Raw genomic sequence first — 72,089 nt, 5'->3', positions numbered from 1 at the left:
TTCTCATACAAACCCTTTAATGGCAGCGCTACAGATGCTGAAAACAAACGAATATAAAAGAGACTGGTGAATATGGTACACGGGGTCATTTAGAATGAGGAGCATTTCCACCGCAGCTGCCATAGGGGGCGTTATCCAGACTCCTGAACGACAAGCCTGCCTAGACAGGAGATATATCATTCCATACATAGGCTGATAAGCTAAGCTGGGTAACAACCCCTTGTGGAAAGCGGAATGGCGGCCATGTTGTCGCTACACAGCATTCCCAGATATAACTACGGAATAGCTAATATAACCTGGCAGAAGAGGACGACTCAAGGTGGAAATGCTCTTTAACCAAACCATAGTTCAAAAACATGCCATCATGCATAATGGAATATCATCTTCAGGATTCTACAAGAATCTCCACAATATGATCAATCTCATTGAGCTCTGCCTTGCAGTGAGTGGGGGCAGCGGACTGGGATAAGTTCTCTAGCATATCGCAGTGGCCCAATTTTGAATTTCCCATCATCCCAGTGAGAACAGTATCAAGGTCGTAATATGAAGTGTCAACCTCAGAAAACAAGTCTTCCATGGAATTTGTATTTCTATTTTCCAAGGTTTCAAATATATGGTCTAAGGATTTTTGAAGGTTCGCTCTATTTTCCTGCGGGCTTTCAATCTCCCATAAGCCGGTTGAAGCGTTTTGCACGGCTTTAACGGACGTGACTGTCGATATCTCAGAAATCTCCTGAGTCTCTTGCACCTCCAACTCTTCGCTGTACGTGATATAAGCATCGTCTATGTGCTTCTCTTCAGCTTGATCCTTATTCGACGAATGACACAGAATTTCTGTAGAAACGAGACGATCCAAAGGAGCCGGATGATCGGTTTGGTGGACGTGGAAAAACTGCCAGCTGCCGTCTTGAGTCATTTCCTCTTGTATCTGCCTTACGGTGTTGGCGATGAGCACCGAACGGCAGAGGTTTGGTTCTACCAACATGTGGCACAGTTGAAGCTTCACTAGTGACATGTCCAACATTGACTGTCGTTCTAGAGTATAGGACGGAAGTGTCTTTATGTCGACTGAGGACCCGTCAATCGCTTCTGCTTCAAAGCACTTTCTCTTAATTCCTCGAGTAAACATGGTGTCCTGTAAGAGTAAAAAAAAAAAAAAAAATGTAAATGAAGGCTCCGAGCTGTAGAATTTCATGGACGCATCACCGCTTATGTTACACACGATACACAAACATTGGCAGAAAAGTAGACTTATATACTGAGACGACCGATGATTTAAAGGGGTTGTCCAAGCTGGGGGGGCTGTTTTTCGTACTGCTGACCTATCCATAGAACAGGTATTCAGTATATGATCTGTAGGGGGTCCGACAACCGGGGGCCGCACCGATCAGCTGTTCCGGGAAGTTATGCAGTAGCCGGTGCCAGAAGCAGAAGGCTCCGTTCACTGTATAGCAGCCATGCTGGGTTACTGCAGCACGGCCACTACACAGCGTATGGAGCAATCTTCTTCTGGCACCGGCCACTGCATAACTTCCCGGAACAGCTGATTGGTGCGGGGCTCGAGGCCTCCACCGGTCATATGCCGATGACATATCCTGTGGATAGGTCATCAGTATGTAAAACAGCCCCCAACCTGGACAACCCCTTTCAAGATAGACTGCAAATGCAATCACAATCACTCATGTTCTAAAATAAACGTATACCTCTTTAGAAGGCAATTATAATGTTTTCTTCGTGTGTATACTGCGGCATATCGAAGTAAAGAAAAGTGGCAAACATCGTTGGTCCTGCTCATTTGTAGGCCAATGATAAAGTCTGCACTGGAGAATGCATGGTGCTTTGGAGATCCTTGATCCATTGCACAACTAAGAACTATGGATGATCCTCAAATGAGAAGAATGTTTCTCTAAATGATCAGGCATCAGGAAACGCCAGAGTCTTAACTCTACACAGAAAATAAAAATATACCAGTTAGTGCAAAATCCCTTCAGCAAAAACACATGTAGGAGAAAAAAACAAAAAAAAAACACCAAGATTTAAAGTCACAAAATATAGACAGACACCTTCTGGTTGCTGCTTACAGAAACTTACAGGTGCTCTGATGAGGCGAGCAATGGACCGCCATTTCTGCACTGAAACAAGGGACCAATTCGAGATCAGGAACCACTCCTACTAGACTGCAATGGGGGTGCCACCTGCTGGACTCCCATTAATAATATGCCAAATAGCTACGTCATAGGAGTCCATATTGGAATAGCCCATTTATGGGCAGGGAAAAACGAGCGCCGATCAATGAGACAGCTCTAGGATTGGCGCTCGTTCTCTCCTTTCACAAGGAGCATGGGTTGGCTATGTATGGAGAGGAGCGCTCGTTACTCCAATCGCTCGTCCCAATGCATTTGCATAATGTCGGCAGCACGTCTGTTTACACAGGGAGACGCGCTGCAGACAACGATAATATTTATAGCTGCATAAACGAGCAGATCAGCCGACGTACGGGCGTTTTCTTGTTCATCGGTGATTGTTTCCCTGTTTACACAGGGCAACGATTGGGACGGAGCGTTCATATGCGGCCACTTTAAAGATTATAATAGGGGATTTGCATTCCAAGCGATGTCGTCTCAGAATCACACCTTTTTAAACTCCCATTATCGATGTGCAGCCGATTCACAAAATACAGGGTGATATAAATGGCTGTTATTCTGCGGACACCTGCAGGGCATCAACAGGGAATGTGTAACTCTCCGATAAACTGTAGGGTTATTATTGGATAGTTTCATGTTGTAAAAAGAGTAGTAACATATTGAAGAATTTTCAAAAAACAAAGCCCTCAGATTTTATTTACAGTGATGGCAACGTGAAGATTCACTCAAAAGGGTTTGTCTCAGGATAGCCATGGACAGCATATCCAAGCGAAATACCAACAACGTGACCCACAGGTAGGACTGGGTCATTTGACTTAATTTGCCCTTTCAATGCGCCACGATTTTGATTCTTTCAAAATCAAATTAAATTCCACCCACTACAGCAGAGTCTTCTCATCTGCCACCAATGAATGCCTCCTTAAAAAGGTGTTGACGTCACGCAGTCGCACGTCTGTGCTCACGTGACCACTTTCATGCTTCTTCGAGAGCACGCAGTGAGCGGCTGGTTACCCAGCCCTATCTGCAGGTGACTGACTGCTAAAGTAATTATACTTCCCTAGCACCACAGCCGCTCAGTTTTAGTGATAAGCGGGCGCTACAGCAGTCAGACACCGCCACTCGGACATTAGTGTCATAACCTAGTCATATGCCACCAATGTCTATCCTGAAACAACCGCTTTCCACCGTGGCTCTCAACCCCCCTCCCCCATTAGATTTAGTTTCAGCATTAAAACTCTCCAATTTACATACAATAAAGTCTATATACACTTCATATCTAGAGACCCCTTACTAAGCATGAATTCCTGAAATACAATCCCACAAATATTGGCCAAGCCACTGCTATTACTTCCTATGCATTCTGGGTAGCCCGTTTTTTTTTACTTTAAAGAGGCTCTGTCACCACATTATAAGTGGCCTATCTTGTACATGATGTGATCGGCGCTGTAATGTAGATTACAGCAGTGTTTATTTAGAAAAATGATCACTTTTCACCAACTTATGAGTGATTTTAGCTTTATGCGAATTACTGTCTTAATGCCCAACTGGGCGTGTTCTAACTTTTGACCAAGTGGGCGTTGTGGAGAGAAGTGTATGACGATGACCAAAGTAAAAACACGCCCAGTTGGGCATTAAGTCATTAGCGTAAAGCTAATAAAGGTCACAACTTGGTGAAAAGTTATCGTTTTTCTAAATAAAAAAACACTTATCTACATTACAGCGCCGATCAGATTATGCAGGAGACAGGACACTTATAATCTGGTGACAGAGACTCTTTAATATAAATTTTTATCCCCCCCCACTGATTTTTGGCCACTGCAGGTTATTCTTATGCAAGAAACATAACACAAACTCAGACCCCGGCCCAACATTACATCCTTTATGTTTTTATATTACAAGCCACATAATGGAGGAGACAAAACGACAGTCATTGCTTTGTGACTGAGCTGAATGAATTCAGGATCCCAGCCGGTCTAGCTGAGAGTCGTAGCCTGAGGGGGGGGGGTTATTGTTAAAATGGAGCAGGAAAGCTTAAGCTGGTCCAGTGCGGAGGATAGGAACACGTTTCAGCGTATGTTATCAGATAAGCAAATTAATCATAGCACAAATGAAATTCTAACACTGCAACATGTTCACTTATAAATACCGTATGTGGTGTAATAAAGCAGAAAAATAAAAAAGCTTTGTATACATTTACAATAATAAAATAAAACAAAAAACAAAAAAAAAAAAACAATAGGAAAAAGCGATGACATTTTATACTGACTTACGCTCTACAATCTCAGCCGGAGGGACGCTACGATGATGTCACACAACTCAGGCTGCGCTGCTCTGTATGTGCAAATAGCAGAGGGAAAGAAAAAATACATGATAGAAATGCCGGGCATGTGGTGGTTTTTTTTTTTATGGTCGATACGCACAAGTCTCATGCACGCGACCATTTACATATCCAGAAAGGAAAGGGGTGTCAGTCAGCGGGAGAGATTTCTCTGACTATTTCACATATATCATGTTACATTTTAGATCTGTAGAAGCGTTTCACACCAACATGCCAGAACCCTACACATTTTTAAGGATACAAATAAAAACACGCTCTAAAGGAGTCATACTAAATAGGGATATGGATATGACCCCCTAGTGACTGACATTGTAAAGACTACGGCTCTATGCACACTGTCCATGGACACCGGATTGTGTGTTATGGAGGCGTACAGCACTGTATACGGAGGTATTCTCCCATAGATGCTCCCCATTATACAGCACGTGATGGAACATGCTATGATTATTTTTCAGGCATATGGGGCTGCTGTATGGGCCATAGGTGTAGCATTGTGGCTTCCTACAGCTGTGGTTATATGGAGCCATAATATGCATGAGCCCTAAACAGCATAAAGAACAGAAAATCTGCGCTCCATACTAAACGTCCCATAGTTGTGTATGGAGACCGTCATACCGATCCCCTTTCCCGTGGGTGATGAGCACCGCTGGAGGTGTCTGGCAGCTACTTCTCCCCTCTGCGTATGGCAAAAACCAAGACTATGCTAAACATGTATGTTAATGAGGGTGGGGGGATAATTGGTCTGAGACTGGGCATGACCATGTATCATGACCACACGTTTGACCGTGTACCACGTAATACTACAGATTCACTACTGACCACAGCTTTCTTGGCGCCATCACCAGGGTTTTCAGCAGCTGGACCTGCAGCAGTCATCTGATCACCAGGTCAGCTTGCTCTTAAAGGGACATCCAGTTGGGAAACCCCTATATGCAAAATCAAGAAGCCATGAACGGGAGTTTTATGTGCAGTCTCATTTGCGCAGTTGGGCCTTGTGCTCACGACCGTTGCCGTTGATCGGGTTGCAAACTATGGATTCTAGCGTCCGTATTAGCGTCTGTAATTCCTCATTCTGTATATTACGGCCGTGTTGTTTCCGTAGGTTGTCCGTATTTTGCGGTCCATGATCGGATAGGAAGATCATGTGATTAGATTTCCCAGGCATTTCCTAGCAATGTATCCACAAAATGCAAAGAGCACACGGACGGCTTTCATGTGCAGTGCATTATTTTTGCAGACCCATAGACTTGAATGGCGGAGGAGGTTCACAACAGCAGACAGGGATAGGAAAGGTTCTATAAATTTGCGTAACTAAACAGATCCATAAAAAAACACTGATGTGTGCATGGCCAAATAGTAATAAATGGGTCAGTGAGCCACCCAAAAAAAATAAAAAAATGCGGATATAACATTGCAGAAAAACACGGTCGTGTGCTCGAGTCCTCCAACTTCCACATTGACTAAAAGAAACGGCTCTTTAAAGCGTAGAAAGTCATCGTACTGCTTTTTTTGGTGCATTAATTTATTCCATGATGTGGTACCGTGTACGTTGTATGTGGCAGCTAGAGATCGTGGAGGTTTACAGTAGGTGACGTGTGCTCGTGTTTAGATTGTGGCTGGATATTGCTTTCAGTAATGTTTCAGTCTCCGCCATCAGTTTTCCATGCTTGAGACCGCAGTTCTGAACAGTAGACAGCACGGTCTTTGCTTCTACGGTGCAGGTTTCGACATCTTTACTACAGCCAGCCAAGGAATCAGATTACACATGACATAAAACAGAGCCACTGTTAAAACTGTATTATATAAGAAAACAAAGTCTACAGGGGTCACCCTATGTAGGAAACACAGGCAGTGGAAGACTTGTTCAGATCGCAGCACTTAAAGGGTCTTTCCCATAATCAATATTTGTCACCTATCCACAGGATAGGTGATAAATATCAGATCAGTGGGGGTCTGACCCCTGGGACCCCCACCGATCACGAGAACAGGCTTACCTGGCCGTCCCTGCGCGCACCATATGAATGTAGCAGTACTGTGCATGCTCAGCCACCGCTCCATTCACTTCTATGGGGCTGCCGGATGCTCTCTCAGGGATTGGTGTGTCTCCCAGTGGTCGGACCCCCACCGATCAGATATTTATCACCTATCCTGATAGGTGATAACTATTGATTAGGGGAAATCCTCTTTAAGCTGGTTTTACACAGGAAGATTTCTGCCCATAACGAGAGAAGATATAATATATAAACCGGCGATCGTTTAAGGGACCTTTTACACGGGCCGATACAAACCGTATAGAGATGAACGATCGCTACTACAGTTCGGGCCTTTAGCGGTCCATGGACGTGTTCAGCGTAGTAGTCATTGTATACTGAGATTAGCAACTTTCTAATTAATAGTTCTAAAACTTTTGATGCTTCATCATTAAGATCTTAGGTCTGCATAGCTTTTCAGCCTATAATACTTCTCACAGCTGAGGGGTTGCAACAATTGTATTCAGTCCAGGTAATCCCCTTAGGCTGGATTCACACGAGCGTGTTCGGTCCGTGATATACGGACCGTATGTCGGCAGTATTCCCCGGACCGAACACACAGCAGGAAGCCGGGCTCATAGCGTCATAGTTATCCATGACGCTAGGAGTGCCTGCTTTGCTGCGGAAAAACTGTCCCGTACTGAAAACACGGGACAGTTTTTCCACAGCGAGGCAGGGACTCCTAGCGTCAGAGATAACTGTGACGCTATGAGCCCGACTTCCTGCAGTGTATTTGGTCCGGGAAATACTGCCGACATACGGTCCGTATATCACGGACCGAACACGCTCGTGTGAATCTGGCCCAGCAGCCTGGACTCCAGCAATCAGGACAAGAGAGAACCCGTCTTGGCAGTCTTTCAAAGTTTCCATTCACTGATAGTAAGCATAGATATTGAAAAGCGTGAAGAAACTGAAACGGGGCAAAGAGGTGATCAAAAGTAGGCTCAACACACCATGTTGACATGCACCGCTTCTACAATATCTATATACCGGGAACCACTGTACTAAAACATCTTGGTAACAGCTGAACTAGCAGCCAATGCGCTACTGTATCGGCCAGGATCTGAGAGACCGGTCATTCAGTCCATTTAAAGGGGTATTCCAGGCTCCAGAATTCTTCACCTAAACACTAGAATGTGAAAAATCCACCGATCGCCAAAATGGGGATCCTCCGCTCCCCCTAGACGCAAAACGGTGGTCAAGAGGAGCTTGAATGGAATGGACGCTGGGCATGGGCTGTGCCGCTGCATTCAAAATCTATAAGGCTGACAGAATCAGCTGAGTGCATTGCTTTGAACAGAGTGGCGCACGCCCGGCCCCAGCTCCATCCATCCATCCCTCTCCTAGCTGCCGTCCTGCGACTGGGGGGGTGGACGTAGGAGCAGGGTCTCCTATTCTGGCGATTGGTGGGGATCTCAAGATGCTGGAATACCCCTTTAAACCCCTTAGATACCATCATCATAGTGACCACAGCACCTAAGGAGTTAGACAGAAGGAGCTCCCTCTGCCCTAACAGACTCCTAGGCCTGTCCTATGTATACACCTAAGAAAGGGTCTAATACATGACCTACCAGTGTTATTGTATTATAGAAGCGATCAGAGGATCACGTGTTCCAAATGAATTGGAAAAAAACTAATTACCGTGCAAAACAGAACAAATAACACATTTGCTGCATTGTGAAGGCAAAAACAGGCCAGTGGCACTGTATATTACACGGTTACATATTATACAAGGATCTGTATACAGCAGCTCTATGTACTTCAATGATACAAGTAGCAGACTGAACGGCAGAGGCTTCCGTAGTGACGTCACTACATAGCTGCCCGATGACTAGGGAGCGAGCAGGCGCCATTTTATAGTCGTCCATTGTTACATTCCCTCCACAATGTCGCTTCCACACAGAGTTACTTATAAAACTCTACAAAATTAAAAACGCCATTAATTACCAGAGACTACGAGCCGCGGAACCCAGCTGTTCAGAATTAGGTTCTCACGGCCCAGCTCCCACCCCTCTTCCTTCTTGACTCACTCACCGTGCGATGTCAGCCCGGCTCGCGAGAGAACGGCATACACAGAGCGGGAAGTCACGACTTCGGCAGTGAAACTACAACGTTGCTCGTCCTCCACCGAGCGCGTCAGGTTCCGGCGGTGTTTCTCGTCCCGCTCTCTCTGCAGACACAAGGGGAGAAGCAGCACAAACCAAGCTCCGCCCACTCTAGTTTTAGCCAACTGCGTGTTACTATGGAGCTCTAGTCCCCTCCCCTTTCCTTCTTTGTGATTGGTCCGGAAAAATAGGCACAAGGTTCGAAACTCAGCAGGGAGGCAGAGCCGGCTCCCGCTGTACAAAGAGCCATTCTCTGTATTGTGCTCCCCCAGTACACACAAAGGGGGGGCTTTATTAAAAGGGGAGAAAATGGCTGTGAAGAGTTTTTTAGAGTGAGAAAAAGTCGCCTCAATACTGCGCTGTAGCTCCGTCATGCGATGAATACAAATGGCACCCGACGGACCGCATTAGGCCTCATTCACACAAGCATATAAGATTCACGCGCGTGAAAAATGCACGTGAATGTGGTCTGTGTGTTGTGTTAGGCATCAGTGTGATTTGCGAGTGGCACGCGTTATTCACGCACTCGCAAAGCACATCTTTTTTTATTTTCAATCTAATTGATGCGCAAATCACGTATCGCACACGGATGTGCATCCGTGTGCTGCAGTGCGTGGTTTTCACGCACCCATAGACACCGATATAGGACATGCAGTGAGTTTCACGCACAGACTCTCGCTACGTGAAAACTCACGCACGTGTGAACGGCTCCATTGAAATCAATGGGTCCGTGTGCTGCGCGTGGCTTCCATGCGCGGAACACGGACGTTATTCACGTTCGTGTGGATGGGGCCTTACATTGGGTTCGGTTGTGCTGACGATATTTCCCCTTGGTATTGACACAACCGTGAATAGAGGCGCTGACGTTATATGGAGACTTATAAGCGCCGGCCAGTCACATGTTATTCATGTAAGCCACTTCTATTATGACCTATGCAGCACGTTACTTCATGACAATCGCAGAAATTCCTTCATGTTTTGCTCTAGTTGGGAGGTTGTAGACGACTTTTTCCATCGTACGAAATTAGCCTCGTGTATTAAACTACATGGAGGTGACACTCAAAGCAACGAATCACGTCTCACCACAGACAACCACCGTCCTATGGAGCCGCTGCGATCAGCTACCCACCCGCAGCCACACTCCTGGCAAACAGCTGATTTTGTTAGAGGAAGTCACGATCAGCCAGACGTTCCCCCCCCCCATAAGCAGTCGCTGCACCGAATGGCCGACCATCTAATACATGGACGTCTCGAGTCCACCACAGGGGATACTGCTCACACAAAGCGACTCGTCTGGCTCAGAGGGGGGTCCTAAGCAGGGACACTCACACTCCATAGCTATATATAAACAAAAGAAACACATAGTGCATCAAACGATACAAAGGTGAAGGTGTTCAAGGGCGGTCAAATCTGCTGACCTGGTAGTGTTGGGCTGTGGGAGCACAACATCCAAAGAGACGGAGAGTATATTAACATGATGAGGTGTCGGTCTTGGAGATTTGCAGCCTTGGCTCCGGTCTGGATCAGGAATTTGTCCAGAATCAGCATGGAGAAGAGAAAGGTAGAAAATCCAGATGATCGCCCTAGCACAACCGGTTTTGATATCCGTAAAAACAGATGAAAAGACTTCATAATAGTTAAGATAATTTAATAAGTCTTTGTACATAAAAACAACGCGTTTCGAGGCCGAACTGGCCTCTTCCTCAGGTAAAGTACAAAAGATGGAGCAACTAGAAATATAAGCAGTTCACATAGCAGACTATAATAGTGGCAAACAATCAGTCGACCGTTGGGGTGTGGCTTGCTGGTTCACAGGTCACAGACATTAGGGCACGATCGTGGAGAGCCAGATCGGCTACAGTGAAACAAATGGTAAAAAATTGGTAAAATACTTTAAAATGTAGCGGTTTATTTCGCTTAGAAAAAAGAATTGGAAGCAAGGTATGAAATAAAAAAGAAATACATTCATTATTTGGATACCAGGAACATTTATTCTTCTGTTTGCAACGGATTTGGGGAAATACAATTGAGTAAAGGGTTAGAACAAAGGTCAGAGGTCAGTGAGCCTGTACGTGGACGGCTTCTGTTTGTGTATTGGCCACTCTACTTTCCAGGATACTGATCCCACTTTGTTATTTCTATATTGAGGTGAATGCAACACTCTACATCAATTAAAATAGACAAATAGAAGCCGTCCATGTACAGGCTCACTGACCTTTGCTCAATTGTATTTCCCCAAATCCGCTGTAAACAGAAGCATAAATGTTCCTAGTATCCAAATAATGAATGTAATTCTTTTTGCTATGCGAGATAAACCGCTACATTTGAAAGTTTTTTAACATTTGTTTCACGGTAGCCAATCTGGCTCTCCCCGATCGTGCCCTAATGTCTGTGAATGGTGAATAAGAAAGCCACACCCCAACGATCGACTGATTGTTTGCCACCATTATAGTCTGCCATGTAAACTGCTTATATTTCTAGTTGCTTCATCTTTTGTACTTTCCCTGAGGAAGAGGCCAGTTCGGCCTCGAAACGCGTTGTTTTTATGTACAAATACTTATTAAATTATCGTAACTATTACAAAGTCTTTTCATCTGTTTCTACGGATATCAAAGTTGGTTGCGCCAGGGCGATCATCCGGATTTTCTCCCTTTCTCTTCTTTATGCCCTAATAGGACAAACATACTTTCCAATTGTCTGCCCCAAATATCAGTGACAATCCAGGAAATTTTTGTCCCAGGCATGTCTTGGTAACTCCATCCCCTGTCCGCCCGACCAGAGTAAAATATATTTACTTACCCTCCCTGCTCCTGAGTCGGGTTCTCTACAGGCGCAGCGCTGGGTCCTGACGCCATTCAGCATCATGATCTTGTATGCGCAGTGCAGATAATGTCCTGACGCTGAATGGCATCAGGACCCAGTACTGCGCCCGTAGGTGAATAAGACCAGACTCAGGAGCAGGGAGGGTGACTATATGTCTGCTGAAGCCCTGTATCTAAGCCTATCATGTGTAATACGGTCTGCTGGGGCCTGTATTTAATCCTATTATTTGTGACACTCTCTTCTGGGACCCTGTATCTAAGTCTATCATGCATGATACTGTCTGCTGGGGTGCTGTATCTAATCCTATCGTGTGATACTTTCTACTAGGGCCCTGTATCTAAGCCTATCATGTGTAATACCATCTTCTAAGGCCCTGCATCTAATCCTATCATGTGTGATACTGTCTACTGTGGCCCTGCATCTAAGTATATTATGTGTGATACTGTCTGCTGAGCCAATGTATCTAAGCCTATCATATGTGATACTGTCTTCTGAGCTGCTGCATCTAAGTCTATTATGTTTTCATGAAATTAATAAATTAAACGGACAGCAAACCCCAACTACTGCTTTTTCGGGCAACCTGGTGGCAAAGGGGTTAATTGTGATGGGGACAGGTCTGGCAGAGGAGGGGTTAACTGTGATGCCTTGTACACTGACCGTTGCATTTGTCTTTCCTCTAGGTTGGTAACATCAGCGCCATCCGCTAATTCCGACCAGTCCTGATCCCATGCCACCACCAGCGGTAAGTCCAGCGCCCGTCCTCTGTGCACATTGTGATGTGTCATTTACCGGGCAGGATTTTCTACATCATGGGTTATTTGAGACATGATTCCATTCTTTAACCACAACAGTTAATAGCGACTTTCTTCCATACACAGCGCCACATCTGTCTACAGGATGGCTGTGGTATTGTCCATTTTCTACAATAGGGCTGCAATACAACAAATAACCGGTTGACAGATGGGGCGCTGTTTTTGGAAATAAGCAGCCATGTTTTTCTAATTAATCCCACCCATTTGAGAATGTTTTTGTTACCCCCCTACCCTATGCTTTATAGAAATTGAAAAACTCCATATAAAACAGTTTTTATTATTTTCTCATTATTGGGGGTCCTGACAAGTGAATCGTGCCGTGATGCAGGTAGCTGGGAGGGCGGCAGTGAGAAAAACAGGATGATGCCCTCTACATTCTCAGGTTTGGTGGGTCGTGGGACCCGGTTATTTTATATCAATCCCTTCGATCTAAATATTCAGAGTATGGAAAATTGTGACTTTGAGGTTTTGTTTATTTGTATGCAAAAATGTACAGGAGAAAGCCATGCCCTTTTAGGACACACCCCCACGGTAGGACACACCCCTCGGTAGGACACACCTCTCGGTAGGACACACCTCTCGGTAGAACACACCTCTCGGTAGGACACACACCCTTGGTAGGACACACACCATCGATAGGACACACCCCTCAGTAGGAAACACCCCTCGGTAGGATACATCCCAATTAGTCTGGATTTGTCCCTGGAAAAATGGTCAAATCTTTGCCACTATGGACATATAGACAGGAGATGTCTTTGTGGGACAACCAAGGCCATTAAAGTGTGATCGGTGAGGGATGGTCCAAAACCCCTCAGAACGAAGCAAGAACCGCAGCCCCTTCCCTATTGTACGAGACACATCGGCGCTTCCGTACATGCGACTGCGCCTGCTGCTGCCGATTATCTCAAGCTTGAAGGCGCTGAGCTTCAGAATTACGCACAGCTGCTGTACGGAAGCACCGCTGTGTTTGTTACAACAGTGAAGGGTCCACGGCACTACATTAAGCATAGCGGCCCATCGTTCTGGTGATTGGTAGCGGTTGGATCCCCACACATTGATCACTGTAAATCAGGAGAATTGTATAATGAGAGGTTATAATATTTTCAAATATACTTTGTGTATCAATTCCTCACCGTTTTAAAGATCTCTGCTTCCTGTCAGTGAGTAGGAATCTTTATTGTTTACTTCACAGGTTGAGAATCTATCCTGATCATGTTATGAACACACACGTCCACAGCTCCTTACAAGACAGAGCTCTGTTTTCTGTAACTGTAACGAGCAATACTCCCGTGTGATCGTGACAAGACCAGGACAGACGTTCATTCTCTGGTTCACATCCAATGAGTGCAAACTTATTGAAATACAACATATATACAAAAAGAAACACACATTTTCTCATGATACATGGTATGGGCTTTATGAGCTGAAAGCGGAATACCCCTTTAATATTTCCAGTGCGGGTTTAAGAAATACATTTCCCCCTTTTAAGCAAAAATACAGAAAATATTAGAAAATGACATGATTTAAAGGGTAACTAAACTTTTAAAAACTTTTGACATGTCATAGTGACCTGTCAGAAGTATTGATCACTAAAACGAAGTGGCAGGTAAGTTCTGTGCTTCTTCGTTCCTGATCGGCTTTCCTCTGAAAGCCGAGAGAGGTGTACGGACTCATAGGCTTTCTATTGAGCCCATACACCGCTCCGAGGAAAGCCGATCAGAAATGAAACGGCACAGAGGAACACCTGCCGCTTCATTTTAGCGATCGGTGGGGTTCTCAGTGCTCGGACCACCACCAATCAAAACTCCTGACATGTCACTAATGCATGTGAAAAGTTTTTTAACCATTTAGTTTCCCTTTAAAACACCCCACTAGGACATTGTGAGGTAACAGAGGGTAGATTTTGATCCCTTCTATTAGCCAGAGAAATGAGACACAATTTACACTATTTTCCCCTTTACCATATAATTCCTATAATGCAGCATCCGACTATCCAGAAGTTCTCATAATCATGATAGGTGATAAATGTTGCTTGGGGCCCTATCGGTCACTAGTACAGGGGACTCGAGTCTGCCCTTCTTCCTCATCAGCCACGCGGCTGTTTCTGTTCCCCCCATGGAGTGGCAGCACGCATTCTGGACCGTCACTTCCTACAGCGCCTTCTCAGGGGGGAATCGCTGGTGCAGAGGAACGGAAGACTGAGGTCCCCGTGCTATGGGTGGGTAGAGCCCTCCATTTACCACACAGGTGCCCCCTTATGTAATATAAACATGTCAGGCATAACTAAGGAGTTCAGTAGCCATATACGAGAAAAAGGCAGAAGACCAAGGTCATGTAACTCCGAGGTAACCCCAAATACATCAAAGGGTACATAATGCATTATAATACACCTTCTCTTCTCTTTTCCAAGTGGTTCTGCAGGAGCTGACAGGTGCGTAGCTGTAGGAGGTGCAGAGGTAGCAGTCGTACCCCAGCCCTGATGCCAGAAGGGGGCACAAATGCTCCTATGCCACATGAGAAGACACCAGTATTATAAATGGCACATGGTAGGTGGGGGGGTCCTGTTACAGAATTTGCATTGGGGCCCTGGAGATTCAAGTTACGCCTCTGTCAGCTGAAGTATGTATTGTACCAATGTAAATCAGTGTACCTTATAAAATATACCTCAGCTGCTGCAGAACATCTTAAAAAAAAAAAAAGAGGAACTGCAGTGACTGGTGATACTGCATGATGATGGTGCGTTCACGTGTCTTGGCTCTAATTTAATAACTGTATAGTGTGCCCTCTAGTGGCAAAAGTATATATATATATCTATAAGAAATGTCTTCATGGCTAACTGCACCAACATCCATTACTATAAATAATGCAGTGTGTGAATGCGGCCTTTTCCAAGTAATGATAGCATTAACTGATGCAATAGAAGCAACCCTTGCAAAATCCTCATTCAATGTATAGAGTAGATTTATTAATGATCACATTCTAGGATTATTGTCTCACATTGAGGAATGACTGGATGAATGAAATATACAGGATAATAATCATATACGGAGCCTTTCATTTAGTTGTTAATAATTCTTTTGACACTATATGTATATGGTCATGTGCTAGAGAGTTTTATAGGGTTTATTGCTAATACTGTTTATGGCATATTAGTATTGTCATCGCTGAGAGCACCACCATTTACAATTTACCCTTCCATTCCCGCATGTGTTATTACTGCGATGTGCTGCAGCTTCCATTCTAACTGCAAAAACACAGCAAAAACATATGCATTTTTGCAGTGCAGTTTTTCAGCCGCGTGGAAAAAAAAAACCCATGACAAAACCGCACCGTGTGAATACACCCTGACTGTTTTCATGATTAAGGGTGTAAACAACGAGTGCCGATCAATGAGACAGTTCGTTGAACGGCGCTCGCTTGCTCCATTTACAAGAAGCAATGATTAGTAATGTATGGAGACGAATGGGGACCCCCAAACCCTGTTTTACTTTTCTCGGTTCCTGCTGGCTCCCGGGCCACTTCGTAATTTCCGACCATGTAATCAGGAAAACAGCAAAGCTCGCTGAGCTACGCTGTTTCCGTTACTCCCACAGAAGTGAATGGCAATTACGAAAGCAGCGTAGCACGCAAGCTACGCTGTTTCCGTGACTACCATTCACTTCTAAGGGAGTCACAAAAACAGTGTAGCTCAGCGAGCTTTGCTGTTTTCGTATTTTCCAACCATGTAATCAGGAAGTGACTGGGAAGCATTGGGAACCGAGAAAGGTAGAACGGGGTTTAGGGAACCCCGTTCTAGAGATAGGTGCAGGTCCCAGAGGTGGGACCCGCATCTATCCGACATTTATGGCATATCCCCCTTTAAGTTTCTATGCCTCAGTAGTTGAAACATACAGGGAGTAGAGGTGCAATATGAATGCAGTGATTCTGTTGGACTCCACATGGGCATGGCACGGTTTTTTGTGGTGGGCACTGTTGCTAGTGGGCATTGTCTAGTAAGCATAGACCTGGAAAATATTATTAAAAGGGGTTTCCCACTATAGGAAGTGATGGCATGTGCCTAAGATATGTCATCACATCCAAATTGAGAGGAGGGGAACGACTGCCAGGACCCCCACTGCTCCTCAGAATGCAGGGGCTCCTTCACAGATTTTCCTTACACAGCGGGTGTCTGAGAGCGGTGCAGGAAAAATCAGAGAAGAACTGTAGCAGTTCTTCACATGGCATGGATGTGAATACCCTCATGCAGGAGACCTGCAGAAGGGACATCTGTCTCTTAGTTTTAGAGTTTAACCCCTTCCCTCAGCAGCCATTTTTCAGATTTTAGTTGTCGCTTTTTTCTTCCCAACTTCCAAAAGCCATAACTTTTTTTTATTTTTCCGTCGATGTAGCCATATGAGGGCTTGATTTTTTTTCCGGGAGGACTTGTAGTTTTTAACTGTACCATTTATTGTACCATATAATGTACTGGGAAACTGGGAAAAATTCCTTGTGGGGTGGAAGGGGAAAAAAACAATGATTCCTCCAATTTGCTTGGGTTTTATTTTTGCGGCGTTCACCGTGCAGTAAAAATGACCTGTTAACCTTATTCTGCGGGTCAATACCAAATTTATATAGTTTTTTTATGTTTTACCACTTTTACTACAAAAAAACAAATGTCTCTGTCAGGGCCGGCGTCTGCATCTGGCAAACCCGGGCAAGTGACGGGGCCCACTACACTTGGGCGGGCCCACTCGGCTGCCGGGTGCTGACGCTGCCGTCGTTAAGGCATCACTGTCCATATATGGACAGTGATGTAACAAGAGGAGGAGTCCCAGGCAGAGCGCTAGCGGCTCTGCTCCGGGACTCCGTCTCTGGGAAAGCCCCTGACATCGCTGTCCATATATGGACAGTGAATATGGACAGTGATGCCAAGAACAGAGCAGTGTGCCAGCCAGACCGCGCTGGTCCCGCCTCCAAATGAGCCTGTGTCCGCAGGACGCAGATTCAGTTGGGTTGAATGCTGGAGTTGAATGCTGGAGTCCTGAATAAATTTTTGGTTATCACAATTGCAGTATTGCTACATGTAACCACTGTCCTGGGAGGCATGTACTAATGAAATTGACTGAGCAGTGATCGACATTGATCACTTGTGCTACAACACTTCTACCCAGACCAGCGTCATCTGTCAGAGATGGGGTTGCTGTGGCAGGATTTCGTATAGGAAACTATGACAGGTTCTAATATTGTGGCGCTTTGGCTGGCTGTGTTATGGTGGCACTATGACTGATTTTGTAATGGGGGTACTATGCTTGGCTGTGTTATTGGTAAACAATGACTGGCATTCTTATGAGGATTCTTATCAGGGTGCTGTGGCTCTTTTATAATCCAACAAAAAAAGGGGGGGAAAAACAGGATTATAAAGGGCACCACCAGTGGGTTTAAAAAGAATGTTGAGGTCATGCGATCATAAAATCAGAAAAAGCATTTTTTCCACGTAAAACGCGTTTCGAAACCGTTCTGACCTGTTCATCAATTGGCCTCTTTATAGGAACTTTTATGGGATTTCTTCAATAGGCACACTGGCCATAGATGGCAATGTTGTGGGGGTGCTGACTATGACTGACAATAATATGGGACAAATGACTGGCAAGTTCATGCGCGTGTGTGTGTATGCGCCCACCCTGGAGATTACTTTACAAAATTGGATCTGGTATGAAAAAAGTTTGTCAAGTCATTTACCTACCTTGAAATTAAGTCTATGAGACCACAATATTATTTCAATTGGAATTTATTCATTGGCGGATTGCGTAAGGAAATAGAGCAGTGATGGATATTTTTTGTCATAAAAAAATAAATAACATAAATAAAATCAAAAATCTTGAGCTTCAAAATTTTTTTAAAGTATTCCAACAGTGAACCATTTTTTTAGGTCAATTCCTCTCCTTCAGAATATCTGTTATCCCAAGTCCACTATGTGTTGAATACTCTTTGTCCAAGTGTTGATCTCTAGAATTATGAATGTGGGGATAGGTACTATCACTCCTAGTATTGATGGAGAGTTGTCTTCTCCAGCCCCTCATGGCTCTACAAATATCTTTCCTTACGTTTTCGCTGACCAATACATAGATGAAAGGATCCGCCACACTGTTTACAGTGACCAGGCAAAGAAATATAGAATAAGCCGTGTAAATCTCCTCTTCGAAATCACAGAAGTTTTCCGAATTCTCCTTTAAGTAGTACGCAATACCTCGGGTGAGCAACACGAAGTGATACGGAGCGAAGCAGATCAAGAATATGATTATTATGGCTATGGCTAGATACTTGACTTTGGTCTTCTGCTGACTAGTGAAGCTCCCACTGATCTCAATCCTCTTTTTTATCACAAAATTGGTATAAATCAGAGTCGATAGAGGAATAAAAAATCCAATGACGAACCGAGCAACATAGAAACCAGCTATATGTGACGGTATCGGTAAAGTTTCAAAACAAGTGGTTCGGTTTTCCGTTGGTTCACCATCACTGATGATAAAAACGGTGGAATGAATAAGGGCCACCAAGCTGCAAAGAACGACGGTGACAACTATGGCCATTTTTTGCCTCCGGACCCCCCTGGACTCCAAAGCATATTCCACAGCCAAGTAACGATCCACAGAAATGCAACACAGAAGCAGAATACTAATATATATATTGTTGAAGAAAATATATCCTGTAATTTTGCAAGCCGTTGGTCCCCATTGCCAGTTATGGTCGTTTTTCACGTACAGGATCCAAAGGGGAATTGTCCCGAGGTACATGAGTTCACTTAATGACAAACTGAACAGGTACACTGCCAGCACGTTTTTCCGCCATATTTGCAAAAATGTCAGCCACAAGGTCAAAATGTTAGCCGGAAATCCAATTACAAGGACGATGCTATACAGTATGATGACAAATAGGGCACTCTCATTATAGGGTGGGTGGCACTGTTGTAGGGAGTTGTTCGATGGTACCATTGTAGCATTTTGGTCCCAGGAAACATTGCCTCTTGCAAATTCTTGCTTCATTTTTGGCTACTGGAAATTAATATAAATAAAAAAAAACAAGTTAGATATACAAGGATGAGATATAATAAACCATATCGTTAGTCATGGTGCAAGCAGTATTCATCATTTTTAACACATTAAAGTGAACCTGTCAGCAGTTTTGAGGCCTCAAAACTGCTGACAGAATGATAAAGGGGAGAGAGAGGCCATTGTAAACATACCTTTTGTCTCGGTCGTGCAAGTTGCATAACCGAGAAAATTATGTTTAATTCCCCCGGCACTCCGATCGCGAGTGCCACTGTTGCGGTACTTGAAGTGCAAGCGATCCTGCACTGCACGCTGTAAGCCCCGCCCCTCCTCTCTGAGTGACGGATCTAGCGGTCTCCTGATTAGCCGCTAGAGCCGTCAATCAGAGCAGAGAGTGGCACTTATGACTGCCACATCGGGGGACTCAAGCATCGGTTTGTCGGTCATGCAACTTGAATGACCAAAAAAAAGCCCTCCCACTCCCATATATCACTCTGACACCAGTTTTGAGGCATCAAAACGGCTGACAGGTTTGCGTTAACCGTTGCGCCGCTGCCTCTGTTGGTCCCGGTGATCATGTTACAGGTCACATGATCGCAGGCATGCTGTTAGTGGGAGGCTGCTGCTGGGTCAGCTGGTAACACAGCCCCAATAGTCACTATAAGGGTATGTTCAAACGATTAACTAAATACGTCTGAAAATACAGAGCTGTTTTCAAGGGAAAACAGCTCCTGACTTTCAGACGTTTTTTGAGCAACTCGTGTTTTTCGCAGCATTTTTCGCTGCGTTTTTGCGGCATTTTTTACGGCCGTTTTTGGAGCTGTTTTTACGTCTGAAAAGAGGTCATGTGCACATACCCTTACAGGGCTGATTTTCTCTGATGTGCAGTGCCATTTACAGTAGAAAAACATGGTGTAAAAGAAAAAAATAAATAGTCGCTTAAAGCTTTCTTCTGACCTTCGAGGGGCAAGCCATAATAATAATTTAAAAAAAACAGTAAAATAAAGTAAAAATAAATGAAATAATAAATACACATAAAATACCCACCCAGAACAAAAACGTCCCCATTCCAATTAATGTCGTAACACTATCCCTGACCCAATTACCCAATAATAGACATGTAATGTATAAAAATTTAAGGTAGACAATGACTATCACAAATAAAAGGTCTATTTTAGGGTAAAACTATATTACCAGAAAAATTAGCTGAAATGTAAAAAAGCATTTTTTCTTTTGTTTACTATTATTTTCTAACTATAAGCTTAAAAATGCTAAAAGAGCATAAAGGATGTGTATAAAAATGATGACAAAAGAAAGCTGCATTGTCTACGAAAAAGTCGCAAAAATCACGTCGCTACATAAATACAGAATGAAATACACTTCACTATGGGGGATCCCAGAGATCAGCTTTAAGTTGCTAATTTTGCTATTACTTATTTTTACTAGCCTCAGGTTTGCAGAAAATGTGGGCAGAGGAGACCTAGGAAAGACCAGGCTAAAAATAAGCCTGCAGTATTGGTGGGAGGTCTGCATTCTGTTTGTCTTGCAGTGTGTTTATATTTGTGTTATGTTTAGTTTGCACATGAGATACTCAGATCAAGGTCATGAATCGTCTTTAAAAAAACAAGTAACATGTTTTTGAAATGTTAATATTGGCAAACTTCTCTATTAACATAATGTTGTGCTAAGGAATTCTTAGATAAATGGATAACCATAAACTTATCATGTAATAATCTGTTATAATAAATTGGGGGAAAATACAGAACAGATGAGTGTGCGCAGGAAGTTAGAGAGACCACAGCGCACGCTCATAGGTCTAGCATTGTCTTTCCACCCCAGATAAATGAGACTTGACTGCAGTAACACTTCCTTGAAGTTTAGGTTTATGTTGCTACAAGTTTTCAGTGTCTATCACATAGAATAAGCGGTAAAACCAGGGCGGTCCCACAGATCACATCACCTGTCACTTCAAAGGTGACACCACCGGCCCTGATGCCCTTAGCACTCAGATTTTGCACCTCGATCCCACAATTGGTGCCCAAATCTATGCAAAGGCAGCTGCACCGACTGCAGCTATTGTTACGACCAGCAGGTTGTGGGCCACTGGGCTACTCCACTGGTTTGGCTTAGGGCCACATCTAACATTGGTATCCAAGTAGCCTTCACGGTCTTTAGCCTTTAACCCCTATACAGGTGTCTGGTCTTCGCCGCGGGGAGGCTAACAAGTCGCTACCTCTTGAAGTGGTGCCGGCAAATTAGCTGCTGGCCAAACAGACTACACACAGGCACTGGCAGATGGTACCTTGAAGGATGGAAGCTGATAGCGGATCACTGGTCACAGGTGGATAGCAGGTAGCTGGAAACAGGCAAGTAGTGGGTAGCTAGACCCTGTCAGGTAGTGGGTAGCTGGACACAGGCAGGTAGTGGGTAGCTGAACATAAGCATGTAGTTGGGACACTGGCAGGCCACATATAGCAACAGCGGACGGGATACAGGCTGGTACAAGCTGATCACAGATGGCAACAGCCTACTGGAAAAAGACTGGTACAGGTTGACCACAGATAGCATTAGCGGATTGGATACGGGCTGATAATAGATAACCGGATACAGGCTGTCCACAGATAGCAATAGCAGACTCAATACAGGCTGGCAACGGACAACTGGACACAGGCTGGCAACTGACAACTGGACACAGGCTGGCAACGGACAACTGGACACAGGCTGATAACTGTCAGCAATAGCAGACTGAATACAGGCTGGTAACGTACAACTGGATACAGGTTGATAACTGATAGCAATAGCAGACGGGATGCAGGCTGGTAACTGATTGCAATAGCAGACTGGAATCAGATGCATACAGGAACCTTCGCTTTATAACACTAGGTTGTTCCAATTTTGCTCAGGTACCTGGTAGATCATGAAGGGGCCTTAAATAGTACTGGGGGGAGGCAACAGGGATTGGTGAGTCACTTTTGAATTTCGTGCATGGTGGCCTTTTAAGAGGTGGCCGGGAGCGCACGCGGGCGCACTAACAACCGTGCGGCCACAAGCGGAGGACATAAGCAGACATTGATGACCTGGAGGAGGGATAGGCCGCCGGAGAAGGCACGAGAACCGGCAGCAGGCACCGCCAGCAGGAGTGGGACCCGCCGCCAGCGTTACATCTATATCCCACAGTTTATCATTTGGACAGTGTTATTTAGGCGCTGTATGATTGTTCTTTTTGGGCACTATTTGGTATGCCATAAGGAAGGAGGGGGGTCATACTAGAGTACCAACCAACCAAAGGCCGGCTCTGGGTACAACAACCCCCGATTTTGGCATGACAGTCACATATTTATGCCCAAAAAGGATTAAGGCTGGGTTCTCACCTGAGTTTGGCTTTCCAATGTTCTGCTCCGTCACAGGATCAGAACAACAAAAATACTGGAAGCTCCAGTTCCGTTGTATGACGGACATCATCGGCGCCTGACGGAACCCAATGACTTTAATGAGTTCTGTGCTGTTTTCGTCAGGGTGTCCGTGGTTTTACCGAAAAACAATAGCACTGCATCCTCGTGGATTAGGGTAACGCTGTTTTTTGGAAAAAAGACAGCCATATTTTGCTAATCTCATATAACAGTCACTTAACATTTAAATATTAGTTTACATGACCTACATATAAAATAGGATTTAAGCCCTTCAGGACTGAGCCTGTTTTGGCCTTTAGGACAAAGCTGATTTTTTCAAATCTGACATGTGTCACTTTATGTGGTAATAACTTTGGAATGCTTTTACCTATCCAAGCGATTCTGAGATTCTTTTCTCGTGAAAAATGTTACTTTATGTTAGTGAAAAAATGTGGTAGATAAATTCAATATTTATTTGTGAAAAACACCAAAATTTTGAGAAAATGTGCAAAAATTAGAATATTTCTAAATTTAAATGTATCTACTTGTAAGACAGATAGTAACTATTTTGTGTGGTATTACCATTTCACATATGTCTACTTTATGTTTGCATAATTTTTTGAACATCCTTTTCTTTTGCTAGGATATTACAAGGCTTAGAACTTTAGCAGCAATTTTCAAGAAAATTTCAAAAGGCTATTTTTTCAGGGACCAGTTCAGTTCTGAAGTGGCTTTGAGGGGATTATATATTAGAAAGTCCCCATAAATCACCACATTTTGAAAACTGCATCCCTCAAAGTATTCGAAACAGCATTTAGAAAGTGTTTTAACTGTTTAGGTGTTTCACAGGAATTAAAGCAAAGTAGAGGTGAAATGTACACATTTTTTTTGCCAAAATTCATTTGTAATAAATTTTTTCTGCAACACAGAAGGTTTAACCTGAGAAATGCAACTAAATATTTGTTGTCCAGATTCTGCAGTTTTTAGAAATATCCCACATGTGGTCCCAGTGCGCTACTGGACTGAAAGACCAGCCTCAGAAGCTTTGGAGCACCTAGAGGATTTTGGGGCCTCCTTTTTTTTTTTAGAATATATTTTAGGCACCATGTCAGGTTTGAAGAGGTCTTGTGCTGCCAAAACAGTGGAAACCCCCAAAAATGTACCCCATTTTGGAAACTACAACCCTTTAAGGTATTTATCTAGGGGTATAGTTAGCATTTTGACCCCACAGATTTTTTTTGCTAAATTTATTTGAATTAGTCTGTGAAGATGAAAATCTACTTTTTTTCTGAAAAAAACTTAGAAATGTTTAATTTTTACAAGGAATAGAGGAGAAAAAACACCCCAACATTTCTAAAGGAATTTCTCCCGATTACGGCAATACCCCATATGTGGTAATAAACTGCTGTTTGGACCCACGGCAGGGCTCAGAAAAGAAGGAGCGTCTTTTGGATTTTGGAGCGTTAATTTTTCTGGAATGGCTTTCAGTGCCATGTCGCGTTTGCAATGCACGGGAGGGACCAAAACAGTTAATGCCCACCTTGAAGGGTTAAAGGATTTTGTCCGCTTTGGGTAATCCCATTTTGCTAGAATTGTCCCCTGAAAATAAGATGATCAGAGGGTGTCCCACTGTTGAAATGCTCATTGATTAGCTGTAATCTGCAGAGGGACCTGATAGCAAGTGTTCAATCCCCCTGCAACACCACTATAGGGGAAATTAACCATTACATGGTGCACATTAAAATCAATGGGGACTGTTCATGTAATGCATTAATGTGCTGTGTCCTCCAGAGAGAGAGGCATTTTCTGTTGTTACTCGCTGCTCTGGCTAATTGATGAACATCTTAAATCAGGCAAAAGAGTTTTCCAGGCATTTTATATTGATGGCCTATCCTTAGGTTAGGACATTAATATAAGATCAGTGGAGTTCCGACTCCCGTCACCCTGTCGATCAGCTGACTGAAGGAGCACAGCGCCGTATATTTCCGTAGCGGCTGTGCCGGGGATTGCAGTTCAGTCCCATTCACTTGAATGGGACCAAAATTGCAATCCCCGGCACAGCCGCTATGAAAGTGTACAGTGCTGTTCTTGTAAACTGGCTAAAGGCTGTAGCGACCCCTGCAGCCACCTGATCGGCAGGCATGCCTGGTGTTTGACCCCCACTGATCTTAATTGACGGACCATGCTAAAGATAGGCTATCGATATAAAATGCCTGGAAAACCCCTTTAATTCAGAATATAGAGTATTTGAAATTAGTTTTCTAAACCAGACAACCTTTTTACCCCTACAACACATGTTCGGCGGATGTGCACTCTAACAATATGGCGGAGGCTCAGATGATAAACCCGCACCATATATAACTGAAACCCACCTCCAACTGCTGGGATCAGACATAGCTCCAATCCTGATATCGCGGTCAATCTGATTGGTTAGACAAAGGGAGGGGCTCTGTTTGTCCGCTGATCCGTCTGCTGTGATGAGATTGTGGGGTGGTTGCCGTAACGGTTGGAGGTCTAGTGAAGGCTTCCAAATCTGCCTTTTGTGTATTATTATTATTAAAATCTGCCAGAGGCAGGACTTAAGTGGAAGCTTAGAAAATGGCAATGCAGTACAGCAGAGGGACTATAAAAAAAGTTAATTTTTTTTTAAAGAATATAAAAAAGAAATTAAAAGTAAAGAAAATTGACACTTTTCCTATTTTTTTATTTTTAAATAATAAACATAATTAGTATCACTGCATCCAAGTTTTTTAATCCGCACGATGAACATCGTAGGAAAATAAACTATTCACAAAGCCAGATTTGCTGGTTTTTGGTCCCCTCGCTTTTCCCAAAAAATAGAATAAAAAATTATCAAAAAGTTGTATGTACCCCAAAATGGTACCAGTAAAAACTACAGCTCGCCCTGCAAAAAACAGCCCTCATACCACTCATGGATGAAAAAATAAAAAGTTATGGGTCTTAGTATATGGCGATACAATGTTTTTTTATAACAAATAGTTTTTATTTTGTAAAAGAACTTAAATACAAGGGAACTGTATACATTTAGTATCATCCTAATTGTATTGAGCCGCAGAATAAAGTTATGCCTCTTGGAAGGTGAAGATAAAAAAATAAAAAAAGTAAAAATAAAAATTGTATGTGTCCTTAAGGGGTCACAAAGTTTCCATGTTTTTAAAAAATAGTTTTCATTGCATTGAACTCTAAATGTTGAATAACTTTGCAACTTCGGACTGTTTTAACAAAGTACTATATTCACAGACTGGTCGCTCCTTTCCAAGGGCCATTATAATATATGACCGCTTCAGTTGGAGGGAGGAGAGTTGCATCATTTTACCATCTTTACTCATGTTAGGCGGGTGTTTTATTTACTTTATTCACATAGCAGGCAGGGCAAATCACACATATTATGTTACTGTAGACACTATATGAATACAGCGCACCCCCTATAATGTGGGTGGGGTGAGGACTTGCACATGAGTAATACATTGGTGGAAAAATTGAAGCAATGCCTATGGGAAATGCAAATTAATTGAAAGAAACTCTACAAACTGTCCTAATCCCAGTTATAAATCATCACATCTACACGTAATATACAGTGAACACCAATACATTGTAATTTCTTAATAATAATAATAATAATAATAATAATAATAATAATAATAATACAAAAAAAAACCATAAAACTTATTTTTCTTTATATATGTTGGAAAGTATTCTACATACAGTATACAATCTGTATCTGCCTCAGTTCTCCTGCCATGTGATTAATGTATGCAGCAGAGCTGAATTTGTCTTTTGGCACAACACAACTTATGATTTTATTATTTAACGTAACTTCATTATATTATATTCAGGCTACAGTCTTATTTTCTAATTTTAACTTGAGTGCAAGTCCTCGGAACGGCAGCACTCCCTCGATCGCTAAAATTGCGAAAACTCACCACAAAAAGTCTGTGTGTAGCCCCAAAGAGTATCACAGAGCACTGACTAAGCCTGGGGCAACACACAAAGTTTTTGTAAAAAGATTTTCCATATTTAACTATCAAGTGACAGCTGCAGTCCACATGAATATATACAACTCCGTGCACTCCTTTTGACTGCAGCAGTTACTCGATAGTTAAAATTGGGGGGGGGGGGGGGTGGGACTGTGTTTAGTCCCAGGCTTGCACATGGTATATCTCAGAGCCCAGACTAATACATAGACTTTTTGTAAAGAGATTTTTTTATCATTTTAAATATCGAATGACAACTGCAGTCCACAGGAATACATACAACTCAGTGCACTCCTGGCAGCAGTCACTCAGTAGTTAATATTGGGAAATCTCGCTTCAAAAAGCCTGTGTGTAGTCCAAATCTTTTACAGGGACCATCAGATATCTGCAGTCTAGAGGAATGCAACTCTAATGCAGTCTTTTTTTTATTTATTTTTTAATCATTGAAATTTTTATTGAGCTTTTTCAACACATTACATAGGAAAAATACCTCCAAGCTTCATTACCCAAGGTTCTCAACATGAGAAGTCCTACAAAGGAGTGCACAAAACAACATAACAGAAAATCAACTAAACAGAAAACAAAAGAAATAAAAAAAAGACATTCATATACATACTGTGACATATTCATGACTTATTTATAATATTTTGAGCTTTTCCATAAATCCCACGCCACCACCTTAGTATGAGGTGTGTTAAAGTAATAGAGGAAGGACGTTTCATGTCTACAATCTATCTTAACTCTTCTAATTACCTCTAATATGGATGGAGGGACGGAAGACTTCCACAATTTAGCTATTGACATTCTTGCAGCTATGAGAATATGTTGAGAAATCAGTTGGACTTGGTGAGGTATATCTTCCAACCCCATGTCCAAAACGGCCAATTCTGGGGACCCTGAGATAAGTATACCTGAGATCTCAGAGATCAGTTGAAACACTTCTTTCCATAGAGAGCTAATAGAAGGACAGGTCCACCACATATGTAATGTGGAGCCTTTGTTTCCGCACCCTCTCCAACACATATTAGAGCTGCCCCCTCCAAAGTGGGAGAATCGACAAGTACAGCTCTGCTACATCTGTATATGAATGGCAAGTGCATAGAGAAGTGTTGTAGAGAACATTGACTCTAAATATATTATTAATGCATACCTCATTTGAAGCAAGAAACACATTTCCACTCTTCTTCGGCTGATTATTTTCTCTCCGCACCGTATTACAATATGGTTCCTACACGTCTTAAACCCGTTAACACAACAGGAAGTTTCTCAGCAGAGCAGTCATATTGAATGGCTGCTCGCAGTGGACTATGAATAGGACTTTCCACTTTGTCATTTCGTGAACTGTCAAGCCTCTTCTTTTTTTTCTTTTTTTCTTTTTTTTCTCCCTCCTCCTCCTCCTCCTCCTCGCCCCATTGGGTGTCACCAGTTGGGGGTGTGTCCCTACACGAACTGACAATGTCCAATCACTGCTAACTGTATCAGACTGTAAGGGACACGCCCCTTTGATATGGGGAATGGTAACACCAAGTTGGTAATTTATTCATATATTTCTGGGAGGAATAACAGAGGAACGGCAGAACTCAGAGTTCTAAGAGAATATGTTGCAGATTTGTTATTTCATAGGGAATACAAGTATTTGCTAAAATAGACATGTCAGGAGAGGTGACAGGACCTCTTTAACCCCTTGCCAACCGCTTCACGTAAATATACGGCAGCTAGCTGTGTGCCAAGCTGTAGAGCCGCCGTATATTATCTGTCCCCCTTTTCTCATTGATCACACCCTTTCTGCAGCGTCGAATGTTCATATCTGGTTGTAACTAACAGCCTCCGGTCTAGGTGTTGTCGTCGCGACCTAAATGGTTCAGGTCTCGATAATGGCATCTGGACCAGATGCTGTTGATAACTGTCAGACTTGGACACTCTTATGCAGATTCCAGCAGCACAACAATGTCCAGGTCTGACACAAACTTACATTCTCTGGTCAGGGTGCCACAATCGGGACCGAAACCTGAGTCCTAACTCAGAATATCTAACTTTTGACTGTAGTGGAGGATCCAAAGTCAACTCCATGGGTTCTTATGGGATTTCATGGGTGTCTTTGTGGAAGCAGGACGAGCAGCCCGTCGCAATGCTCAGGGGTGAGGACGGGAACAGGAGGTCTCCTCGAGGGAGCCAAGGACGGGGAGCAGCGTTTAAGGAGGGAGGCATGAAACACGTCGTGTATACGAAAAGACGGGGGTAACTCCAGCCGGAAGGAGACAGGATTGAGGACCTCAATGACCTTATACGGCCCAATAAACCGGGGAGCAAACTTCTTGGATGGAACCTTGAGACGCAAGTTCCTAGACGACAACCACACCAGATCCCCGACCATAAACGGGGTTAGCAGAACGTTTTCTATCAGCCTGAGTTTTTTGTACGCTCTGGGACGCCTCTAGGTTCTTCTAAACCTGGGCCCAGACTGTGCACAGTTCCCGATGAACGACCTCTACCTCGGGATTGTTGGAACTACCAGGTGAAACAGAAAACCCAAAATTACAGAAAAAGGGAGAGACCCCTGACGAGTTACTGACCCGGTTATTAAGGGAAAATTCGGCGAGGGGAATGAATGAGACCCAATCATATTGATAGTCAGAGACAAAACACCTTAAGTATTGTTCTAGAGATTGATTAGTCCTCTCCGTTTGGCCATTGGTTTCAGGATGGAAGGCAGAGGAGAAGGACAGATCAATCCCCAACTTCATACAGAAGGCTCTCCAAAACAATGAAACAAATTGTACCCCTCTGTCTGAAACAATATTGACAGGGACCCCATGGAGACGCAGGATGTGTTTGACAAACAAGGTAGCCAACGTCTTGGCGTTGGGTAGTTTCTTGAGGGGCACAAAGTGGCACATCTTACTGAAGCGGTCTACCACCACCCACACCACCGACTTGCCTTGGCAAATCGGTGATAAAATCCATGGAGATATGTGTCCAAGGTCTCTGGGGAATGGGCAACGAACGCAGTAAGCCCGCTGGTCGGGACCTGGGAGTCTTGGACCTAGCACAAACCTCACAAGCGGCGACGTAGGCCTTAACGTCTTTAGGCAACCCAGGCCACCAATAATTTCTGGTAATGAGGTGTTTGGTACCCAGGATGCCTGGATGACCAGATAGTGCGGAGTCATGATTTTCCCTAAGTACCCTTAGCCGGAATTGCAGGGGAACAAACAGCTTGTTCTCAGGAAGGTTCCCGGGAGCTGAACCTTGATCAGCAGCAATTTCAGAGACTAAATCAGAATCGATCGAGGAAATGATTATACCTGGAGGCAAAATACAAGCAGGATCTTCCTCCGAAGGAGGGCTGGCCATGAAGCTACGCGACAGTGCATCAGCCTTAATATTTTTAGACCCAGCCCTATAGGTAACCAAAAAATTGAATCTGGTAAAAAATAACGCCCATCGAGCTTGTCTCGGGTTTAGCCTCCGGGCAGATTCTAGGAAAACCAGATTCTTGTGGTCGGTAAGGACCATTACCTGGTGTCTAGCCCCCTCCAGGAAGTGGCGCCACTCTTCAAATGCCCATTTAATGGCTAAGAGTTCGCGGTTGCCAATATCATAGTTACTCTCAGTTGGCGAAAACTTCCTGGAGAAGTAGGCACAGGGGCGGAGATGGGTGAGGGACCTGGTACCCTGGGACAAGACAGCCCCCACTCCCACCTCAGATGCGTCAACTTCCACGATAAATGGCTCCATTTGGTTGGGCTGAACCAGCACCGGGGCCGAGATAAAGCACTTCTTAAGGACCTCAAAAGCCTGGACAGCCTCAGGAGGCCAGTGGAGGAGATCAGCACCTTTGCGAGTGAGGTCCGTAAGAGGCTTAGCGATGACCGAGAAGTTAGCAATAAATCTCCTGTAATAATTAGCGAACCCCAAAAAACACTGTAACGCCTTCAGGGAGGCAGGTTGGACCCATTCCGCCACAGCCTGAACCTTGGCGGGGTCCATGCGGAATTCATGAGGAGTGAGGATTTGACCCAAAAATGGTATCTCCTGTACCGCAAACACACATTTTTCGGTTTTGGCAAACAGTTTGTTTTCCCGAAGGACCTGGAGCACCTTCCTGACATGCTCAATGTGGGAGGACCAGTCCTTGGAAAACACCAGTATGTCATCAAGGTACACTACAAGAAATATCCCCAGGTAATTTCTCAAAATCTCATTTATGAAATTCTGGAAGACCGCAGGGGCATTACACAACCCAAAGGGCATGACGAGGTATTCGAAATGGCCTTCGGGCGTGTTAAACGCAGTCTTCCACTCATCCCCCTCTTTGATGCGAATAAGGTTATACGCCCACCGTAGATCCAATTTAGAGAACCATTGGGCCCCCTGAACCTGATTAAAGAGATCAGGAATCAAAGGAAGGGGATACTGGTTCCTTACCGTGACCTTATTCAGGCTACGGTAGTCAATGCATGGCCTAAGACCACCATCCTTCTTCCCCACGAAGAAGAAGCCAGCACCTACCGGAGAAGAAGAGGGACGAATGTAACCCTTGGCCAGGGATTCCTGGATATACTCTCTCATGGCTTCACGTTCAGGACAAGAAAGATTAAATATCCTACCCTTAGGAAGCTTAGCTCCTGGTACCAATTCGATAGCGCAATCGTATTCTCTATGAGGAGGTAACACTTCGGAGGCCTCCCTAGAGAAAACATCAGCGAAGTCCTGAACAAACTCGAGTAGCGTATTCGCCTCCTCAGGGGGAGAAATAGAATTAACAGAAAAACATGACGTACAACATTCATTACCCCATTTGGTTAGCTCCCCAGTATTCCAGTCAAACGTGGGATTATGCAACTGCAACCAGGGAAGGCCTAGAACCAAATCGTACGATAATCCCTGCATCAACAGTACAGAGCATTGCTCCAAATGCATGGAGCCAACAAGGAGTTCAAAAACAGGGGTATGCTGTGTAAAATAACCATTAGCAAGAGGAGTGGAGTCGATACCCACTACTGGGACAGGTTTAGGCAAATCAATCAGAGGCATAGCAAGAGACATAGCAAATTCCACAGACATATTAGTAGAGGACCCTGAATCCACGAAGGCACAGCCGGTAGCAGACCTACCACCAAAAGAGACCTGAAAGGGAAGCAAGATCTTAGTACGTTTCCTATTTACTGGAAATACCTGTGCGCCCAAGTGACCTCCCCGATGATCACTTAGGCGCGGAAGTTCTCTGGCTGCATTGTTACGCTTAGGACAGTTGTTCACTTGATGCTTGTCATCCCCACAGTAGAAGCAGAGACCATTCTTCCTGCGGAATTCTCTACGTTGTTGGGGGGACACGGAGGCCCCGAGTTGCATAGGAACTTCGGGAGGCATCATGGGGGAGTCGGAGGAGAAAACACATAAACGTTCATGTTGTCGTTCCCTGAGACGTCGGTCAAGTCGTACCGCTAAAGCCATAGCCTGGTCTAGGGAGTCAGAAGAGGGATAGCTAACTAGCAGGTCTTTCAGGGCATTCAACAGACCCAACCTAAACTGGCACCTTAAGGCAGGGTCATTCCACCGAGAAGCTACGCACCACTTCCTAAAGTCAGAGCAATACTCCTCAACAGGTCTCTTACCCTGACGTAAGGTCACCAGCTGACTCTCGGCAAAGGCAGTCCTGTCAGTCTCGTCATAAATAAGTCCGAGAGCAGAAAAGAAACAATCAACGGAGGAAAGTTCAGGGGCGTCAGGAGCCAAGGAGAAGGCCCACTCTTGGGGCCCTTCCTGGAGCCGGGACATAATTATACCCACCCGCTGGCTCTCAGAACCTGAGGAATGAGGTTTTAAACGAAAGTAAAGCCTACAACTCTCCCGAAAGGAGAGAAAAGCCCTCCAGTCCCCTGAGAACCGGTCGGGCAACTTGAGGTGGGGTTCAAGAGGTGCGGTGAGGGGAACTACCAAGGTAGCATCAGGCTGGTTGACCCTCTGAGCCAGGGCCTGGACCTGTAGGGAGAGACCCTGCATTTGCTTAGCCAGGGTCTCACGGGGGTCCATAGTGGTGTCAGGGACCAGGGTAGACTAGGTATGGGCTTGTGATTATGTAATGACCGGGGGGTAGGGAAACGGACAAGTGAGCCCTAATCTACCCGCCACTCTGTCCCTGCCTACTTGCAACGACCCACCCTAGGCGACGGGGTACAACTGGGCGGCGGTCCCTGCACTCAGTAAGTGCACGACAAACACGACAAACATACAAGGGAATACAAGCAAGGGAAAGGGGCAGTTGCCCACGGCAACACCGTGAGCAACCAGAGTGGTGAACGAGCCGAGTCAAGCCAGGAGTGTGCGAGGTATCAAACGAAGAGCAGAAGAGTAGTCAGTAAGCCAGGGTCTGTATGGAGCAGGAACAAAATAGAAGGAGCTGTAGCTGGGCCAGGAAACCACACGAAAAAGAATCACAAGCACAGAGGGACAGGAAGGGCAGGCTTAAATAGACCGAGGGCAGGAGCTAGCTGAGTCTGGCCAGGTTGCGATAGGCTCTCCCACTCCTAAGCCTGCCAGCCTGAGTGGTGGAAGCTGGAGTCAGTCTCAGGGATGTAGATTCAGGTGCTGACTGATTAATTAAGGGAGTTAACCCCGAAGCTGTGCCTGGCAGATCCTTTACACAACTATCCTTTATATTAAAAGGGTATACGATTAGAAAAAGCTCAATTCTTGATTCTTCAAGGAACAGCTGAACTGTTGTCCACAGGCTCTTGATATTGCTTTTCAGTCCCATTTACTTGACTGGGGGTGAGCTGCAATACCAGCCATAGCGTATCGTCAAGAGGGGCACTCTTTTCCATAGGCCATTAGTCAACAGTGTTAAATTATTAGAATAACATATAGTCTGGTGCTTGTGTATCAGTTAGGAAAAACATATTAGTCATGAGTGACTTACACCCTTAGGGTACAACATTAGATTTATGTGACCAGACCAATAAAAGGACTTAGTAAAATATAAAACACAAAGCAAATACAATTTAGACATAAGATTTTGTTATTATGGAAATAATTTTAAAATGAAAAGCTTATTGCCTTATTATTGAGGGACATTTACAAAGAAAAAGTTGGTGGAGGAACTTTATTTTTTAACCCACCTGTTTTGTTTTTTGTTTTTTTAACCCAACAACCCCCTTAAACTAAAGAAAGAAAATCCCATAAAAGGAAAAATAAATCATATTTTTCTCACTTCTATGGAATAACTTCTGTCCTTTCCTTTCAAAAACTTTCTCTTATTTTTTGCTTGTGCATTACTACAATGTGCAAGGAGGAACCGAGACACTTGGATTAAAGATAAGCCTCGGCTGCCATTTTTTTTATTTTTATTAAATTGTTAGTATGGTGTATATGAATTATAGCTACATGTTTAGTATTTAGAGCTGTAGTTAGATTTATTGTGAGTGTTCCTGAACATATTTGTGCTAACCTCTTGTTTTATCGTCCACAGAATGTCTCCATTTTTGGATGTGCCCCAAAGTTCTTAGAAAGTCCAAGTGCTTTTTCTTAAGAATAATTTAGAATTGGCTGATGATCAAACTTAAATACATTTCCCTTATATTGAAGTGGGGAATTTTATGTGTCAGGGCAGATGACAGTCTATTTGGGAAGTACATTCTGAGCTGAGAAGGTTTTTAGATTGTAAATTAACATCATCATTTCACTGTCAGCCTTTCAGAGTTCACTTTTTCCTAACAAAAGGAATGGTGTTTTTTTCCATGCTATTCTTCTTCTCACCTGTTTCATTTAAAAAGGAGCCGTCACCTCTCCTGACATGTCGGTTTTAGTAAATAATTGTATTCCCCATGAAATAACTATTTTGAAGCATCTTTCCTTAGTACTCTATGTTGTGCCGTTCCTCTGTTATTCCTCTTAGAAATGTATAAATAAATTGATAACTGTGTGTAACCAGTTGGGGGTGTGTCCCTACACAGACTGACATTGTCCAATCAGAACTGATAGAGTGAGACTATGTAGGGACACGCCTTTTTGACAAAGGGAATGGTAACACTCAGTTGTCAATTTGTTCAGAAGTTTCTAGGTGGAATAATAGAGGAATGGCACAGCACAAAGTACTAAGAAAATATATTCCAGTATTTACTATGTATTTAATATTTTAAGTATTTACTAAAACAGACATGTCAGGAGAGGAGACAGGTCCTCTTTAAGTCATTGCTGTTGTGTTATAAACTTATTCATATTAGAGGGAAGTAAAATACAAAGATCTGTGGTGTTGAGAAAAAGATTCACCCACACTACACTATATTTAAAGATTATCCGCCCTAAAGCAACCTTCTACTCTTGAGCCTGGACTTCCCCTTTCACGTTGAGCTTTCTAACTTATTTAGGGTTTGTTCACACAGGGCAGATTAGCTGTGGTTTTCCTGAGCATTCAGGCCTCAAGCACACGGCCCGTGATTACTGCACGGATGGCCGCAGAGTATTATCCTCGTGTACACATTGATTTCAATGAGCCTGGACCGCAAATCCGGACCATATAATGACTTGTCCTATCTTTTTGCGGTCCGGGTTTCCGTCCATTGCACGGATCGGGGAAACCACGGTCGTGTGCATGAGCCCATAGAAATGAATGGGTCCGCAATTCATCCGCAGATTTGCGGGTGATTTGCGGCGACAAAAACACGTTCATGTGCAAGAGGCCTTACAGTAGCAGCAAAGTAAATGAGATTTTAAGATATCACATCCACACGTTGTAATTGACCTGCAGTGCAGATTTTTAATCCGCAGCATGTCAATTCATGCTACAAAATCTTTGCATTTTTCTTGCAGATTTTCAACATTAAGTTTAAAATCTGCAACAAATTGGTTCTTTTGTTGCCTTTTCGGGGTTGCTGGTCCAAATCCGTCGTGTTCCTCCCCTCCTCTCGGTACTGTACACGGCAGACTCTTCCTGTCCCCTGCAGATAGTCACACAATTTAAATATTTTACTAACAAGGTGGTACCTCTACATTTGGCCTTAACCTTTTATGGGCTCCTAAGTCTTTGAGTAGAATGGCAGCGCCTAATATATATTTTTATTACCCAGCCTCACAATTAGTATATGCTCGTTGATGGATTGATATTGACATTAGCAATGCCGCCTTTGCTCCGTCTGGAGCCATTATGAGCTCCTACGAGAGTCTTACCAATTTATTGTTTAGAATGTAAGTCACCCTGTACAGCGATTCTCCCGCTTCAAACTGTTGCTCGGGTCTGGAAACGTGCCCATCTCACAATATCGGGTTGTGTCGCTTCCCTATGCTCACCTAGAACCCCATTGTGATTTAACCCACTTAGAGTCTCTGCCAGGGGCATTGATATGGGCCGGGACTGGGATTAAGTTTGTAGGTCAACTTTACTCTGCTGACACTGGGTTTTTGTCCTTCTCCGACCTTGAAGATCGCTTTGGGCTCCCGAGGGCTGCCTTCTTTCATTATCTTCAGTTACGTCATGCATGTGTAGCACAGTTTTGTCCTCATCCCCCTGAGATTAGTTTCTCTAAGTGAAAGGGCCTCCTTGGCACCACAGACCTTCCTAAACCCCTTACACAAATGTATACTCTATTACAATCTAGAGGGTCTAGACCCTGATAGAGCTTTCTCTGGGTGGAATGGGGATATTCCTGAGCTGACGGTGGCTGAAAGTGGAGCTTTTCTTTTTTTGATTCTATAGTGAGTTCTAGAGATTTTTCAATCCAATCCAGGTTTCTACATAGTTTATTATACACCAGTGAGGCTTCAAAGGATTGGCGCCTCTAATTCTGATTCTTTTAGATGCCAATCTGCTATGGGCACATATATTTTCACTGTATATGGCTATGTCCTAAGGTTTCCCCCTTTTAGTCGGAGGTTGTTGGATTCCCTCATGACAATTTTCGGTTTCCGCGGCTCCTCACCACTTAGATTTGTCTTTTGGGGGTCATGAATGGATTAGTGCAGGGATACTGTGATAAGATCTCCTTCCGATTAGTATTATTTTGTTCTAGGTAAATCCTTATCATGGCCTGGAAAGCAACAGAAACTTCAAGTATAGTGCACTGGTTAAAGCTTGTTAACAAATATGTGCCCTTAAATCAAAAGTTGTATATTCATAGAAAATTTGGTCAAGATGGTTAGAGCGTCTGAGACTGCAGTATAATTCCCTCATTGGCCATTGATGGGGTTGGGTTGAGTCAAGCAGCGCATATTGGATGAATGGTGTGTGACTGTGATGTTTTACTACTTGTATGGTGTTTGGATATGGTAATTACCCTGCCTACTCATTGTATGTATCTGATATGGTAAAATGTTCTGATGAATAAGGAAGACACCTTCTCTAATTTCCCTCCTTTGTAATGGTGAACGGCCTCCTGCCATGCTGTACAAGTGATTTTTACATGTTGGTTATAAAAAGCATAAATAAAAACGTTTAAAAAATAAAAGATGGAGTAAAGTGAGTGCGAAGGAAAGCTAAATCTATACTACATCTAAAGCTGCAATGTGAGCTTCTACTTATAACTACGTGGGACAAAATTCTGTGGCAAACCTTATGGGAAGACCCTAGAAAGCTTCTACTTCTTTTATAAACTCAAGTTGAACACGGTTATTTTCCTAATTATATATATATTTAAGAGAGGTTTTACATTGTGGTCTTCTATTGCTTCAGGAGGTTTCCCAAAAAGGGACATGTCCTCTTAAGGCCAGGATCGCACACTCAATTTTAATGCAACTTTTGATGCCGTTTTTGGCTCCATTTTTTGAGCCAAAACCAGAAGTGGATCCAAAAGGAAGGAAAGTTATAAAGAAAAAAACTGATGCATCTCCTTTCTTTCATGTCTACTCTTGTGTTTTGCTCAAAAAATTGAGCCAAGAGCTGCACTAAAAACTGCATCAACACTGCAGGTTTGATCCTGGCTTAAAGAGGCTCTGTCACCACATTATAAGTGTCCTATCTCCTACATAATGAGATGAGCGCTATAATGTAGGTGACAGTAGTGCTTTTTATTAAAAAAAACGATCTATTTTCACCACTTTATTAGTGATTTTAGATTTATGCTAATGAGTTTCTCAATGGACAACTGGGCGTGTTTTTACTATTGACCAAGTGGGCGTTGTACAGAGGAGTGTTTTTTACCATTATTGGGGGCTGCATTATTTAGAGGTATGGGGGGGGGTATAAAACATATGTCTTGGGGTTTGGGCCCATGAGCTTTTTAGACCCCAGCAACGCCCATGGCTACTGTGTCACTTAAGAGACCCAGCAATGCCGCTGAAAATTACGGGTGGACGGGGGGCACAAGCTGAACTTTTGCACCAGGGCCCAAGAGCCTTTAGCTACGCCCCTGTACCCTCTTATTATGCCATGATGTACTTTCCCCAGCCTACATATACCCTGATGTACTCTGCACAGCTTACATATGCCCCCACATTCTAAACTGAAATACCAGTAAATCCCCAAACAAAACTACTACCAAGCAAAATCTACGTACCAAATGCTGCTCCCTCCCTTCTGAACCATACAGTGTGCCCAAACAGCAGTTTACAGCCACATATATAGCATCGCCATACCCGAGGAACCCGCTTAACACTTTGAGATATGTGTCTTCGGTGGCACAAACTGAGCACAACATGTAGTGCACTAAAATGGCATAGCAGCAGAAAATTTAAATTTTTACTTTGCACCATTCGCTGCGCACTTATATCTAATGAAAAAACACCTGTTAGGGGGAAAAATGCTCACTACACCCCTTAAAATGCCTTAAGGGGTGTAGTTTCCAAAATAAGGGTCACGTCTAAGCGATTTGTTTTACTATTTGACCTCAGAACCCTGCAATGGTGGGTCAATTCTCTGGAAATCACCAAAATAGACCTCAAATGCTCATGGCGCTCTTCACTTCTGACCCCTGTCATATGTCCAGGCAAATGATAAATGCCTTGAGGGGTGTAGTTTCCACAATAGGATCACTTCTTGAGGGCTTCTACTGTACTCTGGTACTTAGGGTTTTGCAAATGCGACATGGCGCCCAAAACACAATCCTGCAAAATCTGCATGCCAAATAGCGCTCCTGCCTTCCTCAGCCCTGCCGTGTGTCCAAACAGCAGTTTATGAACACTTATGGGATATTGCCGTAATCGGGAGAAATAGCTTTTCAAATTTTGGGGTGCTTTCTCTCCTTTATTTCTTGTAAAAATGTAAAATGTCCAAGTTTTATTGAAAAAAATTTAGCTTTTCAATTTCATGGCCTATTCCCACTAAATTCAGCAAAAAACCTGTGGGTTCAAAATGCTCACTATACCCATCGATAAATTCATTCAGGGGTGTAGTTTCCCAAATGGGGTAATTATTTAGGGGGTTTTCACTAATTTGGTCACGCAGGGGCTTTGCAAATGTGACATGGCGCCACAAACCATTCCAGCTAAATTTAAGCTCCAAATGGCGCTCCTTCACTTCTAAGCCCTGTCATGTGTCCAAACAGCAGTTTATTACCACATATGGGGTATTGCCATGCTCATAACAGGTTGCTTTACAAATGTTGGGGTGCTTTTCTCCTTTATTTATTGTGAAAATGGAAACATCTGAGCTAGAACTAAATTTTATTAGAAAAAAACGTAGATTTTGATTTTCACAGCCGAATTCCACTAAAGTCAGCAAAAAAACAGTGGGGTCAAAATGCTCATTATACCCCTTAATAAATTCCTTGATGGGTGTATTTTTCTAAATGTTGTCTTTTTGGGGGTGTTTCCACTGTTTTGGCCCCACAAGACCACTTCAAACCTGACATGGTGCCTAAAATATATTCTAATAAAAAGGAGGCCCCAAAGTCCACTAGGTGCTCCTTTGCTTCTGAGGCATGTGTTTCTGTAAATTAGCACACTAGGGCCACATGTTGGATATTTCTAAAAACTGCAGAATCTGGGCAATAAATATTGAGTTGCGTTTCTCTGGTAAAACCTTCTGTGTTACAGAAAAAAAATGGATCAAAACATATTTTCTGCAAAAAAAATGTGTACATTTCTCCTCCCCTTTGCTTTAAATCCTGTGAAACGTGTACAGGGTTAAGAAACGTTCCAAATGCTGTTTGGAATACTTTGAGGGTGCAGCTTTTAAAATGGGGTAATTCATACGGGGTTTCTAATATATAGGGCCCTCAAAGGCTTTTGAAATTTTCTTGAAAATGTGAGAAATTGCTGCTAAAGTTATGTCTTGGAACGTCCTAGAAAAATAAAAGGATGTTCAAAAAATGATGCAAATATAAAGTAGACATTTGGGATATGTATACTAGTAACTATTTTGTGTGGTATTACTATCTGTCTTACAAGCAGTTACATTTAAATTTAGAAAAATGCAAATTTTTGCAAATTTTCTCGAAATTGTTGTTTTTCACAAATAAACACTGAATGTATCGACCAAATTTTACCACTAACTTAAAGTACAATGTGTCACAAGAAAACAATCGCCGGATCGCTTGGATAGGTGAAAGCATTATTGTGACGCCGGTGAGGTATGTGGACCCACTATGCCGCTCCGCCGTAGCAGAGTAGCAGCTGACCAAACGACAGTCAATAACAGTCTCTAGGGTAAGAGTACTGTCACGGCCGCAGTCGCGGACCGCCGCTGTTCCACACCTCGCGACGGCCATGACCACAGACCTCTGATATCCTGCCAGCGTCTTCCTCCTAGGAGACACCAGCCACTCGCGGCAGTCCTGTTCTGCTCTGCTCTGAACTCTAAGTTGTGCGTGCGTGCTCGGTCCCGGCCTTAAAGGGCCAGCGTGCGCACATGTTAATTTTCCCTGACCAATTTCCAGATCACCCTGGACTATAAAAAGGGCTCTGCCCTTCTACTCCTAGCCTGAGCGTTGTTGTTGTCTACCCATGTTCATATTTCAAACGGTCGCTTAGTTGTATCCTTCTCCCAGTGTTCCTGTTCCCTGCTGCCTGTATATGTATCCTGCATCCTGTTGCTGTCTCTTGTACCTAAGCCTAGTTGGAGTCATGTGTATGATCTACCACGTCCGCTGTTATCTGCCACGCCTGGCGTCACCGGCCATGTCTGCTGTCATCGGCCATGTCTGCTGTCACCGGCCACGTCTGCTGTCACCAGCCACGTCTGCTGTCATCTGCCACATCTGCTGTTATCTGCCACGCCTCCTGTCATATACCACTTCTGGTATCATCCGCCAAGTCTGGCGTCATCTGCCACATCAAGTACCATCCGTGCCAAAGCCTCTGCTACTGTCTGGACTCTTACAGGTACTCTTGTTCTACGACTTTGCATAGACTTTGATATAGACAGTTGTTTGGCCACGGCGGAGCTGCCTAGTGGTTTCACATACCCATAGATCATTACTAGTACCTGGGAAGATGATCTGGCAGATACTCGGTGTAGCAGACGTGGTATAGCAGAGACTTGGCACAGATGATGGTTGGCGGGGCAGATGACACTGGACGTGGCAGATGACACTAGACGTGGCAGATGGGACACACACGACTCCAACAATAGACTTCGACTCAGGAACAAACAGCAACATGATAAAGGAACACTGGGAGCAGGATACAACTAAGGGGCCATTTGCTTAGACTAACATGGGAATACAACAACAACAACAACAACAACTCTTAGGCAAGGGGTGGAAGGGCAGAGCCTTTTTTTTATAGTCTAGAGTGATCTGGGGATTGGTTAGGGGACTTTTTACTGGTGCACCCTAGGAGATGCAGCAGAGCAGTACAGCCATGTGGGAGATGAGGGAGACTCTGGGAGAGAGACGCCGGCATGAGGTCAGCGGTCGCGCCCACCACGAGGTGAAAGTAGGCGTTACAGTTATTACCCCATGTCAGATTTGAAACGGGGCTGCGTCCTTAACATGCCAACTAGTCCACGTCCATAAAGGGGTTTTCCGAGTTATCATCATATTTAAAAGAAATCTTTCATGCATTTCCCCTTATACACACAACATCAATAAACAATTATAATCTAAAAATATTCCACTTATCCCACTTTTTCTTTGAATTTCGCGCCATTTGTTTGCATACATTCCAGGTCTAGTTTGTTGATGCTTCTTGCTGCTAATCCTTTCTTTCCCTGCATGCATTGCAGGCTGTAATGAGTGAATAACTAGATTGGATGCACAGGCACAAAACACAAAGCCGCCCCAGAAACGAGACGTCATCACTGACTTGTTGTATACCCTCCGAGGTCTCTCTAGTTCCAGACCATGTGATGGGTATACGACATGTCAGTGGAGGAGGCTCAAAACGTGACGTCGGAGGCCATGTGATGAGCAGGCAGCGTGGAGAACAAAAGCAATATTTCAGTGGTAAGTATATTAACATATTATAAACGTGCAATCTAGTAATAAAAGTTTCAAAAAAATACATCTCGGAGAACCCCTTTAAGGGTTTAACCAGTTTACTTGGATGTATATTGCAGAAGATACATGCATTTTTCATATATCAATGTATTTGCATTAATTGTTTATTTTCCATGTAGGGGAAAACGACTAATACTTTGGATCGTGGGAATACCCCTTTAAGCGTTCACAATAGGCTGACACTTCCCGTTTTGTAGAGATCACTTTTCATCTTGTGCTGTGTACAGTGGAGGCAGAGTCAGCAGTCAACTCATTATCATCAGGTAGCAGGATCACAATGCAATTCAAGGTTACACTTTTATGATAACGATGGAGGAAAAAACACAGGATCATACAATTCATAATTGAAGATGTACATAACACGGCTTCTCCGCCCTCCTCCCTCTCCCTGCACAGTAAATACTGCACATGACACATAGCATGCTCACAATACTATTCCCTCCTTTAAGAATAAAGACTTTATAAATTTCTGTTGACTGTAAAGTGTGACCAGTCACCGGGAATTTGAGTTCCCCAAATTAAAAATAACCCAAGTAGAAATCTTCCAATTGTTAACAAGTTATCACCCGAAGGTTTCTCTAACCGTAAACGGTCAGAAGGAAAGAAGTACAAAAATACCATGTTAATATTCCCTTTTTTTAAGAAACAGCACAACTCATCTAATTTCCTCAGTATTTTTTACTTCTTTTCCTCTGGCAATCGGTCGTGAGTTTGGGGGGAAAACTCTAGTTGGAAGATTTGGCTTATTTTGACATTGAGGATTTTTGGCCAATATTCTCTAATCTTCCATTCTGGGGACATAATACTATAAGGGCTGATTAGAATGTATTTCTATGTATTTAGAATTTGGTTTTGCCATTGATGCTTTCATCTATTACTAGGGCTAGTTAGTAGAGTATTAGATGTATTGTAATGATGGGGGTAGGGAAACAGACAAGTGAGCCCTAATCTACCCGCCACTCAGTCCCTGCCTACTTGCAACGACCCGCCCTAGGCGACGGGGTACAACAGGGCGACGGTCCCTACGCTCAGTAAGTGCACGACAGACAAACAGACAAGGGTACACAGAAGCTAAGGGAAGGGGGCAGTTGCCCACGGCAACACCGTGAGCAACAAGGGTGGTGAACGAGCAGAGTCAAACCAGGAGTGTACGAGGTACCAAACGCAGAGCAGGAGAGTAGTGAACAAGCCGAGTCAAACCAGGAGTGTACGAGGTACCAAACGCAGAGCAGGAGAGTAGTCAGTAAGCCAGGGTCAATATGAAGCAGGGTCAAATAGTTCAGAAGCTGCAGCAGGGCCAGGAAACCAAACGAGAAGAATCACAAGCAAGGAGGAACAGGAAAGGCAGGTATAAATAGACAGAGGGCGGGAGCTAGCTCCGTCTGGCCAGACTGTGATAGGCTCTCCCACTCCTAAGCCTGCCATCCTGAGTGGTGGAAGATGGAGTCAGTCTCACAGACATAGAAGCAGGTGCAGACTGATTACCTATGGGCGTTGACACAGAAGCTGTGCCTGGCAGATCCTTTACATGTATATTATGGAATTGTTGATGGTATTTTTGCTTTGCTTTGTTTTTTAAAGGGAAGGTCTGTTTGGTAACAGGTGCTCTAAAAGTTGGCAACTTTCTTCAGTCCCGGGGGAGCAATTCGAAATCCGGCACTGTTTAGGTGTAGCTACTGAGCACCTATTAAAGCGGTGTCCTGTGTGAAAGCTATTTTCGGACCTGCAAACCATTTTTTACTAGGATGGAAAGGTTAGTTGATACCGCGATCCTAGTGGTAGTCGCCAAGGTGACATATGTTTCCATGGTTTCGGTCTACCAATTCCCTCCATTGGCAAAATGCGTAAAGTGGTAGTCTAGGAACGTGCTGACGCCTTACATCAGTGCAGTCTATGGGAATGGAAGGGGCAGACACAGCTGATGATGTCACTCACCAGTGTCTGACTGCCCACTCCATTCAAAAGCTGGGAACTGGAAGGGAAGCTGCAGGGGGAACGGAGGAAGGGGGAGTACAAATTTGTTTACTTTTTGTGCCACCAGCGGGGCCTGTTCTAGATTTTGAATTGGGGCACTGGAGCTTCAAATGATGTCTCTGCCCATCACTTATCATTGATCATTAATTTTGTATATAAATTAACTGGTTGCCGACACAGGACGAGAATACTCCGCCGTTAACCCCTTGAATGCCGCAATCAGTTTTGAAAGCAATAGTGAGAAGGGGGGACTCTCCTTTGATCGCATCACAGGAAATCCCTGTGATGCGATTGATGGCCATACCTAGTATGGGCAGACAGCCCAGAGTCCATTGAAGGACCCCAGGGCTATCTGAGCATATTCCCTATTGTTAGCGCATACTTAGGTATGCCCTAGCAACTGCCTGTTTACAATCAGTACACAGGCTAATCTACTGGCATATGGATATATGCCAGTACATTAAAGTTAAAAAATAAGAATCAAAATGAAAAATCCCTCTATGGGATTACAAATAATAGTAATGTTAAATAAAAAAAAAATAGTAACAAAACCCACAGAAATATATATTTTTTTACAATAAATAAACTTTTCAAAATATAAGTCCCACAACATGAAATAATATAGGCATATTTAGTATTGCCACGTCCGTAACAACCTGTACAATAAATTTATAACATTATTTATGATGATCGGTGTATGGTGTAAAAAAAAATAAAAAATGCAAAAATAAAAATTTATATAAATTAAACGCTAATGTAAATGTACAAAAAATGGTACCTACAAAAAGTACAACTCGTCCCGCAAAAAACAAAGTGTCATACAGCTATGTCGGACAAAACATGAAAAAGTTATGGAGCGCTGGGATGTAAAGAGGGAAATATAAAAAAATAGTTCTGTCCTCAAGGCCACAAGTCCAAAATTGGCCTGGTCCTCAGGGGCTTAAAGTAAGTAACCATGTTAAAAATCTCACCTTATTTCATCATGATGGGCACAGTGATGTCACTAGTCTCAGCCCAGCCACAGTCCTTCCATGTTAGAAGCACTACAATAATGAGATATTTCTCATCAGCTTTCCTTCGGACAGGAAAAATGCAATATATATTCTATATGTATTAAAGTAGAACTGTCAAGTTCACGAGCGCTAGATGAGAGTCACAAAGGAATACTAAGTGACCTTTCTGACGGCACATTACTTCTGTGACACTATATTGCCTCTACCAGAAAGTGATTTTGGCAGAACTGCAATCGGGAAAACAGGAAACCAGGAAACAACTTGAGAAATAGTGATAAATGTGAAATAATAGCTTGCAAGGTACTTGATCCGCCAATGATATAGACTCTTGGGCTGCAGGAAAAGGAAGCAGGATGTAAGAAAAAGGCAAGGAAATGGGGGTGGGGAGGCGGGCGTACTTCATGCTCAACTGATCTTGAGTAGTTTTATTTGAAGACCTTTTGAGTGCGTTTCTTCTGTATTTTATATAAGTTGTGGGATATGTTTATCATTTATATAACTGCAGAAATCATGTACAGGAAATATACGATTCTCTCATTCATAATTCCAGGTAGGCTGATACCTAAACTAGTGTCATAATAGGCTTAGGGGATTAGCTATAGGGGATGCTGAGGTAGTAGTCCTACCTAGGACCTGGTGCATTATGACCCTCTGACACATAAGAAGACACTAGTGTTATAAATGGCAAATAGTAGGTGAGGGGTCCCAGGAGCTTCAAGCTCTGAATATTGCCGAAATTAGGACATATCACTGTTAAAATGCCATACTGCTCATATAAAATTGAATGACCATATCTACATTATTGGGGGATTGCTTTCACCTCGGGTACAGGGGCTTAACTAGAATTCATAGGGCCCATAGCAAAATGAAATGGACCCCCACCACGTAGTGACAAAAAAAACCTGGAAAAAGCAGTGTAAGTAGCAATGATTGCAGGTGTTGGCACCATATATCAGAGTTCAACTTAAAAAAACTTAAATTTTTTAAACAACTTATGCTAATCTAATAGTATACCTGATATAGAATAACTTTGTAATTTACTTAGGCCTCAAGCACACGTCCATGGAGTATTTACGGTCAGTAAATACTCCACGGATGGGCCACGGACAATCACCCACATTTGCAGGCCATGCTCACATTATAACGTATAGGAGCACGGTCCGTAAATGAAAAAAATAGGACATGTCCTATTTTCGGCATGTAAATATAAGGTGTCCGTGGGCCATAGAAATGAATGAATCAGTATTTTTATCTGCAATTACGGATCCGGTCGTGTGCATGAGGCCTTACTGCTAAAATGTAGTTTTATCCATTCAAATTTTGTGTGAAGTTACTGCCACTAGGCGTCTCCCTTCCTGTGATCTGCTGTCCACCCCCTATTGTAAAGCAAAGTCGGTCTTTGGTTACAGAGCAGAATTGAAGGGCGGCATAAGGTGGGGATGTGTCACTTCACTGCCTGCCTATACAAGTCTATGAAGAGGGGAGGGGGAGCAGGAGAAGGGAGCAGAAAAAGAGTCAGCCAGCATGTAAGTTTAGGAGTGGGAGGGGTTAGCAGAGTGAGGAAGAAGGAGAAGAATAAGACAGACACAGAGACGTGCTGGTAAGATTTCTATGTCACCCCAGTGCTGGATTCTCAGCTACAATGTTAATTAGTATTGTATAATCTCCTCCATGCTGCTGCAGTTTCTATATATATGTGATAGAGATATGAGAGCAGGATTCTCCTCTTCTAAGTGTGCAGTGTATAGAAGACCTGACAGACTTTAGGCTCTGCCCATTAGCTTAGAGACAACTAAGAATTAGAGATAGAGCCTGCAAAGGGGAAAACTTCTAAAAATGCAGAATATATGTCATATAATGGTCCGAAATAGTGTTATTCCTCATGTGCACACATAAAACAGCTTATTCTGAAAATCTCCTAAAAATGTTGGTACGCTTTAAAGTGAAAAAGGTCACAAGTATGTTTTGGTCAGAATGTGTCACTTCCTGTATTTCGTTCCTGATCCGTTTCCTTCTTGAAAATGTTTTTATTTCTTTCACTTACTGATATATACAGTTCTTATGTAAATAACATATAATTCGCCACTTCATGCAATGGATTTGGTACTTCGCAATTAATGGACGCAAAGGATAAATCAGAAAGTTAATTGTAAATATGAAACAAAATATCATCCTGAGATAACCACCATTACCCAGTATAGTAAAACTCCAATTATCCAACACGAAAGAGACCAGACTCTGGATTATTAGATTATCTGGATGTATTCAATTTTCCATGCAGGTTTTTCAGCTTTTGCATTTAATGCATTTAATATTCCAATTGTAGAGGAAGTGGAGAGTATTGCTATACTTTCTTACCTCTCCTTTGCCCTTACATCAATGCCAATTAGACCTCACACTGAAGACCGGACTAATCTGAGATGGACTGGTTGCTAGGTACCCGCACTTTGACAACCTCATTAAAAATGCTGAAGCTTGTTAGGAGGGTGTAATACCCTTAAAGGGAATGAATCATCAAAAAATGACATTTTATTTTTTTATAATTTTTTTAATGTGACTATTCACAAGAAAATGTTGAAATATTTGAGTTTTCACACTTGCAATATGAATGGCACAATTAAATGGGCACTGTGGGTGGTATTTTTTGGGGGACTACAGCAGTCACTGTTAGGCTTGCTTCACACGGCCGTGTTTGTTCCGAGATTACAATACGAGACAATGTTCCCGCAGAGAGGCAGGGACTCCTAGCGTCATAGATAACTATGATGCTAGGAGTCCGGCTCCCTGAACTGTGTTCAGCCCGGAAAATAAGGTCCAAATACAGTCCATTTTACGAACATGACCATGTGAAGCAGGCCTTATATGGATTGATATGGCAGGTTCTTTTATATGGGGACTATGTCTGGTGGTATTATTATATTGCTGTTAATAAGGGTTTAGGGTACTTATGTATGGCAGTGATATCTGAAAACTTTATGTCATGATTATTTGGAGCCTTTATGTTTCAGCATTGTATGGCATCATTATTTGTCGTCCATATGGATTGTTTGGCACGATTATTTGGGCACTATGTGGCACTATTGCGAAGGCATTGTGCTGCACTATTATTATAGGGCTTTATGTCACGATTACAGTTTACAGGACTGCTGTATAGAACTGTTGTTAGAGGGCTGTATGCCAATGTTATTTGTGCAGTGTGTGGTGGTAGGGTATTGTATGGCACAAGTTGAGGACTTTTCGGTAGTTATTTGGGTAATGTATGGCCATATTGTTTGGGACTGTGACACGATTATGAGCATGTACCGCTTCCCGTCATAAACAACTTTCAGATTTTAATTTTAGTTTTTTCCTCCCCACCTTCCAAAAGCCATAACTTTTTTATTTTTCCATCGATATAGTCCTATGAGGGCTTGATTTTTGCAGGACGAGTTGTAGTTTTTTTGTAGCAGAAAAACAAGAAGGTTCCAGCATCAAAATCTTGAACAAATTGCGGCTTTATTGAGGCTCCATAAAATCAGGGACAACACATAGAGCAGAAGCTGACCGGTTTCAGGCCCAAGTGGCCCTTAGTCATAGCTATTTTTTTCATAGCACTATTTATTGTGCCATATAATGTACTTGGAAACGGGACAAAAATTATTTGTGGGGTAGAAAATTAAAAAACAGCGATTCCTCCATTGTTTTTTGTGCTTCGTTGTTACAGAATTCACTGTGCAATTAAAACAACATGTTAACGTTATTCTGCAGGTCAATACGATTACGGCGATACCAAATATATATTGTTTTTTCAATATTTGACTATTTTTTCAAGTAAAAAACGAAGTGTAAAAAATTAAATTTATTTTGTGTTGCCAAATTCTGAGAGCCATAACTTTTTTATCTTTCCGTCGATTAAGTGGTATGTGGGCTTGTTTTTTGTGGGATAAGCTGTAAGTTTGTAGTTTTTAATGATACCATTTTGGTGTTTTGATCACTTTTCATTCCATTTTTTGTGGGAGATGAGGTGACCAAAAAACAGCGATTCTGGCGTTTACAATCTTATTTTTTTACTGCGTACACCGTGTGGGTTAAATAATGATATATTGTAATAGTTTAGACTTTTCCGAATGCAGCGATACCAATTATGTTTTGTTTTTTTTACTATGCTATAGGGGGAAAATGTTTTGTTTTTTTTACCTTTAATTTTTTATTTTTTTATTAGTCCCCCTAGGGGACTTCAACCAGCGATCATTGGATCGCTTGCACGATATACTGCAATACTAATGTATTGCAGTATATTGTCTATATGACAGGCTTCTATTAAGCCCTGCCAGAGGCAGGGCTTTGTAGGAGCACAAAGATGGCGGACCTGGGGGGCCTTCATTAGGCTTCCAGTCAGCCATAGCAACCATCGCCACCCCGCGATTGCATTGCGGGGGGCGCGACGAGCTGCTACAGGGGGTCGCCCCCCTCTTTCTACCTATTTAAATGCCGCGTTCCCTATTGACCGCGGCATTTAACGGGTTAAATGAGCGGGATCGTGCTAGTTACTGTGATGTGTCGACTGTAACATACAACCGACACCCGCATCGTATGGAGTGGGTTCACTCCGTGAGCCAGTCCCATACTTTCCCTACCTGGCTATGACGTATGGATACGTCAAATGTCAGGAAAGCTTCCAGAAAAAAGGACATGTAGGTAGGGAGGGAATGAGAAATGAATGATAGGGGGTTGTTGTTGTACCATTTTTATTTTTTAGACTTTTGTATTAGATCTTTGTCCTACCACCATTGTGACAACTAGCTGTGCGGGCAGCCTTCTGTCTGGAGTTGGAATATTTCTTAATGCTGGACAGATATTAAAAATCCCATCAATGTTTTTTGTATATAGATTATTCTTTGACTGGTAAAATAACTTTCAACGTCTGTTGTTGCCTCTAGTTCGAGGTATCACAAAAATGGTCAATTTCCGGCGTTGTGGCTGGCATTAACTTTTGTCACTTTCAATTCTGTGGTTTGCAAAGAAAGGACCTGCACTAAATGTGAGCGGCATTTCTGAGAAACAGAGGCTTCCTGTTCATGGATGGTGAATTAATGTCAGATATGTAGAAGTTAAAACTGAGCAGTCAAAGAAGTTGAAACGATCGGGCGAATTCGATCATTTCATAAATAATACGTCTATTTCCCGATAACTTCCCAACATATCAGTCCACCACAATGAGAGACAGGGTCTTATGGTAAAAGTAAGACTCAGGGTCAATGTCTTCTCTGACTGTAATGTTGTTTGCTTTTTCTGGCTCAGACCTTCAGCAAGTCTTCTTCCAGTTGCGACTCATTTGCTGCTATCCTTAATATTGTTCCTGCTGCTAACATGTGCCCCCTAAATTTGTGCCTTTTGTTACCCCTTGTACTGTGCCCACTGTGTCCCCTATAATCTGCAACCTTGTACTGTGCCACCTTTGCTCTTCATCCTTGTACTGTGCCCACTGTGTCCCCAGTACTCTGCATCCTTCTACTCGCCCCCTGTGCCCCCTGTACTCAGCATCCTTGTACTGTGCCTCCTGTACTCAGCATCCTCGTACTGTGCCTCCTGTACTCAGCATCCTCGTACTGTGCCTCCTGTACTCAGCATCCTTGTACTGTGCCCCCTGTACTCAGCATCCTTGTACTGTGCCCCCTGTACTCAGCATCCTTGTACTGTGCCCCCTGTACTCAGCATCCGTGTACTGTGCCCCCTGTACTCAGCATCCGTGTACTGTGCCCCCTGTACTCAGCATCCTTGTACTGTGCCCCCTGTACTCAGCATCCTTGTACTGTGTCCCCTGTACTCAGCATCCTTGTACTGTGCCCCCTGTACTCAGCATCCTTGTACTGTGCCCCCTGTACTCAGCATCCTTGTACTGTGCCCCCTGTACTCAGCATCCGTGTACTGTGCCCCCTGTACTCAGCATCCGTGTACTGTGCCCCCTGTACTCAGCATCCTTGTACTGTGTCCCCTGTACTCAGCATCCTTGTACTGTGCCCCCTGTACTCAGCATCCTTGTACTGTGCCCCCTGTACTCAGCATCCTTGTACTGTGCCCCCTGTACTCAGCATCCTTGTACTGTGTCCCCTGTCCTTGCACTATGTCCCCTGTACACAGCATCCTTGTACTGTGTCCCCTGTCCTTGCACTATGTCCCCTGTACACAGCATCCTTGTACTGTGTCCCCTGTCCTTGCACTATGTCCCCTGTACACAGCATCCTTGTACTGTGTTCCCTGTCCTTGCACTATGTCCCCTGTACACAGCATCCTTGTACTGTGTCCCCTGTCCTTGCACTATGTCCCCTGTACACAGCATCCTTGTACTGTGTCCCCTGTCCTTGCACTATGTCCCCTGTACACAGCATCCTTGTACTGTGTCCCCTGTGCTGTTTGGGTGACTGTGTAAAACCATATTAGGACACATTTACTAACACGTGTGTACTGCTAAGTGATACGCCAGTGTGTATTTCTAGTGAAGCGTGCACCAACATGGCGAATACCTGTTAAGGAATATGGTGCTGCAACTGATAGATGCCCTAAGATAGTGGTCAAATTAGTGGCATGGCTTATATTCATATTCGAGCTATGACAGATTTTCAAACTCATCCCAACTAATCGTAACCGATTACAGGACGAGTTGCAGTTTTTCATGGCACCATCTATTGTACCGTATAATGTACTAGGAGGAAACTGGAAAAAAATTCTTTGCGGGATGGAATGGTAAAAACACAGCGACTCCTCCATTTTTTTTGACGGTTTCGTTTTTACGGCGTTCACAATGTGGTAAAAACAACATGTTAACTGTATTCTGCGGGTCAATAAGATTACGGTGATACCAACTTTATATAGTGTTTTTATGTTTTACCACTTTTACAAGGAAAAAACTATTTGTTAAAAAATTAATTCTCAGAGCCATACCTTTTTATATTTTCATCATTTGAGCAGTGTTGGGGCTTATCTTTTGCGGGGCGAACTGTAGTTTCTATTGGTACCACTCCGGGGTACATGAAACTTTTTGATCACTTTTTATTCCATTTGTTTGGGGAGCTAAAGTAACCAAAAACAGCAATTTTGGTGCTTTTAATGTTGATGTTGTTTTTTGTTTTTTTTACAGCATTCACCGTGTGGGTTCAATAACGTTATATTGTAATAGTTCAGACTTTTACGGATGTGGCAATACCAGTTATGTTAATTTTCATTTTTTTTCCATTGCTTTAGTGAAAATGTTTGTTTTTTTTTTTTACTTTAAATTTTTTTTTGTTTCTTAATTTTTTTTCTATTTAACTGCTTTGACTTGAACCATTGATCGTTGGATCGCTTGCACTATATACTGCGATACTAATGTATCGCAGTATATAGCAACTTTGACAGGCCTTCATTAGGCCCCCAGGCTGCCATGACCAGCGTCGCGGAAGGGGGGTGGGCTGTCGGAGTGGGCCGCCACCCACATTTTAACGGCTTAGACACCACGGTCACTAATGACCGCATCATCTAAGTGGTTAAACGGGCGAAATCAAAGTAATTTTTGATTCCGCCAGTTGTAGTGAAATGTCGGCTGTTTCATACACCCGACACCCGCTCAGTACGGAGCACACACAGTCCATGGGCCCGCTCCATAAACCCCTTGACGGCTGTCACGTACAGTTCCAGAAACAGTTACACTCTTGTTCATGGACTGTATCTGGTATTGCAGCTCAGTACTACAACTTGAATGAGGCTAAGCCGCAATACCACACACAGCCTATTGACAAGAGTGGCGCTTTTTCTGGAAGAAAGCAATCATGATTTTCTAGTCTTATACAGCCCCTTTAAACTTTGAAACACATCCTTAATACCCTTGTTTGATAGGATTGTACTCTCTGTTCTGTTTCTGTATAGTCGATGTAAGTATGAGCAGATTTTTCTCTTATGCTCCATCACAGTCACATCTGTCCGGAATACACCTGCCAGAAATCCCAATTATGTTTTCTATAGGATGAATGGCATGAATTTAAAGAGATGGGCACCTTTGTCCACAGTTAGGCCTTATTCAGACAAACGGGAATTACATCCGTGCAACGCGCGTGATTTGCACGCGCGTTGCACGGACCTATATTAGTCTATGGGGCCGTGCAGACATGTCCGTGATTCTTACTCAGCGTGAGTCCGCTGAAAAAAACTCACGACACGTCCTATCTTTGTGCGCTGTTGGCGCATCACGCACCCATTGAAGTCAATGGGTGCGTGAAAACCACGCATGCCGCACGGAAGCACTTCCGTGCGAACTGCGTTATTCGCGCAACAGCTGTCAAACTCTGAATGTAAACAGAAAAGCAACACGTGCTTTTCTGTTTACAAACATCCAAATGGAGTGTCATAATGATGGCGGCTGCGCGAAAAGCACGCAGCCGCGCATCATATGCTGCTGTCACACGGAGCTGTTAAGTGGCTTTTGCGCACGCAAAACGCAGCGTTTTTGCGTGCGCAAAAATGCCACGCTCGTGCGAATCCAGCCTTAGGGTATGTTCACACGGCCGAAAATATTTTCGTCCATTTCTCGGGCCGTACACGCCCTAAAATCGGAAGCAGAACGCCTCCATACATCTGCCCATTGATTTCAATGGGAAAAATGGCGTTCTGTTCCGACGGGCCGTTTTTTTTACGCTCCGTTTTGGAAAACGGCCGCGAAAAACAAGTGCAGGTCACTTCTTGGGACGTTTTTGGAGCCGGTTTTCATTGACTCTATAGAAAAACACCTCCAAAACGGCCGTAAAAAAGGCTGCGAAAATCGCGAGTGGCTTAAAAACGTCTGAAAATCAGGAGCTGTTTTCCCTTGAAAACAGCTCCGTATCTTCAGACGTTTTTGAGTTTGCGTGTGAACATAGCCTAAGGATAGTAACGGTGGGTCATTACTGATTGTTAGGAGATGGTGGTGCTCTCCTGAGTGCTGTATTACTACAACTCCCATCAGCTTCCCTGAGTAGCAATGCTGCTGGCTCTTTCCAGTCAATGGCTCAACAGCGTCACTCAAGACTGAAGCGAACGGGAGTTAAAGAGACAACAAATGGGCTTGTAAAACTTAAATTTGCCCATTTCCCTAGAAAAGCTGGATGGCAACAAATATGGCAGCTCCTACAGGTTCCAAAGGGTTTGCCATCCAGCTCTCCCCGGCCACAAAGCAATATAGGGTACCACAACCAGATAGATCTGCCACTCAGGTTTTAAGACAACCCATGTGCCATTCCCTGTTGTAGCCATAATGGCAACTATAGGACCTCTGTCATACATAGCCCAAATAATACTGTCATACAATGCTTAAAATGTAACTAAACTTTAAAAAAAACTTTTGATATGTCATAGTGACATGTCAGAAGTTTCAATCAGTGGGGGTCCGAGCACTGAGACCCCCCACCAATTGCTAAAACGAAGCAGCAGAAGCGCTCGTGTGAGCACTGTGCCACTTCGCTTCTCATCGGCTTTCCCCGGAAAGCTGCGTGAGTGTTGTATAGACTTTCTAATGAGCCCGTACACAGATTCGAGGAAAGCCGATCAGAAACTAAGCTGCACAGCGCTCACCCGAGTGCTTCTACCGCTTCATTTTAGCAATCGGTGGGGGCCTCAGCAATCACTATGACGTCAAAAGTTTTTTAAAAGTCTAGTTACAGTGTAACAGCTACACTATAAATAAAACCCCCATAGAGTGCCAAAGTAATACAACAAAGAGTAACACAATAAGGAATTCACTTTATTTGGCTTTAGAGTGTCCATATAGCAGAATTTATGGCCCACCAGAAAGTATTAAAAATACAGCAATAAAGCGCTCTAATAATATCACCCTACAGTGGAATTACCCCCATAGCGCACCTAAATAATATACCCGTAGTGCCAGGCAGTGTCCACATAATGCTAAATGGTACCACAATATGATCTGTATTTCCCTCCTTGTCTGCAACATACTGTCCACTTACACGGGGTGTCCTTATTTTTTCATATGACTGCATGTACTATTCATCTGTACATTTATATATTCATATGAAAAAAAATCATTCATTAGTTCCCGTATATAGCTCCAACATATTCCGTATCGCTATACAGACATTGCCATCACTCACATCAGTCCCTGCCCCTATAGGGGCTCACAATCAAATTAACCGATCGCAGATATAGAAAAGAGGCAATTTCTTAGGAACCTTATACTCTCACATATTTGGGGGAAACAAACTTCTATACCCCATGTAGGGGGCAGCTGTAATATGTACTGATCACAGGATGCCTGGCTTTTGTGTTTTCTGCAGAGCCCTACCTGGAGTGAGATTATTACTGCCACCTGCTGCCCTCTTGTGGTCACTGCCTTTACAACATTTTTTATTCGGATGCCTCACTCCGAGGCTTGGCCGGTCCTCATGTAACATTTAAGAAAAAAAAAGGGGTTTCTAGAAAAAAAAAGGGATTTCCGGCTTTATGTAAATAAAGCGTGATCATTGTATAATAAGAAATGTGCTTCAATTCCTTATTTTCAAGATCACCATTTTCTTTCAGTGAATGGCAATATTCTTGCTTACATCCAGGGCTTATAACCTCATACAGACCCAATACTTCACTCAACTGGGTTTGCTAATATATTATCTTGTCTAGACAATCCTCTGTGAGCTCAATACATCCGAAGCACAGATCTGTCTCCTGTCCTGATAGTTTGCTACAATGTACCAGTGCAGGTATAATAGATCAGCCTGGAGCTCTCAGAGGATTGCCTGGACTGAAAACAACAGTAGCAAACCCTCAGCTGTTAGAAATAGTAGATCTTTAGGGAGTTTAAGTCTCGGATCTGGTCTGTATGGAGCAAACAGGAGTGGAGAGGAGTTGAAACGCATAACTTTTTATCAAAGTGATTGTCTCATAAAGACAACTACTTTTTAAATGGAATCTGGCGCATCAACCACCTTCTCTAACCCGAGTGGTCAGCGGTAATCACTGGGTACAGCCACGAATGTTGTATCGTGACATGGCGGCCATTCAAATAAATGGCCATTCATGTAATGCATAGATCGGCCAGGTCCATCAGAGTGGCTCTTTATTTTGGCTTGTAGAAAAGAGTGCCAGGATTGGGACCCCCCTCTAAGTCCATATGTCTATAGGTGTAGATTGGCGATAAATATAGGCCACTGTGTTGTGCCTAGAGCTGGGCACGAGGGGCGGGGCTGCAGCGGTCACATGGGATAAAACATCATCCTAAAAGGCCATTCTGCAGGACGAGGGTAAGTATGTTTTTTTTTATTGTTTTTTTTTTAAATCTTAAACGTGCAGTTTTTCGTAGCGGTCATTTCGGACGAAAAACTGCACCACAACTTGGTGCGGTTTTTCAGCCGGAATTCCCTTTGGCCACCAGGGCCGATACGCTGTGTAACTTTACGCAGCGTATCCGCCCTGTGTAAACGTAGCCTATAGGTGCAAAAGAGTAAAATTGCAGGTTTGTAGTAACTACTCTCTGGTCTCAACTATCTGGAATCCCTTAGAACAGCCTTCTCCTAAATTACCACTAGGTGGCAGGCAAGATTTGCTGTAGGTCTTTTTGTATTATTACCTTGGCACTTTTTTGTAAACCATACAGTCCACATGCTACAGATACAACCCCATTCAGATGTATCGAACAGATTTTTAGTCGCAATCCGGAATATGTCGCAATGTGTAAACATACCCTAAGGTGTACCCCTAACTATACAATTTTTCCCCACAAATACACCCGAATAAAGGGTTATTACGCTTTCCGCAAATAAGGTTTATTCATTCTATAATGAAAAGTTATAAAATTTTCCAATATAATTTTTGTATCACTTCCTTACGGTTTTCAAGATCTCTGCTTGCAATCATTCAATAGGCAACTTCGTGTTCTGACGGGGCAGATTTGTTGCAGATTTTCACGGTACATTTGCTGCATGTCTTATATTTGCGGGTGAATTTGACCCTGTGTAACACAAGCGGATTGATGGTAAAATTCCGCTATGTCTGATCGTACCGTTATCACCTGACCAGGATAAGATTTTTACTGGAAGTAAACAAAAAAGTTGCCTATTGAATGACAGCAAGCAGAGATCTTGCAAATCGTGAAGAATTCATACAAAGGGACTGTAGCATGTGGCTGAGATTCGTCCACTATATTTCCTCGACTCATATTTTAATACTAGTCCAGCGTTGCAGTCAGGACTGTTGGTGGGAACCACTGAAGTGACTTTTGTGCTTATTATGTAAGATGATATTATGGCAATGAAGGTGCGGACTGAGGTGGTCTGGGCAAGGGTTCAATAACGGTCATACCATGGGTCCTCGGACGATGCCCTATTGCGTGCTTGGTCATCCGCACCTGTCGGTAGGTAATGCGTTCCCTTGGAAAATGGACTTACTGGGAAAATTATAATTGTATGTGTGGTTGATCCCACCAATATATTGCTAAACTTTTACAATGTACGTATTTTACCAGTTTGGCCCCGTGGCTAGATGTAGGGCCCCCATCTAGCCCCAGTACCTGGTGCTGTGTCTGGTTATACACATACAACTGTACATGGATCTCTGGTATACAGCAATGGTATTTGCTAGAAGTTTACAACTTCTTTAATTTGAAGGGGGTCGAATGATTCTGAAGATGTAAAGGTCCCTTGGCAGAAGGATTCAGTTAGGAAGGATGTAATGTCAGCAAATATCCAGGTGTCTTAGTTCTTATGATCTCACTCCCGGTCATCTACGGAAGTTAAAGGGATTTTCCCACAAGGGACGTTTATGACATATCCACAGGATATGTCAGATAGATCCGAGCAGTGGCGGATTAAGTAGACTATAGGCCCTGGGCTGTTACCCAAACTTGGGCCCCCCTTCCGCACCGCCGCCCTGCCGCGCCGTAACTATTTTTAACACTACTTTTTTGGGCAAGCATTAACAAATGGGTGTTACAATTTCCCTTGTCACAGGGCTGTGTCCCTACATACTGACAGGATCACACAGTGCAGGGACACATCCTCCTGACAAGGGGAATTGTCTATCAGTCCTGGACTGCAGAAAGACTTTTTGTGAAATACAAGGATTTCTTATAATAAACACGTCTGGAGAGGTGACAGATTTTCTATAAATCTAGTGACTCACAGTTGACGACGTCTCAGATTCTAGTAGTTTTTTTCCTCTTTTCTTCTCCATCCGGTCCAGAGCTCATGACGACTTCTCCCGGCCATGACCCATTTCTGCAGAATGTCAGACGTCTCCTCACTTTTCCAACATTTCCACACCTATAAACGAAAATAAAATTATCATGGTGCCACATACTGTGCCCCTAAATATAATAGCACCAAACACTGCGCCTGTATAATAATACCATAAACTGTAAAACACCACATACACACAGCCCCCTGTTCATAGTGCCACACACAGCCCCCTGTATATATCACACATCCCCCTATAGCTAGCACCACACACACATCCCCCCGTAGAGACCGTTACACACCGCCCCCTATAGATAGCGCCATACAGCCCTCCCCCTCTTGTAAATAGCGCCACAGAGCCCCCCCTGTAAAGAGCGCAACACACACACCGCTGTGGATAGTGCCACACAGCCCCCCCTTGTATATAGGGCTACACAGCCCTCCCCCTTTGTACATTGTTTCACGCAGCGCTCCCCCTTGTATATAGTGTCACACAGCGCTCCCCCTTGTATATAGTGTCACACAGGGCTCCCCCTTTGTATATAGGGCCACACAGTGCGCCCCCCTTTCATATGGGGCCACACAGCGCTCCCCTTGTATACAGGGCCACATAGCGCTCCCTCCTTGTATATGGTGCACACTGTTCCCCCCCTTTGTATATAGTGTCACACAGCGATCCCCCCCTTGTATATAGTGCACACAGCGCTCCCCGCTTTGTATATAGTGCACACAGCGCTCCACCTTTGTATATAGTGCACACAGCGCTCCCCACTTTGTATAGTGCACACAGCGCTCCCCGCTTAGTATATAGTGCACACAGCGCTTCCCACTTTGTATAGTGCACACAGCGCTCCCCGCTTTGTATATAGAGCACACATCGCTCCCCGCTTTGTATATAGTGTCACACAGCGCTCCCCTCCCCCTTGTATATAGGCCCACACAGCGCTACCCTCCCCCTTATATATATAAGGCCACCCAGCACTTCTCCCTTGTATATGGTGTAACGGAGAACTCCCCCCCCCCTTGTATATAGTGTCACATAGCACTCCCCACCCCTCCTTGAAAATATACACAGCACTACCCCCACCTAAAAAAAATATATATATTACTTACCTTGCCCCGTGGCGGCCGCTCCAGCTGGACGCATGTGAATCCTCCGGACTAGACGCATGCGCAGTACCTCATAACGCCGGCCTGAGCAGAGAGGCTTCCCAGCGCCTTATAGGCTGCAGGCCTAATGTGGCCTGCAGCCTGTAATATTCATTTGTATCTGAGCTAGCACCGGGGCCCCCTCCGGTGCTAGCGACGCCACCGGGCACCTATCTCTAGAACGGGGCCCCCTAAACCCCGTTCTATCTTTTTGTGCTCGCGCTGCCTCCCGGACACTTACTGATTACATGGTCGGGAGTTCCGAAAACAGCGTAATTCACTGAGAACTCCCATAGTAGTGAATGTCAGTTACGGAAGCAGCGTAGCAAGCGAGTTACGCTGTTTCCATAATTACTATTCAGTTCTATGGGGCTAGAACGGGGGTTTAAATGTCCTTCATGGGAAAACCCCTTTAATCCATTTTAGTTCGGAGCAGAATTTTTACATTTTGTCACGTGGCTCTTATATTACAGAATCAACAGTTTTATAACCTGTTTTAGCAGAGAACGCATGAAACCAATATTGTATCTTGCAGGCTGATAAGGGCTGTATAGGGATGTGCATGTATAACCGCGCCGTGCCTAATGGTGTGTTCACATGGCCAGTTTCTTGGCCACAATTTAGTGCAGATCGTTGGGGTAAAAAAAAAGCCACAAAAATGGCACGTGTGAATACACCCAGAGTTCAATAAAACTGTATGGTACTGGCCGCGGCTCCTGAGTGGCTTCTAACTGCTGCTTGTAAGATCAGGAAAACATCATGGGAGTGTTGAAGAGGTAAGTATATTATGGGGCCGGCACTATTAGGGTATGTGCACACAACTTATTTTCGGACGTTTTTCGGGCCGTAAACGGCTGAAAAACCAAACGAAAAATCGGAAGCAGAACGCCTACAAACATCTGCCCATTGATTTCAATATTAACACTGCGTTATGTTCCAACAGGGGCATTTTTTTACGCGGCCGTTTTGAAAAACGGCCGCGTAAAAAAACACCCGCGAAAAAGAAGGGCATGTCACTTCTTGAACCGTTTTTGGAGCCATTTTTCATTGACTCTATAGAAAAACAGCTCCAAAAACAGCCGTGAAAACCGCGAGTTTGCTTAAAAAACGACTGAAAATCGGGAGTTTTTCCTTTTGAGACGTTTTTTGCTAAGCGTGTGAACATAGCCATAGAGTTTTTTAAAAGTTTAGTTACCCTTTAAGTTCTAAGTGAGTGGTTACAATAAATAGACACTTCATATTGCCTTGTCCACTGTTCTATATTCGTCGGTCTACACAAGGAAATGGTTTTCATGGTGGATAAGTTGTAATTGTCCGCCTCGCTGTCCATGACATTCCTCATGCTCAGCTGGATTTGGCCGACTCTGGACCTAATGTTACGTATCTTAATAAAACCTTGCCTGATCAGTGGAACATTTCCATCCTCTGTGTACTCAGGTGAAATTCTCCACCTCTCCGTCTGTATTTTTGTCAATCATTAGCAGGTTGGTAAATACCCATGAAGAGCATGTCTGTTGCTGTGGTATCTGGGATCTTGTGAGAACATTTGCTCATTCCAACAGTTTGCTGAAACCTTGGTTGAAATTATCTCAACAGTTGAACATTTAACGATCCGTCTTTTTCATGGACATCTCTTCTTTACTGATAAAAGTTTAATAGGCGGATTGTTGTCTAAAAGATCGTTGGACCCAGACCATAGAAAGATACGTTGGCACTGCTGCCTTGCAGCCCTGAGGTCTTGGGTATGTATCGAACCAGGCAGTTGTATGAACTCTAAAATATACTTTATACTCCATTAAGCCCCATGCGTATGGTGGAGCCATAGACATTCTTTGTGCCACCGTATCGTGCCAACGTAATGCTTTTAGGAAAAAACGCCTTCGTAATGCAGTTGATTGACCATTTCAATATTTTTTTGGATAAAAAAAATAAAATCTGTATACTTCCATATAAAATCGGAATCATACGGAGGAACAGTAGGGCCCCAAACACGTCCCTGGGCGCCATATTATAGCTCTATCCAACTCTAAGTTTACGCAGAACTGTAAAATAGCCATGTCCATGAGCCTTTAGGCAACAGTGAACTGTTTCTAGGCTCCACTTTCTTCTTTAGATGGCACTTTCTATATTAACTTTCTATACACTTCCTATTGAACTGATCTGAAAAAGGGCCAGTCAGGAGGTAAACATGGAAATTCTGACGTTTCGAGAGTTCAAACAAATGGAGCTCTGTATACGAAACTCGGGGTTCAAGTGCCTTATGGAGTATATTGCAAACTCCTCTCGATGCCTGATTGGAAGATGTAAGAGCTGTGCTGTGTACTCTGAGCCAATCAAATATCTGTCCCTTCATTCTATTACACTGGGACAGAGGGGCTGCTGCAGCTGCATCTCCCTCCTCCCTGTCTTCTATTTACTGTTTCACACTAGAAGGTTTCTGAACTCATACAGAAGGCCTCCTAACAGGGAGATGGGAACCATAGTACAAGCTGATGTAAGAAGAGCATGTCACTTCCTCCTGGTAGGATATATAATAAAACTTAATGTATTCATGTGTACTACTAAAAAACAAAAATGTACTATGATAGGTACACTTTAAAGCAAAGCTCACACCTCTCTAAGATTGGCTATAGAATAATAACGTATTGCATCTTTGTTATATATGTGCGTTACCTATCTTGCTGTTTTACAATTAATGTAAGACTATATTCACACGGTCGTTTTCAGAACAATGAAGTACTATGGGGGTATTCACACGGCCGTGGATAATGGCCATAAAAAAAATATAACATGTTCTATTTCCGGACATTTTTTTGGCCCGATGGCCCTCATAGAAGTGAATGAATCAGTTTTCAACGGCCGTTGTTCAGACCTGTGATGGCCGTTAAAAGCTGAACGGATGATCATGGCCCACTGTCCTCCTTGCTCAGGAAGGCCCTCACAAGGCAACTCAAGGATGAGGATACAATTGGCAGCCCTGGAGGCAATGCCTGCGTTGTTCCGCTAGAGCAGGCCTTGTCAGAAGAGACCAGGCCTGTATTGTTGAAGGAGAGGACGGTGCCGGAACGGGGACAGGTGAGTGTGGCGCTATGTACAGGGGGCAGTTTGGCACTATCTACAAGGGGCAGTGTGGCGGTATCTACAGGGGTGTGAGGCACAATCTACAGGGGCAATGTGTGGGGCACCTATATGAGCACTGTGGCACTATCTACATGGGCACTGTGGCAATATGTGGGCACTATCTACAGTGGGCACTATCTACAGTGGGCACCATGGAGCTATCTACATAGGCACTGTGTGTGGTACTATCTACATGGGCACTATCTAGAGGTGCACTGTGGCACTGCCTACATGGACACTATGTAGCACTATCTACAGGGAGCAGTGTGTGGCACTATCTACAGGGGTATTGTGGCACTGTCTACATAATCACTGTGGTGTTTTCAGGAGGTTGGGACAAAAACCCATGAAAATTTAATTCATCCGTAATTTCAACGGACATTAAAAAACGGATGATAAACAGCCGTTGGAAATAGCCAGACGGCCGGGAAATGAATGAAAATTTGCAGACACACAGATGAAAAACTTCCATGGAAAACAAACGGTTGATCCGTTTTTTAATGGCCGTTTTTCTTCACGGTCGTGTGAATGTAGCCTAGGAATTAGGTATTCATATGTTAATTAGGCTATTTGAATGTTCATGTGTTAGCAAGCATTAGATATTCCTGTGTATAGAGCTGCATTGGCCTCGGTATTCATATCTTAATATGGCTTTATTTTCCCTCTAATTTTGGCTTGAGTAACTAAAGCCATAATAAGATCCGTCAACAGGACCTAGCAAACAATGAAAAATACGCTAGGGGAAAAATTAACTAAAGAATAAGCAAAACAGTAATAGATATGTATCATAAGGACACTAAATTTCAAAGATGGCGCCTCATTCATACAAATGCAACTTATAAATCCTCAAATAACTTGTAATATCACGGACACAAGCTACAAACAGTCTAATATTACATTATGGTATACATTATTGCTAACTATGTTCCTAGTAGGGAACAATATCCGGGTGAAGCCATCTCTATACTATTGTATAAGTCACGTAAGACCATGCCATGCATTATATAACAGCATTGCAGGTTATGTAAACACATGCGGGAGTCCTGGATGATATCTTCTGGACATGCTATTTGAAGTCCTTCACCAACAGCACTGAAGTTATGTGTAGTATGCGGAGATATCCTGAATATTTACAGAAAGACTGATCTGTTTTCAGCAGCTGTTGCCCCATGTTCAAAGTTATCCGTCTAGAAGAACTGCAAAGTTCCATTCCACGACCATGAAGGAACCAAAAACTTTCCAACTATAGTCACCGATAGACATAGATTTTATTTTTTTGTGATAGGTCAAAACTCATAAATGTAAATCAGAACATTGTGCAATATGTTTTACTCACCACACCCAACTCCCGGATGCATTGTCCTCTGGACGAGGGCGGACATACCATTGGTGCAACCTGTGCAGATTATAAGGGGGCCCACGGTCTTCTTCTGTCTGTTAGATTGGATGTAAATGCCTGAGATGATGAATTTAACAGCTAACAATTACTGATGGATCGTTAGAGGGACATAAAGGGGGTGATTCATGATGAACTATTGGAGAGCAAGTGGTCCATATACTGTTCTTGCACAGGGGCCCTCAACTGTCTGTTTCCGCCACTGCATCTGGACCAGTCTTCAGCCACGGCCTTGTTGGATCCGGCTGTGGCTCTCCTCTTCACCACGAACATCCTTGGTTTGGCTACTGTTCCTATTGCTAATGTTCCTGATCTTGACATTGACCTCAGCCTTGTTAATAGATTGTGCTCCTTATTTTCTTGGTATTGACTCCTGACTATGGTTCTGTTTGATAATCCGACTTGCTACTTCCTGACTATTAATCCATTGATGACCTGGCTATGTTTCTGGCACAACCGCCAACATTCGGTGACTATTCTTGGGACTGTGATCTGGGAAGCCAACCGGGAAAATCCATACTTCCTTGCGAGGGTTAAATGTGAAGAATGGGGAGATTTCTTTGACTCTGCACCAGAGTCTAGCCAGCACCGAATCGAGAGCGGCTTAGAGCAGTGATCCCCAACCACCGTCTGTGGATCATTTGGTTCTGGGCCGCGGTATCTGGTATCCGCCCTGGTGGGCGGAGGGAATTCCAGGTGAAAAAGCACACCAAATTGTAGTGCAGTTTTTCGCCCGGAATGTCTGCTGCGGAAAACTGCTGAGGATTCAGCCGGCCTGTTAGCAGGCCGACCTCCTGGGATGACGTTTTATCCCAGGAGACCGCTGCAGCCTGTGATTGGCTGCAGCGGCGGTCACATGGGATGAAGCGTTATCCCAGGAGGCCGGCCTGGAGGACGAAACAGACTTCGGAGTAAGTATGATTTTTTTTTCTGAGTTGCGTTTTTTGCAGTGGAATTGCTGCGATTCCGCCGCAATAAATGCAACAACTGCTATTTGTTGCAGGTTTTACTTCCTCATTAATTAAATTGGGAAAACCGCAACAAATAAGCAGCGTTTACGCAAATACAATTGGCATGCTGCGGAATAAAACTCTGCACCATATGTAAATTTCTGAGCGTTTTTCCAGCTCACTATTTACGTAGCGAAGGATGAGATTTGTCCTCTCTCATCCACTTTGCTGCTACTATATTATGCTGCGGTTTTTCCGCAACAATTTTCGTTGCAGAAAATCCGCAGGATCTACGCAATTTGTGAACTTACCCTAAACCCCCGAAAATCCCCCACCGGTCCGTGGAAAAATTGTCTTGCATGAAACTGGTCCTTGGTTAAAAAAAGGTTGGGGACCGCTGGTTTAGAGGATTTACTTCTATGATAAAATGTTTTTTACAATATGTAGACAAAATTAAAGCAAAATTGTTAATGCATTTAAACACTGGCTTCTTTTCTGTGTTTTACCACTGGAAAGTACTTAAGGTTATTTAAGATTAGAAAAACACGTCTGCATTCATACAGAAACAGCGCCACACCTGTACATGGGTTGTGTCTGGTGTTGCAGCTCAACTCTATTGTGAATGGGGCCATATTTCCAGACGATATTGAAAACTGGTCTGTACATCTGAATAGTAATTGGAGGAACTGTGTTGCGGAGATTTTCTGCCCCCAGTTTCTGGAACAGGAAGTAGCTGTCTGCAAGTCATATTAGCCGTTCCTATAAGTACAGGCCATGCCCACATAACGACAGCTAAAGTACCTCTGTAAACAGCGAGCCCATATATAGACTAAGCAGAGTGCCCCTCCATATACAGTGTCCGAAGAGTTCCACCATAAACAGTGTTACTGGCAGAGTGCCCCCTTCATACAGCCATGGAATTTCCTAACATTCTGGCTGCCCCTAGGTGGAGCTCATTGATTAAAGTCAATGGGAACTATATAAATCCAGGCAGCAGTATTTTATGGGTATGTTCACACAGCTTATTTTCAGCCGTTTTAAACGGCTAAAAATGCGGGGGCTGTACGCCTCCAAACATCTGCCGATTGATCTCAATGGGAAAAACGGCGTTCCGGTCCCACGTTCCGGTCCCACGTAATAACGCCTCGTAAAAAGAAGTGCATGTCACTTCTTGAGCCATTTTTGCAGCCGTTTTTCACTTACTCAATAGAAAAACGGCTCCAAAAAACGGCCATAAAAACCGCAAGTTGCTTAAAAAACGGCTGAAAATCAGGAGCTGTTTTCCCTTGAAAACAGATCCGTATTTTCAGCCATTTTTTTTAAGCGTGTGAACATAGCCTTAGGGAGATTTACCTGCTCTGCTGGCAGCCCCCTACTTCAAGAGTCTCTTAGAGAGTAAACAAGTATGATATTAGCTTTTATGGACACCGAAGGTTCATCGCAACCCTATTTCAGCCCTAGCAATTAACCACAGTGATAGAAACCCTTTCTTGATATATCTCTAACCAAATGTTTATTTCACCATACAAGTTGTGTATGATGGACCTCATACATGCACAGACTGGCATAAAGTAGCTGGCACAGTCTCAGGGCAAGTCCTTGGAACTTGAATTTTATTGGGGCCATGCAGGTTATTATTGAGCCTAATGGAAGCATATCCAATAACATTGAGGGCCTGCTGGCGATAAGCTGATCCCCTTGTGTCCGGCAGCTGAAATCCCGGTGATCAGCTGTTATCACTGGATGAAGCTGCAAGCAGCTACACATTTCCCCTGTAGTGACCGCTGTGGTGTAATATGGTGGCCATACAAAAAATTAGCAACCATGTAATAGACAGTCACGCTATGAGCCCTAGGAGTCCTCCAGAGCAAGAGCCACAGCTCTTGAAGTGTTCCTAAGCAGCGCTCTCCACCCCATCTATATACCCTAATAGCTTGTTTTTTTTGCAGTTATTTAATATCTTTAGCTGGTTCACAAGAGATTTGATCATGCTTATTTATTTTTTTAGCAGGAAAATACAAAATTTAAAAATAATAATATTTGATATAAAATATTTTTTTAGTACATATTTGTTTCCACCAAGCTCAATAACCTTGAATTACTATAAATTGTACGTATATTACCTACGTTTGCATTCTTCTTGCCCACATCTGTATTTGGACGATAATATTGTAGCACGCTGCTTTTCCATGGGCAACCCTTGTTATTGTGTAAAATACATGTGAAAATACCTCTTGGAACAAAGCAAGGAAATTATTTTATTGTGATACCTTAAATAACGCAAAGCCTGCCCGGGCTACACAGGGGGAACAGATGCCAGCTGCAAGTCACTTTGAAATATATATCATTTTTCTTCTTTTAACTACACGTCGTTCTTTCAATGAGTCTTTGTTGTCTTGACATTTACATGCAACGAGTTAATCATGAAGCTGCGAGGTTAATTTTATCATGTGTGTCCCTGTTGCTAAGGAGCGAGGCTCCGCTCTGGCTACGGCCTGCGATGTACTGGGTCCTATGGTGAAACACCGTATAACTGTGACTTTTGTCTAAAGTGACCCAAATTAATCTCTCTGTGACCCGCACCTTATCGATTCTCCTAGTAAAGAGAAGTAATAATAGGTTAAGACTAAACCGAAGCTATGAATTAAAGAGCCGTTGCATGCACAGACACATACAACTAAAATATATACCCTCAAGTTAAATACTTACGGTACATACACTGTATGGCCACACGTCATTAGTGTGGGCACCTTAATGTCAACATTCATATGTTCTTGTAGATTTTAGGCATTAGGAGAGTTTGCAAACTGCTTCTAATGCTATAAAATAATAAAAAAGTTATATTTGTCTTACCGATCCCCTACCACTTCCTTTCTGACGCTTTCCAGGCCCCCCACCTGTCTCTTTTCTTCCGACTCCAGCGATGGCGTGCCGACGCAAACATGTGACAACTGTAGCCAATCACTGGCCGCAACAGTGATCTCAGTGGTGTTGATCCGTCACTGCTACAGCCAGTGATTGGCTGCAGCTGTCACATCACTGGAGCAGGAAGAGGAGAGACCGGCAGGGGACCTGGGAAACGTCAGAACGAGATCGGCGGGGAATCGGTAGCATGAGTATTACTACTTTTATTATTTTATACCATGATAAGTGGTTTTTTTTACTAAATATTTGGGGGCTAGACAACCCCTTTAAATATATCAACCCTACGCACTTAATCTTTAACAGCCTCCTCTCCCCTGGGAAGGTGTTTCACCAGATTATAGAACATGGATGCATGGATTCTAGTGCATTCAGCCAGTAAGGTTGGACTGATTGTTGGACAATATGGCCAGGCCTGTATGTAGTCATTGTTCATATTTTCCCTAATGGCTCCAATAAAGTTGAAGTTGGGGCTTTAGGTAAGCCAGTTAAGTTTTTCCTCAAAGTTTGGAAGAACATAATTCTCTAGAATGCGACTGTATGTTCTAGAATTAAGAATGGAACCAAACCATGAAAAACAGGCCTAGATCGTTATTCTAGACCCACAAAAGATTACAACTGGCACTAGGCATTCGAGCAGGAACCGTTCTCCTGGCTTGTTTGTGGCATCGCTGACAATTGGTTCCTCTGTTGATGCGGTTTCTGGACACAGTCTGCGACTCAGCAGTGAGGAGGACAGAACCAAATGATCATGCATTACTCATTTCAGCTCTCGGCACTAGAGATGAGCGAACCAATTTTACACTAATTGAATTTGCTATGAATTTCCCAAACTTTTGGGATGGACAGCGAGAAGGACATTGAATGGAGCGGCAGTCCAGCATGTGCGCTGCTTCTCCATTCAACGTCTATGAGAATTATGATGAGGGGCACTTGGCTGGGTGTCCCAGCAGTGGACCCAATAAGAAAATGATCATCTATTCTGTGGATAGGTGATAATTTATAATTATGGGAAAACCCCCTTTAATTTATAAATCACCAATCTTCATCATTCACAAATGTTCTTCTAGAAGTCCACAGAGTATCATACACGACTTTTCAGGGCAATCTGGGAACTTTCGTTTTGCAACTAAATTATTCGGACCGAATTAAATCTGATGGCCGGTTTGATAGATTCGGACCCGAAACTAATTCTGGGAAATTCGTTCATCTCTGTTCTGCAGCCATGTATATAAGTTTGTGTGGGCTCATTGCTCCTCGATGTTGCCATCTACAGTTGATGACATTGGTGATCGTTTGACGCTATGACCAATGCACTCATTGACCCTTTCCACTGCTACGGGTTTGTCTATAGAGATACCATGGCCTAAATGTATTCACTAGTTGGCAATGGATGAAGCTAAAATGGTTAAGCCCACTTATTAGTCACGTAGTGTGCATAAATATCTATGTATGTGTATATATATATATATATACGCATACACACTGTATACACTACACATATGTCTAGCAACAATGTTTAGTAGAGTGGACTAAACTGACTTGGTTAAAGGCTAAACTTGATAAATTTACTGATCTCGGGTGCCATGTCTTCAATGGGTGGGGATTGTCCATTCACATGTATGTTATATATATATATATATATATATATATATATATATATATATATATATATATATATATATATACACACACACACACACACACACACACACACACACATACACACACTACCGTTCAAAAGTTTGGGGTCACCCAGACAATTTTGTGTTTTCCATGAAAACTCACACTTGTATTTATCAAATGAGTTGCAAAATGACTAGAAAATATAGTCAAGACATTGACAAGGTTAGAAATAATGATTTTTATTTGAAATAATAATTTTCTCTTTCAAACTTTGCTTTGGTCTTGGAATGCTCCATTTGCAGCAATTACAGCATTGCAGACCTTTGGCATTCTAGCTGTTAATTTGCTGAAATTTCACCACATGCTTCCAGAAGCCCCTCCCACAAGTTGGATTGGCTTGATGGGCACTTCTTACGTACCATACGGTCAAGCTGCTCCCACAACAGCTCTATGGAGTTGAGATCTGGTGACTGCGCTGGCCACTCCATTCTCCATAGCCTTAATTTCTAAGAACAAGTATAGACTGTCGAGTTTCACATGAGAGCTCTCTTTTTCCAGCCATTTTGAGAGTTTAATCGAACCTACAAATGTAATGCTCCAGATTCTCAACTAGCTCAAAGGAAGGTCAGTTTTATAGCTCCTCTAAACAGCAAAACTGTTTACAGCGGTGCTAACATAATTGCACACGGGTTTTCAAGTGTTTTCTAATCATCCATTAGCCTTCTAACACAGTTAACAAACACAATGTACCATTAGAACACTGGAGAGATGGTTGCTGGAAATGGGCCTCTATACACCTATATAGATATTGCATTAAAAAACAGACATTTGCAGCTAGAATAGTCATTTAGCACATTAACAATGTATAGAGTGTATTTCTGATTAATTTAATGTTATCTTCATTGAAAAAAACTGTGCTTTTCTTTCAAAAATAAGGAAATTTCTAAGTGACCCTAAACTTTTGAACGGCAGTGTATGTTTGCTATATATGTTGGGCACATTAGTACCTTTATAGACAAAATGTATTTCCAGCCATTCAGCCAGTGGAGTAACTTTTATAGGGACAAGCTATGGCGCTGCTAAAGAACACGGTAGGGGGAGTCTGTAGGTGGGGGGGGAGGGGTCTCTGAAATTGTCATTTGAGTGAATATTGTATAGCCAATTAGGACCGCACAGAGAGAAAGTTTTTCTTTGGGGGTTTAAATGATCAAGAACACACAGGGCAATAGCAGTGGCCTAGATATGCATTGCAGAAAGACAGGGGGATGTATTTTGCTGCAAGGCCTCCCCTCCACAGAGCACACAACTTAAGGAACCATTATAAAGCTCAATTACTAAGGCTTCGTTCACATCTGCGCCAGGAACGTCGGAGCTTTCTGTCGGAATGGAGCCCTGACTGACACAAACGGAAACCATAGGTTTCTGTTTCCATCACCATTGAATTCAAGGGTGACGGATCCTGTGCATTATGGCTTCCGTTTGTCTCAGTTGTGCAAGGGTTCCGTCGTTTTGACTGAATAAATAGCGTAGTCGACTACGGTATTGAGACAAACGGAATCCATTAGCACCGGATCCGTCACCCTTGACATTAACGGTGATGGAAATGGAAACCTTTGGTTTCCGTTTGTGTCAGTCAGGGTCCCATTCTGTCGAAACGGGACCCTGGCGCAGATGTGAACGAAGCCTTACTTTCGCCATATTTATTTTAAAAAAGGACCACTTTTTGTTAAACCATGCCCTTAAAACCCCATATCATTAAACTTCTTAGACATGCACCAACTTCCATCTGCAACGTCACTAGGAATGACAGCATTATTGTGGTATGATGTCATTTTCCTGTGTTCATAGGATGTGATCCCCACCTGCGAACCCAGAACGTCTCATTGACACCTACACGCTGAGACAACTTCCTTCCATCAGGCATTGTATGAATCACTCCAAGGTTTACTATTATTCACTACAGATTTCACACGCTGCTTCCACTACTTCAAGGAAAAGGGTCTGATAAATATAAAAAGGGACTTTTGTATTTATTTCACCCTATATTAGCATCAGAAAAGTTCTGCACCCAGTCATTTAAAATTAAAAATACTGGGCGTTTATTATCGTGACCTTCACCAAAGTCCTTGAGTCAAGTTATTAAAAAGTTCTATTTCTTATTGGCCGGGTAACAACCAGTATGGCAACCAATATAGCTCCTACACTTACCTACAATACAGAAGCTAGGAACTTGGGAAAGTCGGGTGGCAATAGACAATCGAAGAGTTCTATCTACTGGTAATGTACTTGTTACAAGGGAAATGCGCTTTAAAGGGATCCTGTCATCAACATCTTACCTGTTAAACTCACCTGACCCTTCAATGGCCGCAGCTGTCCAGAGTTCATTCCTGTTCTCTTCTTTCCTGAAGTCCTCCTCTGTCAGTAAATATAGTCGTTTAAACTTTTCCCACCTTTTATGGTAATTATTTTTCCCTCTGGGATGCAGCTTCTTAACCACGCCCACTGCCACCACCTGTCCGGCCCTGACTGGCTAAGGAGCTATCAATCAAAAAGAAGGAGGTGGAGTCCACTCTGAGATGCTGGAGGAATGAAAATCTGACTCTTTTCAGATGAAGATTTGACTCTTTTCTGCTCATTTGCATACGGCGTGGGACCACTGAAAAACGGAATACTAAAGCTACAGAGCTTACTTAGAACATATTTATAGCTTAGATGACAATGATTTTTCACCCACTTTC

At 43.3% G+C, this 72,089-nt stretch overlaps 2 protein-coding genes across 5 annotated transcripts in view; both read right to left on the bottom strand.

Annotated features, from left to right (window-relative positions):
• The window catches only part of CDCA4 (cell division cycle associated 4), a 12,849-nt gene extending 4,108 nt beyond the window's left edge, over window positions 1–8,741 (bottom strand). The window contains exons 1-3 of one of the 2 annotated variants that reach the window (XM_075843812.1): window positions 4,415–4,535; window positions 1,704–1,945; window positions 1–1,135 (exon numbers count right to left, since the gene is read on the bottom strand). The exon at window positions 1–1,135 is cut by the window's left edge and continues 4,108 nt beyond it. In XM_075843812.1, coding sequence (XP_075699927.1) covers window positions 386–1,129 — 744 coding nt within the window. In that variant the 5' untranslated portion in view covers window positions 1,130–1,135; window positions 1,704–1,945; window positions 4,415–4,535 and the 3' untranslated portion in view covers window positions 1–385. Of the gene's footprint in view, window positions 1,136–1,703; window positions 1,946–4,414; window positions 4,536–8,546 lie in introns of those variants that run through there. The other variant, XM_075843811.1, reaches the window with a different exon arrangement.
• A 9,262-nt stretch (window positions 8,742–18,003) lies between these two features.
• Window positions 18,004–45,063, bottom strand: GPR132 (G protein-coupled receptor 132). 3 transcript variants are annotated; one of them, XM_075843363.1, is made up of 2 exons: window positions 44,981–45,063; window positions 18,004–19,283 (listed from the first exon to the last, which is right to left on the bottom strand). In XM_075843363.1, the coding sequence occupies exon 2, from the start codon at window positions 19,272–19,274 to the stop codon at window positions 18,162–18,164; it is 1,113 nt and encodes a 370-aa protein (XP_075699478.1). In that variant the 5' UTR covers window positions 19,275–19,283; window positions 44,981–45,063; the 3' UTR covers window positions 18,004–18,161. The 3 variants fall into 3 exon arrangements, with proteins under 3 accessions (XP_075699478.1, XP_075699476.1, XP_075699477.1); XM_075843361.1 differs by lacking the exon at window positions 44,981–45,063 and adding an exon at window positions 27,815–27,990; XM_075843362.1 differs by lacking the exon at window positions 44,981–45,063 and adding an exon at window positions 22,652–22,822.
• Between the last annotated feature and the right edge of the window lie 27,026 nt (window positions 45,064–72,089).

Source organism: Rhinoderma darwinii, chromosome 12, assembly GCF_050947455.1.
Source record: "Rhinoderma darwinii isolate aRhiDar2 chromosome 12, aRhiDar2.hap1, whole genome shotgun sequence".
Taxonomy (NCBI): Eukaryota; Metazoa; Chordata; class Amphibia; order Anura; family Rhinodermatidae; genus Rhinoderma; species Rhinoderma darwinii.
The sequence above is the reverse complement of the archived record's forward strand: the minus strand, read 5'-3'. Positions and strand labels throughout refer to the sequence as shown.

Bases quoted from the DNA above. Each gene is read 5' to 3' on its own strand.
- GPR132 (XM_075843363.1), bottom strand. From the start codon at position 19,274: ATGAAGCAAGAATTTGCAAGAGGCAATGTTTCCTGGGACCAAAATGCT.